The 71,840-nt window shown below is 39.8% G+C and overlaps 1 protein-coding gene and 1 long non-coding RNA gene across 5 annotated transcripts; both read left to right on the top strand.

Moving 5' to 3' along the window:
• Positions 1 to 11,327: 11,327 nt before the first annotated feature.
• On the top strand, positions 11,328 to 38,822 carry ZNF326 (zinc finger protein 326). Of its 2 annotated transcripts, XM_055724367.1 has the most exons (13): positions 11,328 to 11,496; positions 12,000 to 12,074; positions 18,326 to 18,452; positions 20,531 to 20,936; positions 23,625 to 23,823; positions 25,589 to 25,623; positions 26,521 to 26,608; positions 28,806 to 28,920; positions 29,917 to 30,064; positions 30,397 to 30,496; positions 31,420 to 31,550; positions 32,437 to 32,532; positions 38,100 to 38,822. In XM_055724367.1, exons 1-13 carry the CDS (start codon positions 11,481 to 11,483, stop codon positions 38,262 to 38,264), a joined length of 1,701 nt encoding a protein of 566 aa, XP_055580342.1. In that variant the 5' UTR covers positions 11,328 to 11,480; the 3' UTR covers positions 38,265 to 38,822. The 2 variants fall into 2 exon arrangements, with proteins under 2 accessions (XP_055580342.1, XP_055580343.1); XM_055724368.1 differs by lacking the exon at positions 12,000 to 12,074.
• A 10,805-nt stretch (positions 38,823 to 49,627) lies between these two features.
• Positions 49,628 to 55,864, top strand: LOC129737235 (uncharacterized). 3 transcript variants are annotated; one of them, XR_008734835.1, is made up of 3 exons: positions 49,628 to 49,765; positions 52,633 to 52,721; positions 53,048 to 55,864. It is a non-coding gene; the product is annotated as an uncharacterized LOC129737235 (long non-coding RNA). The 3 variants fall into 3 exon arrangements; XR_008734833.1 differs by lacking the exon at positions 52,633 to 52,721; XR_008734834.1 differs by lacking the exon at positions 49,628 to 49,765 and having other exon boundaries at positions 51,619 to 52,721.
• Positions 55,865 to 71,840: the final 15,976 nt, after the last annotated feature.

Genomic DNA, 71,840 nt, shown 5'->3' with positions numbered 1-71,840 from the left:
ATGTTTACAAGGACATGAGTAACAGGCAAAAAAACATGCTTGTGGCTGAAAAAATTCCAAGCTTTATGTTTTCCCTGTCTTTGCCGATCTGGTTCAGCCAGGGGAACAGCAGCAAGCGCCTGGTGGCCAGCCCTGCCCTGGTGCCTGGATCCAGAACTAGGCAGGGAGCAGCTGTAAGACTGAGCAGGCAGGTCACTCCTCGTATCTGCTTTGTGTGTTTCGCTGAAGGCTCAAGAGGCGAGCCAGCTGGTGATATTCATTCTGGTGGCATTGAGAAGCAGACACTAGCCTGCTGGGAAAAGGTCCAAGACCATCAATTCATTTTCGTTTCCTATGCATCAGTTAGATGGTGAGAGTATCGATTTAATCCAAGAGCTAGAATCAACAAATCCATACCCACGGCTGCTGAAATATAGCTTTGCTTTTCTTGTTACTTAGAGCATCTGGGAAGTGGCTTTAAATGGACAGCTTCCTCTTTGAGGAGGGACATGGTGATGGTCCATGGAGAAACAATTGCTCTGGCACAGCCCTCGCTAGGCTGGATGGATCCTGGCCAGGTGGGACATTACCTTTGCTGTTGTGGTCAGTTTACAAATTTCTTTAATTTGCTGAAGGAATTGGGCCTGACAGGGCTATAGGACTTCACAAACAACTTTAATTTTCTTTTTCTCTATTCTTACTCGGATCCTCAGGTGAACGTAATGTGAGACGACATGAAGTTCTGACTCAAAACTCCCCATCCTACAGCTGACATCCTAGGTGACCCTATTCCACGTTTAACAGGCTCGTTTCTGTGTTTTAAATGAATACATGGGGATCCCTGACCTTTTCACTTGAGGTAAACGTGTATGCCAAGGGAGGGTATAATCACAGCACATGGTGATGTTCCAGTGCTGCCTTTAATTTGGCTGGGCTGACTAGCAGTGGCACAGATGTCAACAAGGAGTGTTGAGACTCTCTACTTTAAGTGTCTGTAAAAATACGCTTCCTAATGTTGTTGGCACGGCCCTGCCTGTGCACACAGGAACCCCACCTTCACTTGCTAGTAGGTGGCTCTGATTGCCTGTGCTTCTGGTGCCAAGGAATTTTGCAATTTTTTGGTGTAACTTGGATGGAAGGTGGTATTTCAGTGTTTTTTCTGTGTTTGCTGCTTTTGCTCTCCTTCCCTTGGTATGTATCTTGGAAAGTTTATACATCTTAATGAAATTATGCAAAGGGGACGCATTGCCCAAAGGAAAGGAGAAAGTGGAAAAATTATATAAGCTTCCAAAAATAATATGGAAACAGGGTGGGGTTTTTTCTGAAGTACTGAAAGCCTGGTTTAGATGAGCGAATTAAAATTGCGGTCATATACTGAAAAGACAGTATGAGTGTCTGCTAGGAAGGCCCACCTGACTGGGACCCCCACCAGCACAAGTGTTACCACAGAGTTTTGCTGCTGTAGCCAGGGGTTTTCCAGGGGACAGGCACTGGGATGGCCCCTTGCAAATGCCATCTGATGAATCATGCTTTTCTGAGGTGCTTATGGAGCAATCTTTGGCTCTGCATCCTAATTCCACTGAACAAGCACCATGCAGGAAAAATTCCTTATACATAGCACGAGGAGGAGGCTAGAGCCAGTCTAGCTCACATCAGTTCCAGGGGCAGCTGTCTAACATGCGGTCTCTGAGCCACACGGAGCTGGAGCTACCCTTTGCACGGGGGCAAGAGCTGGGCAACCAGAGTGCTTGGGGCCAGTGTCAGGCTTTACCCATGGTGTATCCATTTCCAAATCCCAGTATTTTGCACGCAGGAATGTGGCAGGAGCCAAGGCAGACCCATTGCTTCGTGGAGCTAATCCTGGAGCTCTGGAGCTGTCCTGGGGTATCTGGGCCTAACATTATGCTAGATGTTTGCATTTGATTTTTGCTTCTCGTGGAAAAATACATAAGCACATATCCCTCACACTAGCTCTCTGCTAGCTCGCCTGTAGCTGCTGGAGCCATAACTGGGAAAGGAGAGAGAAAAAGGAAGACAGATGTGTCTCAGCCACAGGGAAGATCTGGGTCAGAGCCCATAACAAAGCCAGTTCACCAGTGCCTATGGCTGGAGGTGAATGGACTGGGTGGTAAATGTCCACAGGAAGGGGGAATGTATGCATTTCTTTTTTGTTTGAATCCTGATTTGGCCTTCCTGTCCCAGAATGCTTAACATAGGCGACTTAGAAAAGAAAGATACAAATCTACACAGCTCCCTCCCATAGCTACCTAAGATACTTCTGGGCTGTGTGCGGGGGAGTCTTAGCAGTGAAGGGGGTGAATCCATTAACTTGGTTGGAGATGAGGTTACATCTCCCTTGGTAGCAAAAACAGGTGAGAAAAGCTGCCTTTGAAGCCCCCATCACCCTCCGATGTTCACTTCTGTGCTTCCTCAGAAGGTCCTTTCAGGACAGCTCATTCAGCTGTTTGTGTGGCTGCACATGAACTAACTGGAAGGATCAGATTTTTAAAAGCCCTCAAAAGGGAGGGGTTGTGCACCTGTGCAGAAAACCCATGTTGTGCATCTGTATCAAGATCTATAATTGTGGTTAGATGAGGTTATCTGCATTAAAGTGCTCCTGGGTTGGGACCACAGACTATGAGGCTAGCTGGAACTGCATGCCCAGAAGGTATATGAGCATGGAGCATGGAGCTGAGTGAAATCGACGTTTCACTGGGATTTTTGAGAGGCAGCCAGCACTGGTTTCAAAGTGCTCTCGAGTATCATGGAGGAAATGTTGACAGACACTGCAATCCTCACGCTGATGAATGCGCTCAGGCTGCGGAGAGCATCTCAACATTCACGCCAGGACTTGAGACCCAAAGTAACAAGTGCAATGGAAGAGGAGGAGGAAGCAAAAGCTGATACTGAGCAGATACTTTCTGTTGCTTTCTAGACGAGCTGCTTTGGGCTCAGCAGAAGCAGCTGTCTCCTGGAGAGGCAGAGCTGCGCTGTGGAGCAGAGCAGGCAGAGTTACCAGTGCAGAGGTCTTTTTTCAGACCTTGGAGTAATGCTTGCCAGGGCAAAGCTGAGGAGATGTAAGACCTTCATCAGTGCCAAGCCCCTCATCTCCCTGACACCCTGGGAACTGCTGCCCTGGCTGCTGACACGCATGGGAAGGTGGCGGGGGGGTGGGTGGCACAGCACCCACCTTTTGCAGTGAATAAACCTACCCCCTGTCTCTGGACCAAGGCTCCAAAGTGGGTTCAACAGCACTATTATTGAGCTAACAGTGTGTAACCATCAGACGTTTCACAGAAACCAGAGTGTTTGAATGTGAGGCTCCTTAGTGCAGGTTAATTCAAAGCACAACAAATGGAAAGCACAGAGGAGCATTATTTTAAGCATTAAATTTTCAGATTGTACTAAACGCACACTACATGCCCAAACTCGATTCAGAAACATGTGCAGCACATGCAGGTTTTTTGAGCCTTCGTTGGTAAAGTGTTTGCTGAAATTTCTGTCATCCTTGAAGTGCATGGGAAGCAGCATGCATGCAGTCTGACAAAGAGGCTGTAGCTATTTTCTTCTCTTACACATTTTAAAGGATTCTGTGTACAGTCCGTGTTTTCATGAAACTATGTAGTGATTCCCCTATAAAATGTCGAAAACTTGAAAGTAAACCGTTATGTGAAAGTTTGACTCTGTACCATGGTGTACACACTATATCATAAATCCAGCAAAATCAGATGGCAATTTTCCCTTCCTGCACTATGGGGAAATACCTTCTGCAGACCAGCTCCTTTGGTAGTACGCACCAACATAACACAATTTAAGGAAAAAAGTGCTGAGCACATTCATGGCAGGATGTATTGGGCCACGTGGAAATTGTTCCTGGCATGAGCTAATTTGGAAACACAGGAAAAAATGTCTGAAATGCACATCAAACCATATACTGACATTCTGGTGATTCTATCACAAATCTTGTAACAGTTAGTGTTTGCTGTACATGTCTGACGTCTGACTTGAAAGCATGGAAACCTGAGCTTCAAGTAACAATAAAAATTATAAATTAAAAATGAGAAAAACTGTTGTTCAGAGTCATGATGAAAAGTTCAAGAACAAAGCCCAAGAGCAAAGGCTTGGAAAGTGGCCTGCAAGTTCAAATAAAGATACCCTCAACCTCCCCTCCTTCCTTTTTTTTTAAACTTATTTTTAAATTCTTGAATGAACTCACAGCAGTTTTGAGGGTGCACGGGCAGCCTCCTACCTCTGTGAAAAGTTCCTGCAGGAAGCCCACATCGTAAACTCTTCTAAGCTTACTGCAGCACGGAAGAAAGCGAGACATGCCGCCTTCTACCCGCTTCCCTACAAAAGCTGTAACAAATATGTTACCACGTCCCACTAACTGTGCAGAGAAAGAAGCTCAGACGTCAGAGCGGACACAGCAGCCTGCCACGCGTTTTCTTCGGCTCCTACGGCAGGGGTGAGTTTCCGGTTTCTGAAGAGCTCCCTTTACGGGGAACTGCTTGGAGTAGTGCCTTCTCATCTGGGGCTCTCCTCTTCAGGCCTCTCTTCGTCTTTCTGTAGCAAGCCCATGGATTTGTCTATACAAGCCACAGTCACAAGGAGGACTAGAAGCCAAGAACTTTGGCCTCAGAAGTCCTCAGCCACTTGAACTGTATGAAAAAAATCACCCTACAAGATTTCATGCTTTTTCACATCTCTCTTGTTTAGCATTCTTGTCTTCACAGTAACACTATCCTAGTTAATGGTGACTTATTTTAAAGGGAATTGAACACACCTTTATACTCGAGATAAGTTGTCTGACTGCTGCTGTGTGCTGCAAGTATTATTTATCGTCACATTTTTTATCTTGGAACCTCACAGCTTCTCATACATGCTACTTCTATCTAAAAACTGTTTTGAATGTAAATGTACTAGCCAAACTTTCTAGAAAAACGGTGTGAATAGACCCTTGCTGTGAAGGGTACACTGTTATTTCAGCTACTGTGTGTATGAGAGAGATGGCATATGCATTTTAAATCTACTTAAATGCGAAGTTTCTTGTAAGGAAGCTGGGTTTGTGCCCTTTCTAATACATAAGTACCTACACAGAAAAGTTGAAAAGTATTGCCAATTAATATGTATGTTTGTGTTAATTATCTGGGGGGTTTTGTGGGTTTGTTTGGTTTGGTTTTTTTTTTTTTGAAGGACAGGGAAGGTTAGGCAGGGAGTATGGCACAGACATCTCTAACATTGGGGCAAATAGACACGTAATAGGCAACTGAAAGAAGTGCTCCAGGACATCCGTGGCATGACTGACAGTGAAAGGGCAATGAGCAATGACAAATCCTGTTCCTTCTTTGTTTAGGGCACCCACGCAGCTCTGACTCTTCCAGTGCGGAGGCTACAGGGCAAACAGCCCAGCCAGAGTCCTACACACCTCCAGCAGCACTTTCCTGCAAGATTAGATAACTAGAGCTGGCCTCCAAGGAGTGTAAAGTAAAAGTTATACATCTAAAAAGCAATAAGCATAATGGCTCATAAGTATTTGCATGCAAGAGAAGTAAGGCACTTCACTGATAGTTTGCCAATTACTAATAAGCTGCTCTGCAAAAAGATCCTTTTTCCTCTAAGGCTGTGTGATAATGAAGCTGATATCCTTTCTCTATTCCCAACGAACCAGCAGTTCAAAATCATGCCAAAAAACAACCAAAGCCTGAAATGGGTTCTACTGCCCTCACTTCCGATGTTCCACTGTGACCCAAAAGTTATAGCAAATACTTGTTCCAGCAAGTGCGCACTGCTGCTTGTGGGATGCTGATGGGGCTCCAGTGGGGCTGTAGCAGCATGCAAGCTCCAGCAGGTCTGTGCTATGGCACATTTGAAACCTTCTAGTCTTTCCCATAAAGGAGCTATATGAAGAGGTTTGTTAAGTTTGGTTGACTTTTAATCTATATTCTAAGTGAGGTTTTTTTTTTCCTGTAGGAAAGGATAACATGATTAGTATGTTTCTGCATCACAATGTTTCCACTCTGTCCTCCACTCCCTCCTGCTGAATTTTAGGGTGTTTTTTACGCTTGTGTTGTACAATATATACATATAGACATTGTAATACTTCAGCTTTGGAAACCCCGTATTATGGCTCTGATTTATGGTATGATGACAGACATAAGAGCCCACTGAAATCAGCGTGGCTCTGGATGGTTACCATGGTTCTTCTGCGAGGCTCAGATGGAAGGATCTGCTTCTATGCTAATATCTAAGAAGAAACAAAGAAAATTAGATTTCATGTTCTAGAAAGAATCGATGCAATTTTCATGTTCCTGCCCCACTCCACATTGCCCTAAAATGCAAAGAAAGCCATGTCCTGAAAATATCAAGTGTCGGTGGAAATGTATGTTAAAAATTAAAAAAAATATTAAAAAAATACATTCCACTGCTGTGAATGCTGTTTTAACAACATTGGAGAGATGTGCTGTTGGAGTGATGTGCTCCTGGAGACTTAAATATTGTGTCAATCACACTTGCTCTAAACAGAGTTAAGAGACAGAGAGCTTTCATCAAAGCCAGAAGAACACCACCACCCCCCCTTACTGTTGATGAGATTTAGATTAACCCCACAGCAATGAAATACAGAGGATTTGTTAGCATTAGGCCTCCACAATTGCTAGTACCTGGTTGCTAACCCAGTGTCAGCAGCAACTGAGGGTCATTTCACAGAATTTCTTCAGGTTTTAGACAATGCTTTAAATGAAAGGGTAGAAGAAAGAGCAGGAGAGGGTGTGGTAGTTACAGCATTGAACTACAGAAGAGCTGTATTTCACAGTAACTGTGCTGCTGTGTGTGCTTGGAGAAATCACCGATTGTTCTCTTATCGCTGTACTGCTCTGAAGAATTTAAAAAACCTCCATGAAAACAAACCCAGGGAAGCAGCAGAACATGAATTCAACAGCAGAATGGGATTGCACAGGGAGATTCTACACTGAACTGAAACATTCATGTTTTGGATCATTGAGAACGAATGAAGTACAATACTGGTCTGTTCCCTTTCTCTTCTTATGTCTCCATTTTGTTTTGCTTTGCTTAGCTTAGATTTTTTCCTTTTTGGAGTCCTGCAGGGAGGAAAGAAGGAGCCTTTGTTTCAAAAAGCCTGAAACCAACAGTGGCCCATTGATCATAATTAAGTCTAAAATAATACGCTTTTGCTGACCTGTTTGTATTGAATCCAAAAAATTGTGTGTTATACCTGCTGTAGCCTTGGTGTGCCCCCAGATCCAGTTTCTTCTCCCTGAGCTTCTGGTTCTGGGACAATAACTTTAAAAGCCCGAATACACCTGTGTGTTTGCAGGGCTGCATGTGAAAGCATCTCCTCTTCTGTCTGGTGCCTGAAGTGCTTGTTGGTATGAGAACAAATTTTTCACAATCAGATGTTCTCTTTGTCGTGTACCTTCACTTCTTTGACAGGCTGCAGTCCCCATAACAACATCTCTGTTGTCAATAGCTTTCTCTGATTGTGAAGTGACACACAGGAGAGCAGTAAGTCTTGTAATAACACTGGGAGGTTGCACGTAAGTTATAAGTAACCTCACCATGATGTTCATGGGCCCAGTTCAGAGCTTCCTGAAGTCTATATGAATAGTTGCCTGATTTCAACGATCACTGGTTTCTTCAGGGGCTGCTTCTAATCTTTTTAAGTCAGATTTTTAATATGACAAAATACAGAGGCTTAACCCTGTGCCTCTTGGTAGCCTAGGATGCTCTAATGAGTAAACATGCTAATGGATTAGTCACAGAACAGAGCTGCTTTAGGAGAATAGTGGAGAGATTCACAGAAAAAGGTGCCTTTTTGGCATCATGTCCTTTATCCTACAAATGGGGAGTGTTAGGTGCCTCGATCCTGCTTCTGCCCATTCTCAGTTGGGGTCTTTACAGAGGCCTGCACCACACACACAGGCAACGTGCACAGCCCAACCCTGGTTCTAGGGATGTGTGCTCATGGAAACCCCCCTTCAAGGGTCTTCAGTACCTGTCTCCGAGACCGCTCATTCAACTCACCAACTAGTCTGGCTTGGAGTTCATGAGCAGATCACATGCACAGACACAGAATAGAGAACATGATCACATGGAAAATAATTAAAACCAGAATTTACAAGGAAGATAGGACAGACAGTGGCAATCAGTCACAAGGCTCAGCCACACATACTGACCAGCAGCCTGCTTATATGCAAGCAGTCCTTTTTATTCCCCTTCTCCAATCCACATCAATCTTTTTTGTTCTTCCCCAATCTACTTTGTTCCTCCCTTCTTTGTCTTTGGCCTTTTCCCCAAATATCTCATAATAATCCTGTATCATTTTAACAGTCTCCTGTTCAATCCCAGCGTTTCCCTCTTAGGCACCTCATTATAAATCCTGTTCTCCTTTATGCAGTAGTCCCCTTAGGTTGCATAGCGTACCAGAGAGTTTCATTTGTTGAATCCCTCAGCAGGTTTCACACCAGGGAAAGAGCTAAAACATTCACCTTTGGATAGTCTTAGGGGCAGCTGATTCAGATGAATCAGGTTTCCTGGATCTTTGTGTTTATTTTGAATAACCATTAGCCAGATATTCTTACAATGATCACAGATCTATCTATTCTGCATGATTTCCTCTCTTCAGAGCTGCTGATTCACTAGCTTTTCATTAGCCATCTCATTTGGCCCAGCCAGATACATTGGAGAGGGGTGAGAATCCCCTTAGTGCATTCCTCAGCAACTCATCCCGCAACACGCACTGAGTCCGCAAGCAGAAATGATATTTTACAGTTTTCACTGCTGTGTGTTTCAGGCCGCCTGGGAAAATGAGGTTATTCACACCACCTTTGGATTTTGTGCACGTATATGCTATTTTTTAATTCATCACCTTTTTTTTATTTGGCATACAGCAAAAGGCATAGAGCTGTGCCCATGCATTTTATTGCATGGGGAAAAAAAAATCTTCAGTATGTTTTTTTCTTGAGACATCTGTGCCAGGCTATGGTGAAGCGGCAGACAGGCCCTGGGCAGGCTGGCCTGGCTTGCTGGGGCGGATCAGTGGCGTTCCTGGTGGAAGCCTTTCAGCAGGAGCCCCTGTGCCTGTACACCCCACATGCTGGCCTGCTCCCTTATGCAGGGCAGTGGGCTGCTGCCCCTCGCCCCTGTTTGCAAGCACAAGGCTACAGCACAGGCTGGGCAGCGCTGCGCTGAGCTGTGCAAAGAGGGCCGCGGAAAAGAGGCTGCTGTGTTGCAAACATGGGGCATACAGCCCTGAACGTATAGCAAAATGCCTGTTGTGTAAGTCTCGTGTTCAGTGCAAGGAAGCTGTTCGGCCTGCATGAAGGGTGCACGGGGCGCGCAAACAAGTCTGCGTGAGGGCTGTTTGGACCTTGGTATCACTGCTCTGCCCAAGCATAACATACCTTTGGCTGAGAAGTCAGCGGTAAAGCCGCAGGAAAGATTCCCTTCGGCGGGGGATAACCATTTCCTCCGCACGGCTTCCCCCGCGGCGCTGGGCAGAGCCGGGAGCGGCGAGCGGGGAGCGGGGGGAGCGGGAGGCGCCGGCTCCGGCTGCTCCCCGCCGCAGCCCGAGTACGTTCGCATCTGCTGCCATCCAGAGCTCGGGGAGGGGAACGTCTGCTCTGCCAGGCTTGCGGTTTAGTTCAATCCAAAACTTAAAGACTCTGGACAGGTGTGAGTCACATCTTCCTTTCCCGCAATAGGGCTTTTGTTACTTTTCGGATAGGGAGAAACGGGAAGGTTTTGATGCCATCCTGTCAGGCACCCGAGACCGAAAGCAGCCCTGTTTCCCCGACAAAATCAAACCCCAGGAGACGGTGGCCTTGCCAGCCCATAACAACATGGGAGTTCACCCGCAGCTTGTCCTCAGCGGCAGTCACAGGTTTTCAGTACCAGATCTGCTTATCACCATCTCACTCGCATGCTTTCCGCCCCTCTTTTGGTTTGTTTGTTTGGTTGTTTCTCTCAGGGTTGCATAAAACATTACAAAAACTGTAAGGAATGGAGTACTTCTCCACACGTGATCTTCATACAGGACTTCGGGGTTTTTTTGCACAACAATGTGTCCGGGGAGAAGTCTGTTTCTTCCTCAATCTTTGACTGCACAGAGGAGCACAGTGTTTTCCTACGACTACCTTAAAATGGAAGCCTGTGTTTCACAACTAACGTAAAATGGAAGTCTGTGTTTACTGTCAGCCTGTTCCAGCATTTCAATGCAGCCCGTTATAGACGCTGAAATACTTTTGTCTTGGAATTAACAGATAGAACCGATGTTAATACACATTAGGTTCATCGAAGGGGGGCATTACAGGGGTGGCGTTACTTAAATAAGCATTTTATTTTGCACAACTCAGCAGCAGCCCCCGTTGGGAGCTTGGCAGGGCTGTGGGACAGGCCATGGAGCTGCCGGGGAGCCCCCCAGGGCTCGCTCCCACCAGGCACTGCCTGAAAGGGTTGAGGCCCAAGACCAAGGAAGATGCCTAAGCATCGTAGATACTTACTTAAAGAAGAGGGTCCAGGATGGTTGTGGAATGGTATGAGATAAGGAGGCCTGAAGAACAAGGGAACTGTCTGTAAGTACTAGATACTGAACAAAAGAGGCATCCTGTGGTTGTGGGATGGTTGTGAGATAAGGAGGTGCCTGGATCACCTCGCCTGACAGAGATGTGCTGGACCACGAAGATAAGAAAGTTACAAAAGGATGGCAACAACAGAAGACCCCGATGACCACTCAAAGACCGCCAGGAGAGGCAATTGCACTTGTGGACCAGACACTTGCATATGAGTTCCAGGTATACGTGTAACTTTATGGTATATAGCCTCTGAAGGTTTGCCAGATTGCAGGAGCGCTTCTGCTGGAGCTATCCCCAGTGCTGCAGTAGAGAATTGCTTAGTAACAGCCTGCTGTTACTGAGTTTTATTACATCGCACTCCTTAACGCAGCAGCACCTAGCATCCCACCGCTGCGAAGTTATAAAGCGAGGGGGTTTGGGTGCTACCGATCTTTGTATTGCTTCCAGCTCTGCACAGGGGCACATTTTGGTACTTGGGCACCGAGGGGGCTGTTTTCTGCAGCGGCCGCTTCGCCAGGGGCTACGGGTGTGTGTGGGAGGGTAACAGCGTAGGTGCTTCGCCACTGCCGACCCCGCAGCGGCTTCAAGCACGCCGGGGCCCTCCGCCAGGACGCAAAATGGCGGCTGCCAGGGCCCAACATGGCCGCCGCAGGGCCTCCTTCGTGACCCGGCCGAGCCGGGCTCCCTGCGCCAGCGCTTCACGCGGCGTCGCCGCCGGTCCCGGGCCCCGTCCCCCTGCAGGGGGGGCTGCTCACGTGACGCGGCGCCCGGGCCAATCGCCGCGCGCCGTGGCCGCCCCGTCGCGCGCAGGTCCCGCCTTGCCTCGTTGTGGTGGAAGGCGCCATTGAGAGAAGCCGGAGCCGCTGCGGCCGCCAGCCGTCCGGGGGAGCAGGGCCCGCCGCCGCCGCCGCCATGGACTACGGGGAAGGTGAGGGCGCACCCCCAGAGCGAGGGTAGGGCCCGGCCGCCGCCACCGTTGCCGCCGCGAGGCCCGGCCGCGTCTCAAAATGGCAGCGGCCGCTTTGTTCCGCGCAGGACGGAGTCCCCTTCATCCACTTCCTCGTCCTCCTCCCCGCCGCCCCTCCCGGGTCGGGGGAGCTGCGGCGGCGGCGGCCGGCGGCGGGAGGGCTGCTGCGCGGGAGGAGGGCCCTCCCGGGGGGCGGCGCGGGCGGGCGGGCGGCGCGGGCGGGGGCGGCCCTCCGCGGGGCGAGGCGCCCTGGGGCGCGGGGCGAGCGGGGGGCGAGGGGGAGGCGGCGGGCGGGGGCGGCGCGGGCAGGAACGGGGGGAGCTCGGGGCAAGCTCCGTGAGGGGGTCGTGTCAGGAGACTGGAGATCCGACAGGAGAGAGAGCCGCCTCTTGTTGCGGCTCCCTGTCTCTCCCCTCCAGCTCTTGCTAAGCACTAAGTCATTCTCACTGACCCATCCTCTCCAGCTGAAGACAGAGATTGGAGATTCCCAGATACCCCCATGCATTGTGGTGTGAACATGCCCAGTGGGTCAGTCTCAGGTATGAGCTATAAATACGTCTAACCTGTAAAAAAAGAGTTGGGGCTGAACAGTCACTGTTGACAAAAACAAAAAACAATCGGGTTATTAAAAGTACGTAACATGGTTTGACTGCACATGTTGTTTTCTGGAGGAGTTGTAACTGGCTGGGAGTGAGACTTGATTTTCATCTTGGGCATGTCAACATGAACTCATGCACGTTCCAAATCAAAATTGTGAGATCGAGGAATGGGGATGGGTGGGGGTGGGGAATACAGACTTTTCTTATGATGATGCTTTTTGCATAAATCAATATTTTGTTTTCTTATGGACTACTGTATTTGATTCTTGCTACTATTGAAAAGAAGGAGGATGTTTCCTCCTTTTATACAGACATGGAAAGAAACAACCTGTAACTGCTTGATTTTTTTTAAGTTTACTTTAACAGTTTGGGAAGGAATATAGGAAGCATATAAAGTAAATGTGATACAGCAAAAGGTAGCTCTTGTTTTTACGCTATCAAAAATACCACATACAACAAAATACATACAACAAAAAGGAATGCACATAATTTTGTAAGATGATTAAGGTTATGAGTTTAGTAAGACTCAAGAAATGACTCGACCTATCTTGCCAGCATGCCAGTACTAAAAGGATGTTAATGTAAAAACTTTACCATAAACTGTGCCCAGGCTTCATTTACAGATGTCATCAAGTAAGTGTCTGCTGTTGGGTCTCTTGATACTCTTGCTGGCTGTTACAGGGAAATAACACATTGGATTACAGAGAGATCTTTGATTGCAGTATGATCATTTTTATGATACATTCCTTGAGTCTTAGCTTTTTTTGCTGATTATATTATTTTGCATTTCTCTTTCTTCATAGTAAGATAAGTAAAGCTGTGACCCTGTTTTTTAGCCTTCTGTGTTGATTCCTAATTAAATGTCCTTTAGAATATTAGTAGAAAAGGTTCTTAATTGGCGGTTTTAAGCATTACTGGAATATTCGCTGTAGCCGTTAACCAGAACCTGCTTTTCTGCTATCAGATGACAGTAGTATTAAAGTGAATCCAGGCTCATCCTATGGGAAGTAACCAATGAAATGTATGTTGTACAATTAGATTGTTCCTTTCATGTACCTCTGTAATAATAGTTTTCACTGTGATAATTAAGGTTTCTATTATTCATTATTACTTAACAAGTTTAATTATGATGTCTGCAGCTTGAAACATTTAATGTTAAAGTTTATGCATTGTATATACCTTAGTAAGGCATGCATAAAGCTTTGTCTTACCCCATGATGTACAGTGGGCTAAAGACTGTTTTGTAGGGGTCCAGTAGATGGCAACAGAGGATGGATGTTGGGAGTTTTCATCTTTTCCCAGTTTTGAGTTCTTGGCAAGGCTCTTCTGGTTGGCAGCTTAACCAGTGTGAAGTACTTCTCATTGGATGATTGATGACCACTGTAATTCTGCCACTGTTTCTTGCTCATAACTTGGTTTGAGACAGAAGTGATATGGCCTGTAGAATAAATTCTGTTAATACTATTAACAAATGTGTTACTAACTGTTCTTGTTAATATTTTGTTTACTGTAACTTGCCCGTTTAATCTGGAAGGGGAAGCGTCTTCTGCTGCTGTTCCTAAAATTCAACTGCATTGTTAGATTGGTTCCTTGTTTTGCATGGGACTCAATGGTGTGTTAAAATTTCTGTATCTAATAGCAAGGTTGTGATCTTAAAGCAGGCATAGTGTTATGAAAAATCTAATGTACCTGGAAAAAGTGTTGCTTACTCCATTACACAATGGATTCTTAAGCTGCTTGTAGTCGCTGTGGATTATGAATTTCAAACATAGGGAAATTTAGCTTCTTTCAAGCTGGTACTTGTGTTTTTCTTATTGTTTAAAGGTTATTTTTATTTTACTGAAGTTTATTTTATTTTCCTGTATTTATTACTGTAAGATCTTTCTCATTTTTCTAGCCTTTTCATATGCTCCACATGGATAACATTGTTGAAAGTGATTTCATTTCTTTGTGCTGTGAATAATGATTTCAATGTTCTCTGATCTTAAGCTTTTTCTTTTAAATGGAGCCCTTTATACCAAGGGATTCTGAGTCCTATCTGCTACGTATTTAACTTCCTAGTTCTTTTCCTAAGGAAAACTTGATTTTTCTTTGCTGGCTATTGAGCTATATTTTGCAGCCATTTTAAATGATCTCTCCACCAGATCTGTTGTGGGTGTTTTTTTTAATCTGAAGGAATACATATACATTAACATTTTAATTTGTAAATTGAACTTGTCTTTTAGTGTCCCGTTCTTTTTTTTTTTTTTTTTTTTTTATTTAGAGGTAATACATTTTTCCCCCTCTGATGCAGCTATTCTCCTGTCTCCGCTACCCCAGTAGACTTGCGTATAATCTAGAAATACAGAGTGGGATTGTTCTTTGCAGTTCTGTTTCCATACTTAAATTCCACAGCTCGTTAATCCACACTGTATTTATGCAAGAGGTTGCAGATCCAAAACCTGATCTATTCCTTCAACAAACTCTTTGTTTCAGATGCTTTGTCAGTGCTTTCATCAGTGCAGAAATTTAGTCTTTAATTTTTAAACTTTAGGAGCAAATATGAGCTGCTGCTGCTTTTTTTTTTTCCCTTTTTCACTCTGTAGTATTCATAGATAATGCAAATAAAATATTTTGTCAAAGGTTTCTTTGACAAACAGTTACTATTTAAACTTAAATGAAGTACTACACTTCTGAATTTGCAGTTTGAGATGCTTCAGTACAATTCCTGGTGGTGTTTCTCTGGTGCTTAAGCACATGTTCTCTTAGTATGTGGAACAATTTCACATTTAGTCTGAATAGTTTGCACAGACAGGCAACTTCTGTTTATCTCTGCCAGTGGTAACAGCCAGAGCTAATGTAACAGTGAATGGGGAGTAGGCTACAGGCAGAGGGAATGGTTCTGTGCAGGTACAGCTTTTTTAGTGCTCCATGTCCATCTGTCTTGCTTTAGTTAGAAGAAGAGCCAGTAGTGTGAAAGAGGCCAGTGTGAATGGATTTTGATGTCTGTAGTTGTGACATTTGTCAACTAATAAGCTATTTACCTTGAGATTGTGATAACTAAAGCTGTGTGAGCGATTATTATTCAGGTATTAGATTCAGAAGTTGAAATCCTTTTAGGTCACCAAAGTGAATATTTACTGTATTATATCTTGTATGTTTTTCCCCTTTTTAGGATAAAGCCTATCTGGAGCACAGACTTTCAGAGTAAAGAAAAGCTTAATGCCTGAAGAAATACTATACTTCCTAATTTGAATGCAGTATGTTTGTCAGGCTCTGAGGTGTAAATATCTGTAAAACTTTGGTAAAGTTTGCAGCTGACAAAATGAACCAGGAGGCCAGTGGTTGGAATGATAGGCTTGGCTGCTCAGCAGTCTGGAACAGTTAATGAAGTAGTTGGAAGGAGATCATAAATCACCTTCATTAGGTCAGGTCAAAGATGTGTCTGTCCCACCTCACCAGTATCTTGTATGTTGCTGTCCGTTTGGAGATGTGGAAGGAATAGTACAAGTACTTGTTCAGTATATTTATATGCTTTTTCTGGTTTGTAGCTTGGGAACTTTCTGAACCAGAGACATAGCCTTTGTGTTCCACATCCTTTGAATTTGTCAGTAGATTTCTCCAGTTTCTTTCTTAAATCCATGCACATTTTTTTCTTGACACAGAGCACTTCCAGGACTCAAGTATCTGTTTTGTGAAAAAGATCCAGTTAATTTTGTAGCTTGTTATTTTTGTTTCATTTGCTACCTCCAGTTTTTTGTAGTAGAAAATCATGCAAGTGATCATCCCTCTTTGCTTCTTTATATCTCTTGTATCCCCTATTAAACCTTTTCAAAAGTGAGTGTATTATGATGTAGGTAAATGCAGTGAAGTGAGTCTGGAAAGGACAAGTAAGTTGTTCACTGTTAGGGAGAAGGTGATGATGTCCTAAAGGCAGTGATTTGAGGGTTTGGGCACTGGCATAGCTCTTGCAGTAAGACTGCTGGTGTTTGGTAACACGAAGTGTGGATGAGTAAGGAGAGTGAGCAAAAGTGGATGTCAGAAGTTCTTGTGTGGTTGTAGAACATATTCTAGAAGTATTTGCTTTCCTGCTGAAAATTTTAGACTAAAAACTTATTTTGAAACTATGCTTCAAACCATTTTTTGGAAGAGTCCTTCTCTGTGAATGTTTTTGTATTTTTCCTACTAGCTAACTTCTGGCATTTGGACAACACTGATCACTACCTACTACACTATAACAGAATTGGATTGCAGTGGCAGGGAGCTTGATAGTATGTTGTGTTCTTCCTTGTTGAATGATGTGATTCATCTCTTCAACTCTTCACCAAATTACTTTTGTGCATCTCAGAGTCTGTAGATAATAGGGAGCAGGTGAAACTATGGTAGATTACTGGGTGCTTTTAGGTTAGATATTTTTTCTATATAGTTTTCTATATAGTTTCTATATAGTTTTCAGAATGTCAGTCTTTTGATTAGATATACTGTATTTAAAAAAACAAAACCTAACAACACCTTGGATTTGAGATTGACTGTGAGATCATCTAACCTTAATTTTTGTGCAACTGAATTTATTTTATTGGCTACTTTACGCTTTTTACTGGCCTGCACCACTGGATTTGGTGATAGATCATTCAGTCACACCAGAGACAAATACTGGATGTTTCTATTGGAAAGCTTAGCCATTTCTTTAAAGAGTAACTTTTTGCAGTTTAAGTTGATGCTGTGTGATGCTACGTGACTAGTATTTTGAAAAGCTTTTTTTTGTGCTTTGCTGTAGAATCTTTATTATATGTTCAGAACATGGAAAGAGGTGCAGTGTGACTTCTCTTGTTCGAAGTTTTTTTATTTCAGAAGTACCTACAATCATTAGAATAAAAAAAAACCAGCAGGAGATCTTCATTTCTTGGAGTATCTATTCAGGCATGCTAAGAACATCTGTGTAAAAGTGATACAGCCAGCTCAGTACCATTTGCAGAATTGTTGTTGTTGACAGATTAAGAAAGTGAATTGCAATGGCTGCCTGGTGCTAACAGGAAGCAGGTACAAACAGTATATATATATACTTTAGTATATATACTTATTTTCATCACTACAGTTATTTCCATGAAATGATATGCACAGAGAATTACTATGTTTCTTTAAACAGGAGAATTTCTTACAACTTCAAGTGAGCTTATTGTCCTGTTGTCTTCTGGAAAAGTCAGTGGTTTACACTTGGAGATTTTGAAATGGATAAAATACTCTCTCTTGTCAGAGTGGACAAGTCTTTGTGTGGTTTTATTTTAATCCTTCATGTGTTCACTGTGTTTTCCTTCTCTGTTACCTTTTCTGTGAGGCTTGACTTGCCAGGCTTTCTTTGTATTGTCCAGAAGTTAGTGTTGGTTGGTACCGGGAAGCAGCTTTTGTCATTAGACTGCCAGTAAAGTGCAAATTGTGTATGTTGCAAGAAGACAGCGAATCATATTCGTTATGCAGATCTATGACACTGTTTCAGTGCTTTGAATTTGAGTGGGTTATTTAACCAGAACTTTTACGTAGGACTTCCAGTGTTGAGGAAGAAATTAGTTCTTTTGCCAGACTTCAGTTCAAGATACAAAGATATCACAAAGTGTCATCAGTTCAGCTATGAAATACCAACATCTTACTGCAGTTAGCAGGCTGCAGCTCAGTGGTGATTTCAATAAATTTTTGGCTAGATGGGAGAAAATTATTTTGTTTAACTGTAGTCTATATACAGAATCTGCACTGCAGCATGACAGCTTGTAACCTTGACCCAGGGTGTCTGTCAGTGTGAGTGAATATTTTTGAGGGGCTGGATAGAGAAAGCAGATGCCTGTGAGCTGTGTGTATTATTAAAGGGTGGGAAGTGGCCTTAATTCTCCACTAACTTCTGACATATTCTACGTCAGTCTTCTCCATTTAATTCTCTTAATTTAACTTGCGTCTGAATTCCAGCTGATGGAACAATAATGCTGAGTTATCCAGTACTGGGGAAAAAAATATGAACTTGATTTCAGTTAAGAGGTGCTCAGATGATGGCAAAGACACTGCTTCCCTAAGCAGAATGTCAAAATTGGTTTGCAGCTGGCAGTTGCAAAATAGTTTAAGCACTGTGGCAAAGAGTAAACCTTTTACTTAAGATTTTTAACTAGATTACTTAATAAGACTTCTTGCTTGCTTTCTTTATAAACATTTTTCTGCTCTTTTTTTAGACATGGACCGTGATTATGGGCATGGAGGCTATGGTGGCCCACGATCCATGGACTCTTACCTTAACCAATCCTATGGGATGGAGAGTCATGGAGGTGGAGGCGGAGGAGGTGGTGGTGGTGGTAACAGGTAAAATAATCCTTCAGTTGTCCCAAGAATTGATCAAACCCAGTTTAAGTTTAAATAATTTTGTCTTCTAACTTAAGTGTTCCTGAGGCATGTTGTTACGATTTTGTATGAACACTTTTGTTCTGAGTCTTCATGTTTGATAAATACTGGCAAATACTAAACTGTAAGAGCTAGATTCTTATAATAATCAGCATTTTTATGGAAAAGTTTGATAGTGAAACAGTGCGCCTTCGAATGAAACTGGAAAAAGTGTTTATTTTTCAGTAATGGCTAGCAATTTGCAGCTGATTGGCCTGACATACCATTTCTGACATAGCAGACTAGACCTAACTGGTTTAGTGCCTTAGACCGAATCTATCAACATTCCGTTTTCAAGGAACATTTAGGGTCTGTGTTCTTTGGTTTGAATGTGCAGTGCTCAAATGATCTTGGTATTGAATCTGAAAGTCATGTCCAGATTATTTCATTGGCAGGTACTGATTACACTTAAAACTGTGTGCATGTTCTGGGCTGCTTTGTAAGATGGATTGGTCTAAAAATAAAAATTCTGATGCAGTGGTCTTAAAGTTGTGTATTTAATGCTAGGGTACTACTACTGTTGCTCTTTCAGATAAAAACAGTAGGGAGCAGCTGATTTGATTTAGGTTTTAATATTGTATTCAAAGAAGCATGCTTTTCAGAGTAGCGATTCTATCTTGGAGGAAACAAAATGTGAAGAAAATTTAGATAATTGATGGTTTTCTTGTGTGCGCCCTTGAATTCTTGTCTGGCTGTGGCCAGACTACTGTATGATTCTTGTCTGTAGTCACTGTGGTGCCACTGGGCAAGGACAATGCTAAGTAGGGAGGCTGGAGAAGTGTTGTGTTTTGCTGCACGGTTCTGTTAAACACTTTATAATTTGTTTAATGATGAACATTAAGATTGACTTAAAAGTCTGAGCAGAGATTCAGGAATGAGCTGTACCTACCATATAGTAATCTGCATATGATTGAGGTTGAATGACTACTTGAACACCGAAATGTCTCTTGCCATGTAACGTTAATATTGTGCATGGGCTCTTTCTGTAGATAGTGTCATTTTCTGTGTATCGTTGGGTCTTCTGAGACTAACATCCTTTAAAATGAAGGCATTCAGTTTACTGTAGATACAGCCAGTAGTTTGAGTCTGTTCTAGTTTATATTTTATCTGTCAAGGGGTTGCCTTTCCCAACTCCTGCTGAATCACCTTATTCTAACCCTGCAGGGACACTAATGTGTTTCCCTTCCAAGTGGTTACAAATACTGATGATTTCTAGCCTGAAACCCTTGCCCCACCCTGCCCCTGGCAAAGCAAACTCTTGGTAAATAACTAAAGATTTCAGAAAGATTTCAGCTCCTTGTTACTCTACTCTGAAATTGCGAGGACTGTTTTTGTGTCCACTGTGCATGCACTGGGTAGACTTTCAAAATCCTGAGTTGCTAGACTTAACAGTCTGCAAGTGAAAGATGGATATACTGAAGATCATGAACTCTTTGGGAGACAGAATTTAAAAGGGAGAAAATTTCCAAAAAGTACAAATGTGGATGGAAGAGCACCTGTGTTTTTCCTTTAAAATTAGAACCGTGGGGTGTTTAAGACTCACAACTGTACCACTAAAAAAAAGATCTTTCTTTTTTTCTCCTCAGTTCAGAACTAAGCCGCCTTTTAACTGCTGTTTAACTGTTAGAATATGAGGGCATGATTTTGAAGAAAGGAGAGTTTGACTAGCCTATGAATGTCTGCAGGTGATGATTTTTGTGAGACTAGGGCTGGGCTCTAATGATGTTTTAGTAAATAACTTGCTGAAAATTTTAAGTAAACAAAGTTCAGGCATACTGAACTTTAGAATTGTTTGTAGCAAAACTGGCTCAGATAGCTTTCTATCTGGTCATAGTGTGATTTGCCCAGCCCTAATCAAGATTAAACAATAACACAACTGTTCGGACCAGTACAGTAATAAATTGATTTTAGTTGATAAATGTCAACTGATAACTTGTCTTTTGAAATGTATAACATTAGTAAGCTTACTTTTTTTTCTCCTCACTGTGCAACTTTTCCAGGTTTGGACCTTATGAGTCTTACGACTCCGGGTCTTCTCTGGGTGGGCGAGATCTGTACAGATCTGGCTATGGTTATAATGAACCCGAACAAAGCCGCTTCGGAGGTAGTTATGGTGGTCGATTTGACAACTCCTACCGGAATAGCCTTGACTCTTTCGGAGGTAGAAACCAGGGCGGGTCTAGCTGGGAAGCACCTTACTCCCGTTCAAAATTGAGGCCTGGGTTTATGGAGGACAGAGGAAGAGAGAGTTACTCTTCCTACAGCAGTTTTTCTTCACCCCATATGAAGCCTGCACCTGTAGGCTCTCGGGGGAGAGGAACGCCTGCTTATCCTGAAAGTGGATTTGGAAGCAGAAACTATGATGCTTTTGGAGGACCATCAACAGGCAGAGGCCGAGGCCGAGGAGTAAGTACAGAATCTTTTCAGATTCTTTTCACTAGACACTCTTTTAAACCCTTTCAAGACCACTGCTTTAAAATGAATGCACTGTTCAGTACAGTGTGGGTTTTTTGTCCAAGCAAACTATCATGGTTTGACAATGTTGTTTACCCCCTTGAACCTGTCTTCAAGTAGTACCCAGTCCCTCTTTCTGTCGAAAGTAATGAGTAATAGAGGACTAGTTGATAAGGTTTGTTAAATCTCTCCTTTTGTTTGAAAGGTGAAGATAAAAGTAATAGGTTTGGTCTAAAAGGGGTTAAAAGGACTTGCATTTTTCCTTGTAAACACTAGCATCTTTGCTGCTGGTGGGGGAAGTCTTGAATATTGTAAAAGTTTAATTCAAAGTCTTTTGAAGTTTTGAGTAGGTTAAAGGTGCAATGTATAAGCAAAAAATAAAACACAGGCTGTGAATGCTAGAGTAGTTTTTGTTTCCTGTAAAGGTAAAAGTTTAGCTAATTCTTCAATATGTTGAACACGTGCTTTATCAAACATCAAGTCTTCTTTTAAACTTAATTCTTGCTCTGACTTGTGTGTTGGAAGGGTGATGGGGAGGAAATGGCAAAGATGGGTGGTTAGCAGTTACAGTGATTCTTTTTCAAAATTAAAGTATGGTTAAAGGGGCATCATCAACTTAAAATCGGGTCCTTTCACAGAATTGAGATTAATTTCCAGATAGTGTGCCTAGTCGTGTCACCCGCATTGATTTTGTTTTGAGGACTTACGTTCCCACTCCTTTCCAGGGGACTCCTTTCCAGTGTAGGATGTAAAAACTGTATGTCCAAGAAACAGCAGGATTAACTGTACATAAAATAGTGGATCACACTTCAGAGAAGTAATGCTTGATGTTAAATGAGCTAGGGAAAAGAAATGCAAAAGAGAATAAAAAAATCCTGACAGAAGTACTAACTTTAGGTTGATGGTGTCCCTTTATCTTGGTTTTATAATCCCAATTCTGATTATGTTTTTTTTTTTTTAAGCATGAAGAGTTCATTGAACATTTTTCTGCCTGTGCCTCTAGGTGTAACTTATTTTAAAATTAAGTGTGCCATATTTCTTTGGGAAGCAATTGGTTAATATTAACCCATACAACTTGTTTGTAGCTTGAAGCGTAGAGGAAGATTATTTTTTACTGGGTCTTTTAAATGCCTAATTGTGTGGTGGTTTTGTTCCAGAAAGTCTACTTTGCAGCATTCTTGAGTACTATAGTTGCCGTATACAAATTTTAGCTCAGACTTGCACATGGCTGCTAGCTGGCATGTGGCATGGTATGAGAAATAGAATCTAATCTTTGTTTCTCTGCTTGTGAGCTGAAAGCGTTAGGTTCTTAACTTTGGATGCTGTCCTTTCAGAACTCCTTTAGATCTGAAAGTTTTGTGCAGTTACAACCAAGTAGCCTTATTTCTTTTTTGTTTTGCTTTGGTTTTGAAATTTCTCTTTTTGGTCTTTCATGTGATAAAGGAGAATGTAAAGGCTAAACTACTTACCATATGTAAAATGCATTGCACCTTTAATAGATAGACTGTTTAAAAAAAAAAAGTACTTGAAATTATCCCAGTGCATACTTCATGTCAAATTTATGTGCGTACAGTGTAAATGTACATGCTAGGTGGTTCTGTAACTGTCTCGACTAAATAAATTAACATGGAAATCTTGTGCATGGACTTCTGGTTAAGAAAAGTGCCTGTTTTGGTACATTCTGTGTGTCATTTGAAATTCACATAAGAAAAAGAAAGTCATACTTCTCACAAAGTACTTTAAAGTTATTTTTATGTTCTTTTAATTTTGGTAGTGTAATACTAATTCTCTTCTCATGGCAATACAAATATTTCTGCTTATCCAAGTCACCCATCCAGTCAGTGGGCTCTCCTTTGCCCTTTATTAATCAAGCAGTTGAGTTAATATTTAGTAGTATGTTAGTGCTTTTGAAAATACTGCAGCTACCTAAATTCTCCCTCTTTATATTACTCATTTATTCCATGCCTTCAGAGAGGTAACTTAGAAATCATAGCAAGGTTGCCTTTCAACTGAATTTTCATTCCTACTGCTGCCATGTTTTTGTAGCACTCCCTCCAGGCCCAACTTTTAAATTCTGGATTTGTTGAATTCTGTAGAAAGATAGGTAAAAGAAAGAATGAGCTTCCTTTAGTTAATCTTTATTCCACACTGGACAACCTTCTTTATTCATTTTTCGAGTCTCTGCTAATAATTTGGTATGAAGAAGCTTTTTTTTTTTTTGCCTTTTTGTTGTTGTTGGGTTTTTTAATTTTTATAAATGACTGCTGCCTAAAGTGTCAAAAACCTGCTTTGGTTAGCTCTGTTTTTTCCCAGAGGGAGAAGTCATTCATCATCTAGAGAATCTGAAGAGAGGAGCCAAGATGTTAGGCTGAGATACGAACTCTGATAGACATGTTCATTGTCTGGACAATGGTTCTGAATAAGCAGAAACACCGTTTGTACATATGTATTCATTCTACTGGACAAACACCCACAAAGCCATTGCACAACACAACATCAAACTGGGAGCTTAAATTTCCCTTGCATTTTGCTCTAGGACACAGATTTTACTTAGTTCACAGTTTTATTGTACCAAGTAATTGTTTCATTTCTATTGATTTGATATACTAATACATTTCTCTTGATTTCACAAATTTTCAGCATATGGGAGACTTTGGAGGAATGCACAGACCTGGAATTGTTGTTGACTATCATAACAAACCCAGTCCTGCAGCAGTTGCTGCAAGAGGAATAAAAAGAAAAATGATACCACAGCCATATAACAAACCTGGCGGGACATTTATCAAGAAACCCAAAATGACAAAACCTATTTTGAAGCTGAGCCAGAAAAAATCACCTAGTAAGTAACAAGTGCCAAAATTCTTAAGTTAAAATTAATGTTGGTTTTTTATTCATTAGGAATTACTTGGGTTTAATATTCAGGAAGAGGGCTGTATGTGCTGTTTTGTAATTCTTCATTTTCTACCTTAGAAGTACTCCACAACAGGTTTTATGAATTTACTCTTCTAAATCTTGTACTGCAAAGATAATGTGCTGAAGGAAATTGACTATTTTGATGTGTTTAAATATCTACTGCTGAAGACAGTTTCATTCAGACTTTATAATGATACTTCCTGGAGGCAGATTTCTACCACTAAAAATCATTTCAGATCTCGGGTTGCCTTAAGTGACAATGCCTGACAAATATTAAGATAAGCCCTTGCATGAGCCTGGGTCCTGCTGTCCAATTACTTTGATGGATATAAATAGTAGTGTATCAACTGCAACAGCTAAAATAAAGGCATAAGGTGTGGGTGAAGTGGAGAGGGAAAGAAGGCAAACAGAAAACAGTGAAAATTGTTACAGAATAATTTATGAAAGGCAGAGAGAGATTGCTCCTTTGTGTAAATGAAATGCCATAATGAAGAGAAGAACTGGAAATAGGACAGATAAACCGGAAATATAAATTTCAAAGTATTAGTGGTGCTTGGTTTGTTCAGCTTCCCTAAAGATATCCTACAACTATAATAATTTTGATATTGCAGGCAAAGCTGGAGAACAAAAATCACTAATGAGGTGAATAAATTACTTCCTTGGAGGGAATGTAAACTTGAATATTAAATATTAAGAATGGCATTTACATCAGTCAAATTTTCTAGGCTTTGTGCTTGTAATTTCCTCGGTAATTCAGATCTACAGTGTTTTATATAGTTTGGTTTCACATTGCACCTGAAAAATGCTTAAAATTACTTTAGCTCAGTGCTTGTAAGGTAAATGCCCAGTCAGACTTGGCAGAAAATTCCACGTGAAAATTTTATTTTTGATTTTGTAATTCTAATTATATTGCTGTGTATTGCAAAACTATTCCTTTAACTTTGAGTACTATAAAAATTTCAGGCACTGGGTGTATAGGACATGTTCCTCTGGCTTTTGCATAGGGAGCGTTACTGCTGGACTCGCCAGCTTTGTTGTGATGAAATGGGTCTGTAAAATACACATCCAGGTATATCAGACTACTTATTCTTTCGGTACTTTTGTAGATTCTCCTTTTCTAAACTACCTTCAGACAGAGCACTTATAGTTTATTATCTCTTCCCCTTCACTGATTTCCACAATCCAAGGACCAATGTACTACATAATACTGAAGTTACTTTAAGAAGTGAAGTAGATAGCATCTGCTAGAATGCACTTTTTATCCAACCTGTCCTGTTGCTCAGACTGGGGGAAAGAAACTGCTGGGTGGCTTAACACAGTTTTCAGAAGCTTGAACTGAAAGATGCTTTAAGCAGTATCATGTAGTTTAAAACTAAAAAGCAGGTGACGACAGAAAATTGGATGCAATTGGTATACAATGTAAGCATGAAAATACATCTCAATTGTATTGCCCTTTCAGTCTTGGCTTTCTTGTTTTTGTGGAGTTTTCTTCTAGAAGACTGTTTAGTTTATATTCCGAAGGATAAGTGATTTTGCATCTAGTATTAGAAAAATATGTTAAATTGTAGATGTAGACTGCCCTGGCTGCATAACAAGCAGGCTTTTTTTTTTTTTTTTTCCTAAATGCCTTACTGCCTTAAAATCAACAGCACTTCTGCGTTACTTATTTCTTCCTCGTTTTATTTTTATAGACATGAAATCATCTTTCCAGGATTCTACTATAGAGGTAAAGATTCCCAGCACTGAAAAATGTTTGTGATTCTCTCAGAAGTTTGCACAGTATGCCTTAAGACAAAAAATTATTAAGCTAAAGGGCTTAAGTTTTGGAATTTTTTCTAAATGTAATATAAAACTGTCTTATTTTGGTGACAGTCTGAAATCTTTACTGGCTTTGAGTGAAAGATTTATAGCTTGTGCAGATAGCCTAGAAAATTAATTTTAAAGTGTATTTGTAGGCTCTACCTGTTCTTGCATTGCACAGAGAGCTGTCATATGAGCACGTCTCATGTTGTCATAGGTAGTCTGCTTGAATCTATACACCTCTGACCTGCTTGGGTGGGTTGAGAAATTAAGTACAAAATGACAGGGAGATTATTAGACAACAGTGAGGAAGAGTGGGTAAGATACAAGACACATCAAGGAGAGGGTAAGTAAAAAAAGAACCAGTGTTAACAGGTGTTGTGTGATAGGGTACAAAGATTAGTTCCCACCTACAGAAAGATCAGTTGCAACAATATGTAAGAGTGTGATTAGTAAACTAAGCTAATCCTGGTTCCTGTGTTGAAAAACGGGAATGTTTTCCTTATTTTTGGGTGGATGTATTGATGTATTCTCAACTAAATATTTAAAAGTCTGAATTGAAAGTCAGAGTGTTTATGTAGAAGACAGGATTGTGATTGTGAAACTAATTCACAGAGACTTTAAAGGAGGAATGTATAGGTTGAAGTGTTTGTATGCTGAGTCTAACTATATACTCAATTGGCTTTCTTCCATTTTCATATTGGATAAAAATGGCAAATATCAGATTCTTGGAAAGAATTTGCACTGTCTTTTTCTGGTTTTAGAATGGCATTGTTTTGTTGGGGCTTTTTTCTTAGAAAATTTATGGCTTTGACTTTATTAGGAAATTGAAGTGGACACAAGTGGTGCAGTTGTTATATATGAAGACTTTACAAGAGATGCTTATGATCTTGGCTATCAGACTTTTGGAGGTAAGTTGCTTTGTCAGGTAAGGTGTTGTAGGTATTGTGTTTGTGTGACTTTGAATAGATTTAGTAAGTTGGTATGTGTGACCTCTAATTGAGTAGCATGACTTTTTCCTCCTCCTGCCCCAACAGTTCATAAATTAGGCCATGAAGAAGATTGTAACATCTATCCATCACTTGTTTTGTTCTTTACATGCTTATTTTCTCTCTGCTTTCTGATCATCTCTGTATGTTGTTGTTTGACTTGCTTTATTTTTGTGAAACTGATGTAAATAGTCTTCTGTACTTACAGCCATTCCATTGCTTAAATGTTGTTTATCCCATCGGTTCCTCACCCATATCCTACTATTTATCCCACTAGCTGATCAACCTCACCCTTAAATCCTAGGTGAGTCACTTCTATAAAAGTGGATTTGGTTAACTTGGAGAGCTCATCTCAAGAATATTAGGTATATTTCATGTGCAGTCTTAATGGAATAGGTTAATTATTAGCTTACATAAAATCAGTTAAAGTGCATATTAACTTTAGTGATTTCAAACATATACACAAAGAAATCCAGTGTTAAGGCTGAAATTATTTTTAGTCCCCTTCCCTTGTGGATGGCCTGATTGTGCATGTAGTTTAATCTGATGGTAAGGAGTGCTGGAAATTTACAGCCAACTGATTAGTTTCTTTTCTTGAAATAGTAGTAATTTAAAATTTTTTTTTACTAATTATGTGGGTTTTTTTCATTTTTAGAAGTTTGACTAAGTGCACTTAAAAGTGGGAGCCCCACTGGGGATTCCCAGTTCATATGTAGATTCAAGACTTCCATTGCCTGGCTTGTAACAGGATGGGCACTTGTGTTTGTGAGCTTGAGAGGCAAGAGCAGGCTGTTTCACTCTGTTACAGTGTCATACCAGATTATTTTTACAGCAGTAAAACACTAACAGAATTGCCTCTGTGGGTGGGTAGTTGTTTCTTGATTATTTTTTTTAATTCAATTTAAAAACTTTTGGATAGAGTTTTTTTTCCTCCCTGGATCAGAGTAATTTTTGAAACTATTACAAAATAAAAAACCTTGGGTTAATCAGCAATGAAGTGTAAGCTGCTAGTCAGTGGAAATGTTTTCAGTACTCAGTGATGCTTCTAGAGTCACAGAGCTTTTCGCAGGTCTTTCTATTTTTTTTTTCCTTCTTTTTTTTCCTGTACATTCCTTTCTGTTGCTGTTTAGATGGAGGCAGATTTCATGGAGGCTGGCCTCTCCTAAGGTTGAACTGCAACAGAAAACTAAGTGATCCTTTTTTTTTTTTTATGATCTATAACTACTCACTGAATAATACTCTAGTTGTTTCCCTTTGTCCATGCGCTTTTAAAGCAGGCATAGCAAAGGCGAACGTAAGTACAATTACACAAAAAGTCAAAATGTCCTTAGAAGTCACTAATGTTGCAAAACTCATTTCCTGACATTTGTTTGAAATCTTACATGCCAGGTGATAATTTAATGATATTTGTCTTTGAAGGTTTGGTTGGGTTTTTGTTGTGTGGTGGTTGTTTCCTACCCCATTCACCCAGCTGGCTCTTCTTTCAGTGGTTTTTCTTTAGCTGAGAATCTTTGGATCACTTTTCTGTGAAATCAAGCGAAGTCTAGTGAAAATTAATAAAGTTGTTGAAGATCAGGTTGGATACTGCACCTTAATGAAATTCTGCATAGTCTCCTTTGTGAAAACTTCTGGGCTTGGAAACTGCCTTCTCAGTGGAAGAGAATGACTTTAGATAATTTCTTTTTATGTAAGGGCATTGTAGGTATGGTGTTCTAAAACCATGGAGAGTTTTAAATTATGTGTTTCTCCCCAGTACCCTTTCCTGGTCAGTCACTTGAAGAGGCCTTTAATAACTAGGCACAGGAGGGTAGGGTTTGCTTTAACTCTGAATTTCCTTTCTTTTATGAATGTAATCTAGAGTGTAACCCCTTAACTACTAAGTTTGCGTTGTCGGAAGCAAATGTTTAAATTGGTTGTCTTTAGAGGAGGCAAACAAAGCAAAACTTTTGTGGCATTTAAATAAGTTGTTGAACCATTTTGATATAGAATCATTCTCTGCATTTTGAGGTATTTGTGAAGGAGACAGGGAAGACAGATACTTTTACTGGAGTGGAGTGGAGTTTTTTTGGTTTGTTTGTTTTTAATGTGATATTTTAATATCCTCCTATTGTATGTTAAGATGGCAAAGGAGAAGTTAAAAGTGAGGAAGAAGAAAAGCGGCGAATTGAGGCCAGAAGAGAGAAGCAAAGGCGTAGAAGGGAAAAAAACAGTGAAAAATACGGTGATGGATACAGGTTTGTTATAACTTCTGTCTTGTGTGCAGTGTTCTTTTTCCCCTTTATCCTTCTGTAAGAATGGGTCGTTATCAGTCCAAAAGGGTTTTCAGGAAATTTTAGGAAAATAAAATGCAGTGAAGAAATGAGCAAAAACCTGACCCAAACAAACAAAAAACCCTCAGACTAAAACAGAGCACCCAAATCTTGTGGCTTAGAAGACTGAATATTTCACTGGCCCTCTGCTGTGTCAGAAAATACAGTTTCCTAACCCCTTCTCTCCCACAAGTGCATTAGTGCACACTTGAGAAGCAGCTTAGAATGGCACTGCTTTTGAAGTATGTACTTCAGTTAAATATGTATTTCATGCCGATTTAATAAGCTGTTAGAAATTGACTTTATTCTGGTTTTATATGTATGGTAAGTGATTTTGTAGCAAAACCAGGTAGATAGTTCTGTAACTTTTCTGAGTCTTGTCACGGCCAAGCAGGCTAGTGGCCATCACCATACAAGACTGTTCTATGTCACTGCAGTATAAGGTCGTAGCATTACTGCCTTTTCCTTACTGTACTGAGGAGGCCATATTTCCTTATAAAGATTACATAGGTTTTGTATGGAAAATGAGCTTTAAATGAATTCTTTTGACTATTTGTAGTTAGGAAATCATGGAGTGACGTGCTTATGAGAGCTACTACAAAAAGTGACACAAACTAGAGAGCTGTGGTAGATATACTCACAGAATAATGTGGCTTTTAAATGGCTAGCTTCTGATATCAGCAATTTTCATGTTCTGCACAGATAATTCATTACTTGGACTGGCCTGATTTGTATTTGGTTCTTGTAGCAGTTACCCTTTTAATATACTGGATTATTTTTTTTTTCCACTTAGGCTGCTTTAAGGAATGCTTTTCCCGTTCCTTTTCCAAATAGGTTTGTCAAGTCCTCATCGTTTTGAGGAGAGAGAGAGAAGAATGTTTTCTTTAACAGTAATATTGTTTAATGTATTTCTCTTGATAGAATGGCATTTACTTGCTCATTTTGCAAATTTCGAACATTTGAAGAAAAAGAAATTGAGGCACATCTGGAGAGTGCAGCTCACCAGGAAACATTGGATCATATCCAGAAGCAAACCAAATTTGACAAAGTAGTGATGGAATTCCTTCATGTAAGGCAACTGGTTTTTGAGCTATATAATACTTTTACATTAGAGTGTAGTTAACAATTTACCATGTATCTTCAAAATATGCTTAATTTATCATTGTCACTCCTTTTGCAGATGACTTGGCACAGCACATATTGCTAAAAATTGAAGCAAATTCAGAGTCTGTAAAGCAGTGTTACTTTTACAATTAAAAGTAGTGCCTTAAGAAGTAACAGCAATTAATTGCTATGTATTACTGAGCTATCCTGAGTAATATTGTAAGTACAGGTTCCTATTGGGATATCAACAGCTGTACATCAAATGTTACAGGTTTTGGGTTTTTTGATTCTCTGTAGGAGTGTATGGTGAATAAATTCAAGAAGACAGCTATGCGTAAGCAACAGACAAGTAACCAAACAGAAAATGCTCAAGCTGCTGAAAAAGATATAATGGAAGGTGAGTAATGCTTTTTATATGAAAGTGCATACTGTGGAGCTCTGCTTGCCCTGTTCTCCTATCATTCCTCTTCAGATCTGATAAAATGTTTGAATTAAAATTATGAGTTTTCATACCTTTCCTGTACCTGGTTGGAATTTCTTGCTTCATTTCTGTTAAAATGTGGAACATGAGCACAGTGGGAGATAGCAAACCATGTTTATGTTCGTTGTCCTGATAGCCTTGTTGGAAAGTAAGATAGCATTGTGCTAAGTACTTGACAACTGCTAAAAGCTACTTAAAAATGGATATAGCTAACATCTTAACCATCTCCCAAATTCTTTTTGTGTACTTTCCATAAGTACTGGAGGACCCGTATGCCTTTATTATCAGAGTGTGCTGTTGGCAAGCTAATACTTAAAATTGCAAGAATTGGATTCATGCTCTTCCTGGTGGTGAGGGGAGGCAAGGAAAGAAATTAGTTGTTCTTATAAGGGGTAAAGTAAATCCAGCTGCTTTGGTGAAGCTTTGGTTCTTGTATCAAAATGTGTATTAAGGATATTGGTTATTGTTGTTTTTAAATAGATGACATTTGTGTACATTAACTAGTTCAGTTCAATAGTACAATCATTTTTATTTCCTTCTGTTTAGGCAGGTAGGTGTTCATATATCATAACCTCAGACAGCAAACATAATTGCCTGGGTCTCATACATAGTCTGTGGAGGGAAAGAGTTGGAATATCCAAGTGAAGAGCCTTCCTCCTTCAGCACTTTGCCTTCAGAAAGCCTAATTTTGGTGCCCAAATTTGGGTGAATATTCCCCTGTGGTTCAGTTTGACGTGTTTACAGTTCTAGTTTTTCTGGTATTAAACGACCAGTCCCCTTTCCTACTTCCCTAGAATAACATGCTTTGTCTTAGTGATTTGTTGCATCTTCTTTGGCAGGGGTTACTGCTGATGACCATATGATGAAAGTTGAGACTGTTCACTGCAGTGCTTGCAGTGTGTATGTTCCTGCATTACACAGTTCTGTTCAGCAGCACTTAAAATCTCCTGACCACACAAAAGGAAAACAAGTAAGATATGTCATATTATTTAAAAAAACCCAAACAAAACGGAAGCCCAAGCATAATTAATGGTAGATGAGAAGTCCTATGGTACTTGGTGCAAGTAATTTCTGAGTTCTTGTTGGTATTACTTGTTCTCTAGAAAGCTATAATGTCCTTATTAAAATTTGTAAACGTAATGTCTTGTGAAGTAGCTAGCACTTAAGCACCCCCAGTTAATGAAATGTTGGTGTGCTTAATAGCTGACAGTAGTAAGTCCTGAGGTGGTTACTGGGAATGACTTTTTATTTTATGGGATTTTTTTTAAACATCATTAAGTGCTGGAAAGGTTTTGTTACTCAGATTGCAAAACTTAATACTTACGTTTCTAGCAAGGTAACAATCCTGGTATCTTTTTTTGCTTGGCTGTTAACTTTTTAATTTGAAGAAAAGTGAGACCAGTTCAGAATTAGCAGTACACACTTGTTAAGTTTGGTAGAAGGGTTGAAAGAGTAGCATGGATGAAAAAAAAAATCACAGTTGTCATAGTAAGCAAGTAATGTTTTGTTTGTATGTGAGCTTCTGTGATTGTGGAATATCATGGAATAGTTAGGGTTGGAAGGGACCTTTTAAAGGTCACCTAGTCCAATCCTCCCTCAATGGGCAGGGGCATCTTCAACAGTATGTTAGGCTGTGGTGGAAAAGCATGGATGTTATCTGTAGATTAAAACAGGTAACTGTGGTTGTAGATAGGTGCATGGTTGTAGTTTGTTATGTGAGCAAGATGTGAATGTATCTTTTGGTCAAGGTAAAGCAACAAACTAAGTTTCTTTACAGAAACGGACCATTAATTCAAGTTTGTGTGATGATTGTAATAACTATGTGATGATTATTCACTGTAAAATCTCTTTCCCAGGCCTACAGAGAGCAAATAAAAAGGGAGAGTGTTCTTACTGCCACCAGTATCTTGAATAATCCTATAGTCAAGGCACGGTATGAGCTGTATGTGAAGGTAAGATGCAAATGGGAAAAAGGTAGTCTGTAATAGTTGCTATATATTTTCTCCATGCTCTTGGAGTGTAACCTCAGTGCTGTCTTCTGCTTCTGCCTTCTAGGCAGCTCACAGATTGAATATACTTTTAACATATTTTGCCATTCTCAGATAACTTTGCTGAAAAACTTGCCACCTTCAGATTTAGCAGCTTTTGGCTTTTGTTTACCATTTCTTTTTAGTAAATTTTTAATTAGATGCCCTTACGAAAAAAAATAATCGAGCTTTAGGAAAGCATCTGCAGTGTCTTTTAAATGAGCACAAAACACTTGAGTCGGTGTGTATGTTTAGGAGCGAAGGCTCCGGTGTGTGGTGCACACTACTCTGCTACTTTTTATTCCATAGAATTTCTAGAATTTATGGCAACATACAGAAAACGAAAGCTTATGACAGTAGTTGTGATCAGGCAATTTAAAAGCCTTGGCAGCCTGTGTTACAGATGCGTGGCCCGAGAAATGTTATGTGAAATCATTTTGGCAAAATGTGGATGTTTTTTCTGCCAGGCCAATGAAGTGACTTTTTCTGTAGTACCATTGTTAGCTATTCCTGGTAGTCACTTTTGATTGATTTTTTTTTTTTCTCTTCTGTTACACTGCTTGATTTCTCTGCGCATATTGGGAAGCTTGGTTTTTTTATCTGTAGCCTAGAAGATGTGCATTTCCCTAATTCAACCTTATTTGGGATAGCTTTTCTTTCTGTTGAGGCCAGTACTGCCTTTTAGAACCACACCCTGCTGAGGGTAATGGTCCTCCATCTCTCTACCACAACTGGTATTTAGGACCCACCTGCCACCATTGTGGTTTTGAGTGAAAAGTTCTGCTTCAGTAAATTTGACTGCCCCGTGAAGCTACTGAGTAACTGCTTGGTAGATGACAATTTAATGTAATTTGGGTTGATTGGCTAGCTGACACTGCAGCAGGTGATCAGTTTTGAGAATATTAGCTGCGTGTTGCATTGTCTAAGACTTTTTTTCAAGGTTAAAGGCTCTAGTTAATGTTTGACTGAAAATGAGGGAGTAGATAGTCACTTCTGGTCTGGAGTGAACTAACTGATAAGCAGTAACAGCTCTTGTCTTACTTGGGACACCTTGACCATTTCTTTTGGGTAAAAATTCTCTGTGACTTACTCCTCTACCAAATGCTTAATGGAAAATGTCTTTTGCCCTTTGATTTTATTTTTTTTCAGCTAGAGACAGCTCCACAGGTTGTTCACTATATGTGTAAAAGGAGAGAAAGCAAATGGATGCATCCTTTTTAAACAAACTTACAGCTTCAAATATGTCATTCTACAATCAGTTTCTTTAACTACATGTTTTTAGTTTGCACTGTGAAAATGAAAGCAGAAAGAAAAAATTGGTTTTGGCTGTAAACACTTTCATGTTTAACCACTTAACTATGAGGTCAGTTGTAGGTTTTCAAATTTCACTGCAGAATCTTCAAGAAATGAATACAAACTTGGTAGTATTTACCTGTACCCGCTAAATAAGTATGTGTATTTTAACTTGAGTCTTTCAGCTAGTTTTGTGAGCTTGAACACATTGACTATAGAAAGGGTGTAAAGGTTAAATAACCCCTGGTAATTTTCACTGAGTTAAGTGATTTTTTTTAATTATATTTTTTTTAACATGGTAAAGGTGTCTGTGGTGTCCACTGAAAATGGAAGGATCTATATGGAGTTAGCCTAAGATAATCCCTCATGTGTTGTGTGTGTGTGTTTTTCATTTGTTTCAAGACATTTGCAATTAATGTCCCAGCTCCATGGAAGACAGCTTCGGTAAATTAGGTGATGCAGCTTTTAGAAGAGCTCCTGGTGTTTTTATAAAGGCTCTGATCTTTGTTACACTTCTGGTCAGTGACTATAGTTACAAACGGAAAGGAAAACACAAAGATCCAGATAGGTCTTGACAGTGGTTGCTAGTGCCATAGCAGATAATGAAAACAACAAGAATCATAATGGTGGAGAATAGCATTTCTTCAAGGTGGCCTTCTTAATTTACTAATGCGGCTTCCTTGGATCTTTTAGTATTGGAATTACTGTCACATGTACTGTTCCTCCAGTGTTCTACTGGACCCCAGCTGCTAGGACAATAATTTTTGCTATCATGTCTTCTGTCATGAAATGCTGCATCTGTTCACTGCTGCTTTGAAGCTGGTGTCTGCATTGTTGAAAACTTCATTCAGTTTCCAGAAAACTGCTGTATTAGAACCAAGGTTTCCAGTTGTCAAAACATGCATGTGATCTTATGATCCTAATGGTGCTGGTGACAGTCTTTTACACTGTCTTATTCCATGATTTTTTTTTTTTCAATTCCTGTATTTGAAAACCAAGTACAGTGCTTAAATTAACAAGGTATGTTTGCATCCTACCCTTTGCATGCAAGGAACCTTTCCTCTACATATCTTGATATCTTCATTGTAGATATTTCAATCAAAGAACCTTGAAAGGATTGTTTCTTAGCTTGGCCATTTCTTTTAAAGAGCCCTCTGTTTCCCCAGTGTTGGTCTTGTGTCACATCCTTTTATGCTTCCAGTGTATTCTTTGTATGCTTTTTTAAAAAGTTCTTCATTCTTCCTTATTCCCCTACATCTGTATTATGGAGGGAAGCAGGGGGGAATCTACTACAAGCCACCTGCTGGCCGCTCTGAAACAATCATCTTGGAAATGTTATGAACCTGCAGCAAGTCCCTTTATACTGAGGAAAAAAGACCACCTTGTTTCTCAGGCAAAAAGTTACCACTTGATGAAGTCATGACTATCTCTTAATTTTGGACCATTTAGAACTTCCTAGATAGAATGATGTCTGTGATTAAAACATGCTGGGATGTTGCTCAAGAGAAGTGTCATAGAGGTTGACATTTTCTATCACTATATCCCAGGACTGTGTTCATGTGTATTAGTGAAGGCATTCTAAAGTTTACCAGTTAGATAGGCAGACTTCGGTATCTTTTTGAGTCAGGTTTGTGAGACCTGTTATAAACAGATAGGGAGCGTGGTTTCTGGGGACATTTGAATCCTGAAGCTTTGGTTGTAAACACCAGTTCACAGTCTTAAGGTTTCTCTGCAATTTAAATATTCTAGAGACAAGGAACCCAAGGAATGCATCTCTTGGGAATGAACTACTTACCTGCTTGTGTTTTTATGCTCTGTAGGCATCATAAAGTCTTTCTGCAGCAGTTCAATGGTGTGTCTGTGTTCTTGTTTTCTGGGTTTTTTTTGTTTTGTTTTTTAAAGCCATCTGGGAAGATGGGACCAGTGTGGCTGTCAAAATCAACTAGCATCAAAATTGGCTCTGCATGCTGTGCTGGATGCCTCTGATGCTACATCACTGGAAAAGAGCACAGTCGTTAGGATCTTCCCCTTGAGGGCAGTAACTTTTTCCTTGGCTTGAGAACTTGAAAAGTGCATTTTTCTCTGAAAAAAACAGTTGGAGAAAGCAACTTCAACTTTTTTTGTTATTATTGTATAGAAGTCTGTTCATCCAGAAGTAGTGTGCTGAATCCAGTTCTGCTAGGTTAGCCAGAAGCGACATACTGTCTCCATAGGAATGAAATGTAACAGTTTTCTGTAGCTTCTCCCCAAGAGTCGGGGACAGTCAGAAGCTGTCTGCAGGAGTGTAGAAGTAGTCCTTTCAGAAGTGCATTCTTTAGTTACGTTCCATAGTTATGCCTAGCCTAGACGTGAGAGGATTTTAGTCTTTCCTTTTATATCAGACCTATAAAAGGGCTGATATCCTTGTGAGTCATATACAGAGGAAGGCTACCTTTTGATTTCTTTTGCTAGGAAACAATGCTCTCTATCAGGACATATGAAACTCTTAATATAGCTGTCTTCCCTCTGTAATGTCTATTGATGGTATTTGAAGCTTACCAGGTGGAGTGTTCTTAACTCTGTAATTAGCTTATTTCTGTCTGTCTTTGGAAATCCTTGTTCCTGTACCCAGATGATGGAAAATATTTGGCTGAACCTAAGGAAAATGGCACTGGAGCATTTACAGTAAGGTGGTCTCTTGCACTTGTCCAAAAAGGAAAATAGATGGATACAGTTTTGGGGAGTGGCACTAATTCTTGATGTTGGAATTGAATTGATTGGGCACTCGCTTTTCCCTGTGGTTTGCTTTTTGATGAAACTTTTTACTGAGCTAATAAGTATTTTTGGTATTTCTGTGTTGGGACACTTATACTAAACAGTAATAGTATGTAGTAAGTAATGAGATGTGGGGTTTTGCTGTGTTCACGGGGCTCAGATAAGTTATGATACCAGCTTTCTATGTGCTTGACCCTTGCCTGTGAGAATCTTCTTATAAAAAAAGTCAAACTTAGTATCTCAAAGAAGTTTAAATAGCTTATTCATGGGGTTTATATGTGGCAGCTGTGTCTTTGATTAGACTATGAGTTGACGGGGCTCAGCAGACATTACCATCTAGGTGCTGTAGACTGGCCATTATAAAGTGTATGCATGAAATTCTCCTGGGACTTGGAATAGCATGGCCTCAAAAAATTCTGCTTTCTTTGTGTTACTCTTTAAATATGAAGTTATGATTTTTCTTGATTTTTGAATAACAAGGAAGCCAAGTTTTTGTTTAGTGGCATTTGTTAAATGTTTTTATAGCTTTCTAATTTTTCAGTGTTTCATAGGCCACCTGGAAGACTTTACCAGAAAAATGTAACGGAAGAAAAATATTTAAGCAAATAAGTACAGGAGGCCTAGAACTCTGTTTTTCTTTTGGATCATCTTTTAAATAATATTAAAATCATTATCTTAGTGTAGTTAGTGATCGGTGTCATATGCTCAGATCAGACTTGCTCTGTCAGATGCTTGAATGTGAAAGGAACTTCAGCAAAGAAACTGCTAATACTTCATGTTGTTATTCTTTATTGATTATACATAGTTCTTAAATTTCTGAAACAAGTGAAAGCTGAGGTATGTCTTGTACTGAACTACTATATGAAATAGAGAAAGTTTAAAACTAGAATGCTAATGTATTTAAAATACTGAGAAATCTAATAATTTCTCTAGATAAGCAATGGGGTGAATTTCAGACTAGTCAATATAATTCTAAATTGTTTTTTCATACGCTGAAGAGTGTCTTTTTGGTAGAATTATTTGGAGTAAGTAAAGACTAAGTAAGGAAAAGCAGAACGAAACTCTGTTCAGATTTGGTTTTAATTGAGGAGAAAAAGGAAGTGGCTGTAGTTCTTAAAAACATATTGAAACTTAACCATGTAATTTTAACTTACTGAAGGTTGAAGTTAAACTGAAGTTTGTGTGTAGCATACTTGGACTTCTTCTCAGTGCCATTTCTACTTTCATGAAAAAATTTTATTTGAATCCTCATTTCCAGTGTGCATAAACTTTTAAAATCAAACCTGTTTTGATTTTATTGACAAAAAAACGGCACCCTATTAAAAAGCTGTATAAAACACCATAGCATTTCTTAGCGGCTGCCTTTTTAATTCACTGAAATTATGAGTATAATTTTATTTCATGTCTGAAATATCAAAGTGTTTGTTTTCAATCTTCTGCTTCAGGGTGAAAATCCTTTTGAAATTAATGATCAGGCTCAGGAGCAGCAGGCAGAAGAGGAGGACAAAGCTGATGAACCAGCTGAGGGTGAGGAAGAAGAGGAGGAAGAAGAGGAAGAAGAAACTGAAGAACAGACTGATTTCACTTTAGACCACACTGAAGATAACTAAGTGCAAGAAAATGAAAATATATCAAGGGGGGGGAACAGCTTTTTATTTCTGCTCTAAAGTGGCTAAGACTTTTTAATAGTCTCAAATGAAATTGTTGAAGATTCCCCACCGTATGCATGCATTCCATTCCATGGAGAACTTGTTTATATAATTCCTCTGTGTTTCTGATTTTGTTTAAAATGAAATTAAGACTATTTTAGTTGAGCTTTTTATAGAAAACTGACTGTTAAAGCTGATTAAAACATTGTGTTGTATATTTTTTTAAGCATCCTATTTTTTTGGTGTGTGTATTGAAAGTTGGATATAATAATTTTTGGTCTAATCAATTGAAAAGAAAGGCGGGTCTGTGGGGTAAATATATTAAATGCTGTATGGCATAAGCTTATCATATTTACCTCTTAGTACAGAATGAGTAACTCCAAAAATTGTGCTGTTGAGTGTGGCTGTTTCGGGGACTGCATTGCACTCTGTATAATAGAGTATGTGTTATAATATGCCTTGTAGCTTTTTGTGATAAGATGTACCAGTTTGTAGCAATAAAACACTTAAGAAATGTTACTGTTTTTAAAGTGTCTATAGTTACGTATTTCAAGTATGTCCCTATGCTGACTACCAGATTGGTTTCAAATCAAATCTTGATTGATACTGTGATTTAATTTATTTAAAATTTGTAGTTGCATCTTAGTGATTAATGTTATTTATTGCTGATTTTTTGATGTATTCAGGCTCCACCTATCGGGACAGGTAAACGCTTTAGGATTCATAGTCTGCCTAGGGAAAGCATGCTTTCAGTATATTTATATGCTGTGCATTGTTGTCTCTTACACTTGGTTTTTCCACAATTACTTCTAGTGTAGCTTTTGACTACTGAGAACTGGAAATACCCAGTTTAACTATTTCTAAGTACAGCTAAGTAGTTTGCATAATTTTTCCCTAAATGTGGTAACTTAACAGAAGTAACTGTACCATTTATTGTGGTCATTATGGGGAATTTTTTTCAAAGTTTCATTATATGTAATTTGTGTACCTTTCTGTTGGAGAACCTTTGTGTAAAGTTGTAGCCATCGCTACAATACAGGTGGTGGACAGAGAGTGGACAGAGGTTAGAATGTAAAGTGCTTCTGACCTCAAATGCGACCCGATTTGCTCTTCCAGTGATCTACTGCAGAACTGGGGAAAGTGAAAGTATTATGGAGGAATACTTGATTTAGATACTAGGCCACTAGAAAGTCTAGTAGCAGTCAACTCCAAAGAACACTGTGTATTGTAATCATTTAGCTGTTGCCTTTTAGCATAGCTTGGAGTGTATTGTGAGGAAAGAGAGGCAACTGAGTAGTGCTTTGACTTTTTGTCTTACATGGCTTAGATGTTTTCATTTTAAAAAATTGGCATGATGTAGACTTGATTGTTGTACCTGTAAGTGTTAGCTTGGAACTGAAAGTTAGCATGGGTTGGTTGAAAGATGTGTTAAGGCTGCAGCTGGTTGAACAGTATCTCTTTTTGATATGTAATCTTAAAATAACAAAGTTCTCCTCCCTAGATCTGTAAACCCTCATTCTCCTGTTCTCTATCTTAGGGTTGGGATTAAGATTCAGATTTGCATTACTTTTAAGGTGTAATCTCCCCATCTGCTTTACAAGCTGGTCACTCAACTATCTATGTGTTCTATTTGTAGATCTTTTGCCCTGCAGGAGGAAGATGCTGATCTCTTCCCTAACAACTTAACAGGAACTATCAGTGTTCTAGAAACTGGCGAGAGCTTTAGGATGAGAACTTCTTTGCAGTAGTTAAGAGAACTGAGAATGCTGTCCAAATTTCTGCAAGTGGTGGGTTTTTTTGTCTTTGTCTATGGTTCCTTTACTAGTTGGAGAGAATTAAGTTGCTCCTAAAGCTAAAATAAACCCTTTCCCTAAGATCAGTACTTTATTTCCATTGTTGTCACTTTATCCACTGTGACTTCAGGATCTTTGAACCCTGAGCATTCTTGACTTCACTGATAATCTAAAATACATTATTGACGACTATTATATACTGACAGTTCTCACCTATAAAGTGTGTTAAGCGATAGTTTAAGCTTAGATGACAAATTGGGGGTGGAAACAACTGGTTATAATGGACGAAGTTACCCTTTTCTATAGGCTTAGAAGGAACTTTTAATGGAGTCCCTGGGTCCCTTTTGTAGCTAATGTTTCATCAAATTAAATTAATTTCCTACATCGGTGACAAAGTATGGAAATTTCAGAGGGAGTGGTAGCTACCCATCCCAGATGACACAGATTCTTGGTAAGCTGCCCCCCACTCCCGGTTAATCCAAACTGAGTGGAGATTTTGTTTGTTTCAGAATCTCAGAAATAAAGACTACAGTTTTAGGCAGTTCTGGGTGAAGGTGCCTGCTGGAATACACAGGTATATTATTTACACATCCCTGCTAAGTGACGTTTCCAGTTTCCTTTGCGTTCACTGAAGACCAGCGATGTGCTGCCAACTTCCTGACTGTTTTTAAGTGTTGGTTGCAGTAACACAGGCCTTTTCCTAGATCATAGAATGGTTTGGGTTGGAAGGGACCTTAAAGATCATCTAGCCAACCCCCCTGCCATGGGCAGGGACACCTACTTGGCAAGGTTGCTCAAAACCCCTCCAGCCTGGCCCTGAATGCCTCCAGGGATGGGGCATCCACATCTGCTCTGGGCAACCTGTTCCTGTGTCTCACCACGCTCGTAGTAAAGAATTTCTTCCTAATACCTCATCTAAATATATCCTTTTTCAGCTTAAAGCCATTCCCCCTTGTCCTACTGCTACCTGCCCTTGTAAAAAGTCCCTCTCCAGTTCTCTTGTAGGCCCCCTTTAGCTACTGGAAGGCTGCTGTAAGGTCTCCCCAGAGCCTTTCTTCTCCAGGATGAACAACCCCAACTCTCCCAGCCTGTCTTCATAGGAGAGGTGTTCCAGTTCTCTGGTGATTTGTGGCCCTGCTCTGGACCTGCTCCAGCAAGTCCCAGTCCTTATGCTGGGGGGCCCCAGAGCTGAACAGAGTACTCCAGGTAGACTCTCGAGACTAAACAAAAGATGAGTGGAAAACTGGACTTGAAATGTAGTTGTTTATGGTTCATGCTCCAGATAATGACTGGTTACTAATGGTAGCTCTTGGAGGGTCATTTAATTAAGGAAAAGCAATTGGATGGAATTTGGGCAGCTGGTGGGTATAGGTTCCATCCTGGAACCAGTATTGAGAGGTTTGATAAAGGAATTTTGTGGTTGGTAAAAGTGGTATCAGGTGATGCTAAGTATTTCAGGATGTTTAAAAACACCTGTTGGGAATAAAAAAGGCTGTCCTAGATGACAGGCAAGATCCTTCTCCAGTCCTGTTCCTCCAGTGCATGCGCTGTAGAACTCTTTTTAGTGTCTTAGGTGGAATCAGCAGAAAGAAGTGTGGTACTTCTGATCTGAGTAGCCAAAACTGCATGGAACGTTTCAGGTGAGGATTTACTTTGTGCAAGAATTGCAAGAATTTGACTTGCAGAGCAATAGTAACACTACTCTATTTCTGTTGGAAACACCTTGCTGCATTTTTAATCTTTTGCAGGACACTGCTTAATGGTGTGTTGATTCATAGTTGTGCTGAAGAAATACATGCAACTAGTCTCATGTTCCAACTACCCCTTTCTGGAGCTAGAAATTGAATCATTTTGATTTGAGAAATGTCGAAAAAATGTGCCGTAGGTTTTTGTGGGTTTGCTTGTTTAGGGTTGAACATGCAAGGTAGCAAGTACAGTAGAAATACAGGCATTAATCCTTGCAATTTACACATACTGAGTAACTACCGTGTGTGTGTTCCTACGTGTACTGCAGCCCAAATGCACTGGGCTTTTTATATACAGTTATTTTGCTTCACAGTATAACTGTAGAATGACTGGCATCACACTGATGTAATATTTGGCTTGTTTTCATGCAATGCAAAGGATTGAAATCTTGAAACGAGCTTGTCGATTCTCTTGCTTTTGCTTTTCCTGCATTGCTTACAGTTAAGAATAAATTAAATCGGTTTTCAGCTTGCTGAAATATTAACTACACCTGCACATTTTCTTTCAGTCTTCTGCCAACAGACTTTGACAATAAAAACCCAAGAACAAAACAATGAAGCTTTTCTTTGAATGCCAGTCTAATCTTCCAGTATTTTTCAGATGCTGGAATGCCTCCTGCTTCTCTTAAGCAGCATTAAAAGAGGATCCGGAGCTTTTTCTTCAATAAGTTATCCTTCCACTAAATGAAGTCCTCACCCATTCAGCTTTTAGGATTATAGGGAAAAACTTTATTGTAAGGAATGCCCATAACCATCAGAGTTGGGTGCCTCCTAGATACTTCCTCCCAAGTTAAAGCAAAGAGAGGCTTGGTAAGATCCACATGCAGGATCTAGATCCAAAAGTAATGAAGTTTGTCAAATCATGTGAGAGGATTGAAATTTTACATCAAGTTTGTTAAGTACAAAAATGAATAACACATCTGTGTAATTTGTTTTTAAGTTAATTTTTAAAATTGTCCTAATTTTTAGGCTTACAATATTGTATTTGTAAAATAACTATAACTGTATAACACTACTATGTCCTGCAGCTCCATTCAGCTGTCTTTAAAGACATTTGGCTGGTTTTAAGTACAGCTAGCCAATGAAAAAGCCTTTCTGTATAAATAAAAATGTGTATAAATTGAAGTCCAACATCTAAAACAAAAGAGCTTCTGATTCTACTCTACAAATCTAAGCTTTCCTCATCCCATCCTTTGGTACTTCAAAGGTGATGCCCACAGGAAAAGTAATAAATACCTAGAGGGTGAACTGGAGCATCAGAATCTGCTGATGCAAAAACATAAAAGAGAAGACTTCTTAACAAGACCCTAAGACCCCCTACTATCCTGTGATTCTGATTTAAAACAAAGTTCTGCCTGTATGCAGAAGTGTGGTTGTTTTTTTTTCTTTTTTTTTTCAGGGTTGAAGAATACAGAGTGTTACAGGAGAACAAGGAATAACTAACCTGCTTGCCTTGGTGGTCCCCTGCAGGTCAAACATTAGTCTTCACATCGAATGTGCCTGTTCTTTTTGTGGAGACTTGCCATCTTCCTCGTGGACACCAGAGCATGCGCATTCCAAACTGTTTCTGTGTTTATAGGGTTCTCAATATCCCCAAAGCTGTGAAGGAGGGTAAGTCAGGAATGTTGGGAGTTTTTGTGGGGTACCAAAACTGCTAAGAATGAATAATACAGTGACAGGATGAATGTATAATTGTGAATAATCACAACTTACTGCATATTTAAGTGAATGTTTGTCAAAAGATTGAGCAGAACAGCTGTATGGACTTGGGAAAAGAGCTGCAAGTGTCGATTACAAAAGGGCATCTTGGTTAATGTACAGTTGTTTTCAGCCTTCTTGCTTCAGCTAATAACAACATTGTGGTCCAGATCCTTTTATTTTCTTTTGTTATCAGTCTGTAAGGTTGCTGTATCATTAAACCATCAATCAGTAAGGTTCCTTCAAGAGTACTTGTAAGTCTGTCGTCCTCTTTTCACACTGAGATGACTGAAACATGTTGGAGCCTGTTTGAATTTCCCAGGACATAGCTAAGGTAAGCGTGTAGCTACTACATATGTGGCAGTGGACAATTTACAGCGGGCAGTTAAGATCCAAATGTGCTTTTTATTGTCTGAATATTTTACTCTGTGTTAAAGGCATCCATCTGGAAGCTAATTACTCTGAGGGAGGGGACTGTGATGGCAGATCAGCAATTTGTTTAGCTTGCAGTCACTGTTTACCTGGAGTACAGTGGTGTATTCTGTTGAGGCCATAGATTTATAAGGCTGGAGAGGACTGCGGTAATATCAGCTGTGCTTTGCTTCCTGATCGAATGCCTTTTTGTTGGGCTAGAGTGTGTGTTTTGGAAAGCTAATTTGTTTTAACTGTTATTATTTGGACAAGGGTGAATCTTATGCAATCTCTGCCACATTTTATTTTAAAAGCCTAAAACTGATTTTATTGGCATAGTGTGGGGTTTCATATGGCACTGCCCTGTTTTTCATCCTTTGTGTCTGTTGCTGTTAACTTTTTGGTTTTGTTAGTGCTAAGCAACACAGTTGTTAAATGCCACAACAAACAAAAAAAAAAGCAGGGGGAAATGATCCTCCTGAGTGCTAAACAATCTGTGATGTTACATGGGCATCTTCTCCCTCAAAAGACTGGCAAAACTATAAGGTTATGAGAACTGAGTTCTCTGCCAGAATCAGCCATAGGTTTCCCCCCGTGTCTCTCTTATCTTTGGAAAAAGTGAATAGTGAGTTCAGGTGTTGTGAGGTTAAGTCAGTATTCAAGAAGTTTAGTTATCCGCGGAGGGAAAGATATTTCCAATTTACTTAAAGGTACTATTGCTTGCAGTAGAGCTCAGCCCTGGGCGCAGGTGTAGTTACCTTCCTTAGCTGTGAATGTTTGTCTGGTAACAAATATGGTGCCCTTCCCAGCGGGAGGGGTGCTTTGTCTTGTGTTCTGCTAGTTCTCCATGTGGAAATGTACAGAACGTGAGGTGGGGTCAAGCAGGGCTGAAGGTCTCTAAGGAGTAATACACTACTGAACTCTCTCTTGGTAAAACACAATTATCATGTGAAATGGGTATGTATAAAGGTTGTTAGCCTTCCTACTTCTGTGCCCAGTCCTTAAATACTTTGTTATAAATGTTTTTCAGTGAAGGGTTTATTTCTGCCGCTGAAATTCCTTTGCGCCTTTTCAAGACTATAAATGTTTCTATGTAACTATGTGCATAAATACATCAGCAACAAAAGGAGGGCTGAGGAGAATCTCCATCCTTTACTGGATGTAGGGGGAAACAGTGACAAAGGTTGAAGAAAAGGCCTCCTTTTCTTAATGGCTTCTTTGCCTCAGTCTTTAATAGTAAGACCCAGTTGTTCTCTGAGTACCCAGGCCCCTGTGCTGGAAGACAGGGATGGGGAGCAGAATGAAGCCCCCATAATCCAAGGGGAGATGATCAGGGGCCTGCTACACCACTTAAGACACACAGGTTGATGAGGCTGGATGTGATCCACCCAAGGGTACTGAGGGAGATGGCAGAGGTGTTCACTGAGCCAGTTTCAATCATTTACCAGCAGTCCTAACTAACTGGGGATGTCCCAATTGACCAGAGGTTAGCAAATGTGATGCCCATCTACAAGAAGGGCCAGAAGGAGGAGGATCTGTGGGACTACAGACCTGTCAGTCTGATCTCGGTATTGGGGAGGGTTATGGAACACTTCACCTTGAGTGACATCCTGTAGCGTGTGCAGGACAACCAGATGGTCAGGCCCAGCCAGCACAGTTCTATGAAAGGCAGGTCCTGAAAGGCGGTGAATGGAGTTAAATTCAACTGGCAGCTGGTCTGGAGTGGTGTTTCTCAGGGGCCAGTTCTGTTTAATGTCTTTATCAATGATCTGGAGGAAGGGATCAAGTGCACCCTCAGGGAGTGTGCAGGTGACACCAAGTTGGGCAGGAGTGTTGATCTCCTTGAGGGCAGGAGGCTCTGAAGAGGGGTCTGGGCAGGCTGGATTGATGGGCTGAGGCCAGTTGTATGAGGTTCAACAGGACTTAGTGCTGGATCCTGCATGTGGGTCACACCAGCCCCACACAACACTACAGGCTTGGGGCAGAGCGGCTGGAAAGCTGCCTCGTGGAAAAGGGCCTGGGGGTGCTGGTTGACAGCCGGCTGGGCATGAGCCAGCAGTGTGCCCAGGGGGCCAAGAAGGCCAGTAGCATCCTGGCTGATACAGTGAGGCCAGCAGGACTAGGGCAGTGATTGAGGCACTAGTGAGGCCACACCTTGAATCCTGTGTTCGGTTCTGGGCCCCTCACCACAGGAAAGACATTGAGGTGCTGGAGCATGTCCAGAGAAGGGCAACAAAGCTGGGGAAGGGTCTGGAGCACAAGTATTAAGAGGAGCAGCTGAGGGAACTGGGGGTGTTTGGTCTGGAGAACAGGAGGCTTGCAGGATCTTATTGCTCTCTACAACTATCTGAAAGGAGGTTGTAGCGAGGTGGGTGTCAGTCTGTTTTCCCAAGTAACAAGGACAAGAGGAAACGGCCTCAGGTTCTGCCAGGGAAAGTTTAGATTGGATATAAGTAAAGATTTCTTCACCAAAAGGTTCGTCAAGCATTGGAACAGGCTGCCCAGGGAAGTGGTTGACTCGCCGTCCCTGGAGGTGTGTAGATGTGGCGCTTAGGGACATGGTTTAGTGGGACTTGGCAGTGCTATGTTAATGGTTGGACTTGATGATCTTAAAGGTCTTTTCCAACCTAAGCTACTCTATGATTCTGTCAACAGCATGACGTGAAATAATGTCATATTTGCTATGTGCAGCAATTATAATTTTAAAAATATACCTCTTTCTATCTACTGCTTGTCTGAAGGTAAAACCTTCTGTCGACTGCACTGCTACAGTGCGCAACAGTCCTAATACTGGAGTTCTCAACCCGCTGTGTACCAAGGGGTTAATTTGTTTCCATCACCGGGGATTTGAATTGCTCGTCAGTGCTGAGGTCACTGTCACTGTTAAATGACAGATGTCTTTCTGAAAATCCCTTGTATCTTTCCTTGTGATGTAAAGTTCAGTGACTGCAATAACAGGGTGTTGTTCTTTAATAACTGTTAAATTTATTCTTTAGAGAATTTACAAAGATGTCCTATTGCTCTGGGAGAGCTCCCTTGATGCTGAACTCTGCGTTTTCTTTTTGCATAATGCCTACAGATTTAGAGCCACTGTACTCCCAGTTGTATAGCTTCTGTATCCCTTGTTCAGTGCTGCTGAAATACTCGTAAATCTCCTTTCTTCTAGTGGCTTTGTGCAGCAGCTGGGGTATGACAATAAGGTCCCTGATCTATAATTCCAGACAGCCCCGGAGGGTGAGCAGATCGACCAATCCTCATCCCCAACGTAAGCCCAGGGAACTCGCAGTCCCTGGGAGGTAGTTGTCTAATGCTTTCTATTTGTATTCTGCATGAAACTCTTCTTGATGCTGGACTGTTGTTCACTTAGAGAATTATCCAGTGCACAGTATATAAACTCCCACTAGAGATTGAATGCATGTAAATAAAGCATGCCTTAAGTCTAGCATAATGTAACTTTAAGTGAGAAGAAATAGACTCAATCTAAGCACCTTCTAAGGCTGCATTCACTGCTCAGATCTGCACAGTGCAGTCACAATCTGCATTTCTATGTCACATGGATAAGAGGTAAGGAGGACAGCTGTATACGTTTTCTAATTCCACGGATTTCCTGGCTTTTTATTGAATTTGATGAGAATACAACTCTGACTTTTAAAAATAACAGCTGTTTTTGAAACTCTTGCGAAATAGCAACATTCACATTGTAACAGAGAGACATAGTTTGAAAAATGTGATTGATTGATTGACCTTTACACTATACAAGCCTCATGAAAATGTTACTTAGTGTTTTCACACCACCCAAAAGCCTGGCAGGCATTTCGGAGTACAGACAGAAGATGATCCCTGCCCTGCAGCCTTTGCAATCTCATCGTAATCTCTAGCTGTATTCACTTCAACTATATTATTTTTGCAACTTTCATGTCTGTATAGCAGCATTGACATTTATTTTGACTATAAATTATTTAGAAAGGATCTGCTTGAAAACTAGTACTTATTTTCCCATAAACCTGTATCATCTGTTTTAAACCTTGAGATTAATGAAGTGTAAAGGGCTATTTTTAAATGCAGGGTGTTACACGTATGCTACCAGTCTTTGATTGTACTTGGCTTATCCAAGCAGGTTTTAATGCTGACACAATTGTCAGGCTAATTTTATTCTCTGCATCAACTTTAAAGGAGATTAAACTGCTTCAGTTCTGTGATTTGCTACTTGCCAGAGCAATATATCCAGTATCCAGAAAACAGCTGCATGTTTGATAGAAGTAGTGTGAAGTCCCCACTGCATTGAGGACAATGACAAAGTTTCCATCAACAGTGACACAGCCAGGGTAGCACCCAGCCTGATGTTCTAAGGTAAGAGTATTGGGTGCTTCATCAACACTACTCTTACAAAACTGGTAGTTCTTCAGATGTTATAGAAACACAATTCCATATGTGCTCTGTGAAACCTAATCCATAAAGAAAAGAGGGAACCTCAATGGAACAAGGTTATCTTACTTTCCATCTATAATTCCACATTAGTTTCTTGTGTGTTTTCTTAAGAACTGATAGTCTTCTCTCCAGCTCCTCTACAAAGGCAATGGGACACTGGTCCGTCAGAAGAAAGAATAACTGACAGAGGATAAACCGATGGAACTTTGAAGTCATATTTGACTTGTATTTCAGTCTTTTTTTGTCAAGATAGCTCTACATTTATGGCCTTTAGTCTGTCCTTCCTCAGACGAAAATTCAGGAAGGCAGAGAAAATTGTTAAAAGCGTTAAGTGTCTCTGTCCATAGAGACTCTTTATTTTTTTATTTTAAACAAAGGATTCGGTTGCCCAAATTGAATATGGAAGCATATAAATTCATCCCTAATAAACTTGGATTTGTACTGAAAGAGTTAAAGAGTATTAAACTGTAGTAGCCTGTTTGAATTAAAGTGGCTTTTGTTGTCAGATTATCTGAATAAGGGATATTTCAGGCTCTGAAAGTAAATTAAGATAATCATGGACTCTTTAGTCTTGCTTAATTGCAACAAAACCCGGTAAGCACAAAGTTCTAGTGAATCTAAGAACACATACATAAAGCAGTGTTCAGAGCACGCAAAGTTCTGTGCCAAAGCACTGTGGGTTGCTAATTACTTTTGCATGAGAGCCAAGCACTGTGCTTGGTGAGAATCTGGACACCAGTATGTTTACAATGTTTATGTAAGTGTATGATGTAATTAATGTAGTCTTGGTTAGCTAAAATGAACTTTGTGTCAACATTAATTTGTATTTGTTTTATCCTTGCTGCTCTCAAGAGGCTCCTTTTAGCTGGATGTTCATGATAGTATGATTTTTGGGACACTAAATTTGGCCAAAATAAGGAAAGACTTTCAAGAAACAGATCTAGGTTGCTTCCATTTCACAGATTTTATCAATCAATCAGACTTTCATTTTGACTTTCTTATGAAAAATGCTTACAAGGACTTTACCAATTAATTCAATTACATGCTAAACATTTTTCTTTATGGTTCAGAGTGGTTTTCAAAATGGTCAAAATAAGCATTTTGAGACGAGATGTAAGATACCAGTTAATGCAGGAAGCTTTAAATGCAGCAGGATTTGTTTTTGTGAAAGCTTTATTCTTGTAAAGAGATGTTACTTCAAGCAGAAACCAACAGCTTCCTGCTTTACAGAAGTTGTGGCTGTCAGAATGTGAATTTTGCCTGATATTTTTCTGGATGCTGTAGCCTTTACTACTTCTCATCCATATCATAAATACTTACTTTTTTTCCTTGAAAGTATGCTGAGGGAACATGGCAAAATTGGAGGCAGCTGAATTCTGTGTGTTTGGTAGGATGTTATCTTTTCATTTCCTCTTTGATCTATTCTGAATCTTTTGTGTCTTGAGCCTGTAGAGTGTGCCATAGTAGTACCCCTATCGTGGTAACTGTTCTTTCTTAGGTTGTTAATTCTTAGGTTGATATCAGTATTGTAAATACAGCTTATTTTCCCTTCTGCCTTTCTGATAACTTCTTTCCTTATCACATTTGTTTTACCACTCGTGGTCTCTAATTTCTTATCGAAGTGGTAAGGACGTTATATACAGGACTGATTTCTTCTTCTCCCCCTCCCCCCAGTTGTTCATTCACTTTTTTCCAGCCTTTGAATCAATGATAAATGCTGCTGGAAGCAAAAGTATGGACAGAGGCAAGTACGAATCTTTGGAAGAACATACAAAAGGAGTTATTCTTTAGGTCCTCAAACTTTTCTTAATTTTTTCCTAGTATTGTTTTAATGTAGAAGCTATATTTAAATCCAGATGCAATTATAGTACTGAACACTTAAGTCCAGACAGATCCAGCTTCAGTGTACGTTTCATTGCAGAAGCTAAAGTGCCTGAGATTTTAAGTGACTGTAATAAAACACTGCAAAACAAGAATGCAGGGTTGCATGAGCACTTTCATTTTGATTCAGATTTCTGCTCACTTCCTGTAAGAGACTCTTAAACTGTTTTGTTCCTGGGACCCATAATGTCTTTCCAAATGGAGCTTGGTCATAAATTCTTTTTTTTTTTTTTCCGAGATCATTGGAGACTTCTTTTTTCCGAACATAAAAAAAGTAATCCTAATTATATGGGGCTTGATTTTTATTTTTTCCTAAGTCAATATCCATATTTTGTAAAATTATTTTAGACTTTATTGGCAGACTGTCATAAAACCAAGCTGATCAGCCATTTTTAACATCACAGGAAAAGTATAGAAATGTAGAATGTTTGTAAGGTGTTTAGTGATATTCCCAAGAAATATTGTTGAACTTGCATGATGGAGTGCAATTGTGATGATACTACTATAACATCCTTAACTGTGCTCATAAAACTTGCTGTATTTGTTCCTTTCCTCTGAGTGCGTCAGAAAACACCATAAGCCCTTCACAGGAGAACAGACTTCAGGTTGCTCTGATTCTATCAGTGGAGATAAAATACTTCCGTAAAATCATAGGGGTTAGGTCCTTTACATTGACCTCTCAATTTGAAGAGCTTCTGTTGGCTGGGGAGAGGTTGCCTAAAGGAGTTTTTGTTGTGGTACTTCTAGTTTGTGATTTGTTTGTCTGCGATCCTGGGAGCACTGGTAGTTAACAAAGCAAAACCAAACAATAAAACCCCAAACCAAACAAAAAACCCCCACAAACCAAATGCCAGAAAGGTGGTATGAGAGGGATATAAGACTTTAGAAGTAACTGAATAGGTGTTGAGGGTTCTTTGCTTGTATTTAGTTGTTCCAAAGACTTCTGATGTTTTCTAGAAATTTGTTAATAATGGTTAAACATCTTACTTGGATAAGCAAATTATAGAAGTTCGTAAAGCAGCTTGAAAGTGTTTTGAGATTCCAAGAGAGAGACTCTACCACAGAATTATATGTTTTGTTACTATCATGACTTAATAACCCCAGGACTTCTGTTTAAATACAGTACCTACTGTGTACCTGTGTTCTCTTGTTGAATAAGGTATTTTCATTTAATTCCTTTTACAGGTGTAAGAGGTAATCATTCAGTGGTTCAGTCCTTTTATTTCCAAAGTGTCTGTCCATGGTTTCTACACAAAAATTATTTTCTGGTATGTGACACTCATCTGGTTTTCAGTTCCTCTTGAAAGCCTTGCTCTTCCCCCCCGCCCCCCCCCCCCCCCCCCCCCCCCCCCCCCCCCCCCCCCCCGCCTTTTTCTGGGAAGTTCACAGAAAAAAGGAGTTACTTTGTTGTTCTTTAAAACAAACTCAAGATTAAAAAAAACCCACAACCCAGCGAACCCAACAAAGTCTGAATTGCAGAGTCTGCCTGGCTATGTCTTGAGGCTCTATAATGGAGCCCACTGGTGTAGTTTCTTTGTAGCAGTGCGGTTAATAAAATGAGATCCCAGGTGAACTTCTTGGCGGCTTTTCATCCTCTGTGGTGGTAGGCAGCAGAGCCTGGTGTAATTCTGAGGTGATCAGTGTTGATTTGTTAGCTTTGCCAGGGACTAGAGCCTAGACTGTGACTGAGAAAAGGACTTCTCACTCTCTGGATAGCATATGCTCTTCTTACATCTTTATAAGCTGTCTGGGGCAGGAGCTGTCTGTGTTCCTGCCAGGCTTCTCAGTTTTGCCATAAACCCCAACAAAAGATAACTTTTTCTCTCCATGCAGATTCCTTGATTTTTGGTAACAGTCAGATCTGAAAAGTTGTTAGTATTACTGGAATAAAACATGCTGGAACAACCAGGAATGGGGTCTCCTGTGTGAAGGAGGGCTTTTCTTAGAAGAATAGTAAATCAAGGCTATATTTAAAAAGGTTTACTTGCCTTATTCTACTTCACACTGGCTTTCAAAGAATAGAATTAACAAAGTGGGTCTTACTCATGTATTTATATTCTTTAGATGCAAACTCTTCATTATGTTTTAAGGTTAATGACATACTCTATGTGTTTGACCTGGTGTGCTATAATGTGTGGTACAAGTTGCCTGAGTAATCTGGCATATTTTAGGACTTCATTAAAATGCAGTGGACTTTGTTGTGTTCCATGTGGGCTTACTTTTGGCTGGTGGCTTCAGTTACCAAGAAGTGAGATGGGAGTAGGGGAAAGTGTCTCCTTAGCTTTTAATTTCATATAAGCAAAATGTGATTATCCTATTTGATTTTAACTGTCATGATATTAAGGACATTGTCTTGATCTCCCTGTTTTGTAGAACCAACTGGGGAGATGGGAAGTATTCATTGAAAGCTCTTACCACTCTTCAATGAGAAGACAGATGGTTACTGGGGGTTCAGAGAGGTGGTTGGGTTTTTTTTCCTGGTATTTTAATTAAGTGGGCATTAAGAGAAACCAGTGAACAAACTGCAGGTTTAAAAAAAGAAGGGTAAAACTCTGTTGCCATCTAAATTGACAGCGCTTGATGTGAGTGCTGTAATGACTGTGCTGATTCTCTGGTCACACGTGTTTAGCAGAAATGCAACTTGGATTTCTGATGGAAGAAGGGAAGTAGAGCGGATTTCTTTTGTTTCACTGATTTCGGTCATAGATGTTCAGCACTTTGTAGTGCAACAGAGAGAAAATCTGCTGAAGCAGGGGCTCAGACTGATTCCTTCTGCTTTGTTTTGCAGGTTTTTCCTTTCATAATGGAGCAAACCAAGCCCAGAATGTTTGAGGATGGCCCGTAAAAGGAAGGGGACCATGCACCCCTGTGAGAGAAAGCAGAGGCAGAAACCTGGCTGTTGTCCTGCATGCATTGAAGACTAAACAAAAAAGAGATGGAGTGACTTTGGTGTGAGGGAAGCCACGCTGGTAGCCCCAGTAATGGATGATTAAATGAGCGAGTGATTCTGGGGCAGTGCCTTCCAGCTGAATATAATTAAAAGCCTTTAGCAATCATTCTTCCCGTGGGTGGTTTTGCATTCCATTTTTAATCATAAGCAAAAGAGCTGGTTGGCTGTTTTTTGTTGTATTTTTCAAATGGCATTCCATCGTTTAAGCTCAATGAATGGGGACAATAATTGTAACTGATTTTGTGCCTAATCAGGACATATCATGTAATTGTGGCTGAATTCCGAGCTCTTTTTAGTATTCTGTGGAAGTCTGGGACTTTGAACATAGTTCTGATTTTTCTGTCTTCTCCCACAGTCTGGAAACTGACAGGTAGAGGGCAGCAAAGCTCCATTTTTTTTTTTTTTTTTAGTTGAAACCATTTTTTTATTGAAGTGGTTTTTATCAAGCTAAATAATGATCATGTCAGTTAGATGCATTGGTTGATGATCTGAGTGGCTCAAAATTAATATAAAATTTTCAATTAAGAAAAAATATTTACTAAAATACAAATAAATTTAAAAGAACCTGGCCTGCAGTACGATTTAACTGGTTGTGAAGCAGCTGGAATACAAGGGGGAAAAAAAAACATTTGCAAAACCAACCGAAGGGCGGCTTTTAACATCAATAGTGAGAAACTTGTGCTGGTTTATGCCAAAATCTGTAATTACAGACCGCATGCTGAATTGTATAAATGGAAACAAAATGAAATCACACACAAATATCTCCTGCTTAAGGAAGAAAAAAATGAAAGGGAGTCTTGCATGCAGCTCTGGATTGATTTTTGGATAAATGCCCCATCTTTGCCTCATTTATCTCACAATGTGAAACTAGTCATATTACTCAGTGGTGACACTATTCCCCTGTGATTCTTTAAGTGTAGTTATGAAATGATGGCACTGAGTTTGAAATCAGTTACTCCTCCAGCATCAGTGTGAGCTGTAAACATTTCACAAGAGGAACAGGAAAAGCATTAAACCAAAAATGCTGTTAATTCTTATGAGTTCACCCAAAAGGGAATACCCCATGCAGTACTTTAGCCATTAATAATGAATGTTATTCATTAATGCAGAAAGTGGAATTTACTTAGTTAAATACACTGGAACATATATTTTATCTTTCAGAGTGATTATAACGTTGTACTGTTTAGCTGGTACTGTTGCCTGGTACTAGTATTGCATGTGGCTGTACAGTGAGTGTGCAGGGAGTTTAGGGGACAATTTGAGCTCAAAGCCCTGGTTTAATAAGGAAAATCAGCGTCTGAAGCTGGCAACAGTCACGCTTTGTTGTGACTTTGTTCTGAAACGTACCTGCCATGTGTTTAGTAGAAACAAACCCAAACCCCTCTATTCAAATCTTATGGCCCTTTTACCTCTATTCAAATGTTCTGTCCATTTTCAGAGTTCGCTTTTATATCATGTAGATTCACTAAAGACAGAGTATGTAAGGACTCATAGTGGCTCACCAGCTCTGAAATTTTCAGATTTTGTACATCCTGGTTGAAGCTGTCCGGTAAGGGGTAGTGCCTCAGTCTTGGCCTCTTTGCCCTCTGCACACTTAGTAGCAACCCACACTTAAGATGCAGGCAAAAAGTTTACAAAATGGGGAAATCGAGTGTAAGTTGGAAGGCAGTAAACATGAAGATGCTGTCTGTCCTTTGACCGCTTATTTCAGAGATAGAAGGTGTTTTGCAGGTTTAAATTGGGAGGTAATAATAAGATTCCTCTTAACTTAAAAATGATTTTTTTATTTTTGTAGGTTTCTGTCAAAGTGCCAATATAGTTTTAAACATATTGTATTAATTTTATCTCATGTGCTGGGACTTTCACTGCTGTCAACAGATGTCCTCTCTGAATGCCATGGAAAGCAGAATTTGGCTTCCTTGGTCTTACTGTGCTTCAGAGTTTGGATTGTGTTTTGTTTTCTCTCTGTTTGTTTTGTCCATTTGTCAGTGGCTCCTGGGGAACCATATTCTGTATTTAATTTTGAAATGCCCTTTTGAAGGACATCACATGAGATTTTCATTGTCTGTCTTCTGTATATCATTCCTCTTGCCTATTCTGGGTGAAACTGACCCCAGGTTATTGCAGACACCTTGAAATATCTCCTGCTTTATTTAAACCAAGTTTTCAGGCATGTTACTTTAAACCCCTTCACATCTGGATAAACGAGTCTTAAGTTATGACTGTGTAATGTTTTTATGGTAGGTTTTAAAGTATCATTGTTTATTTATGGGAACAATTTCATGTAACTTTTCAGCATTATCAAAAATGAATACACATTTGTAAACATAGTAAGTATTTAAGTATTGGAATAGGAATAGTGAGTATTTAAGTATTAAAAAATTTATTGCATCTTAATTCTTCAAAGAAGTGACAAATATTTGGATCCGCAAAAGAAATCATAAGTAATTTAGTACATAATGCAGTCATTGAAAAAAACAACAATCCATTAATCAGAAAAATAACAGTACCTAATGGGTTGCATTTGTAGTGTGAAGTGTCTGAAACTTGAACCTTTATGCTGTAACAGCATAAAGCAGCTCTAAGCCAAATTGGCTGTTTTAATTTCTGCATGGCTAACACTTAGGAAATATGATTAATAAATTTTTAATGCATGTGTTGTGTGGGGTGGGTTTTTTCTTTTTTTTTGTTTTGTTTTTGTTTTACAGAAGAGAGCGAGGAGGTTAAAGCAAGATTAAGCATTGCTGCTTTGAATCTAAGGTAGGTCCGAGACATACATTTTTGTGATCAAATTGTATCATCTCAAAATAAGCTAAATTGAAAGACTGAAATACCCTCTACTATGTAGCACCACAAAAGCATAGCTACTGTAATGTGCAAAATACTGCATTTTTCATTGGCAAGCTAAGTCTGTAGTGCTGCTGGTAAAAAACAGATTGACATTTGGTCATTATGTCTTATCAAGGGTGTTTTACTTGTAATGCTATTTGACAGCTATATTCTAGGTCTGACAGCATTGAACCAGCTTAATTCCCACTGAACTGCTCTAAATACGTGGTATTGCAATCAGTTTAACAACCCCTGGAGGCAATAAAATCTCTCCTTTGAACACACACAAGGGGAAGAAATCTAAGATTTATAAAGGGCAGCAAGTATTCAAGATAGGGGCAAAGTTTATGTGTGAGCCTATAATTGATGTTTCCTTTGTTGGAAAAGAAAGCTTGAGGATGCTTTAAGAATTAATCTTTAACAAGTTCTAATCTGCACTAACAAGATCTGCTCAAGATGAGTGAGAGAGAGATATGATACCAAGAGTTTTGTCAGGTTCAGCCAACAATAAAAATTCAAAGGTACTGTGTAGTTCAGGAACATTTCTGAGCAGATAAGGAAACTTCACAATTAGATGTGAAATCTGCTGGAGCTCTCTGCCGCAGGTGGATGAGTGCAGAACTTGTAACCTAGGCTGCTTGTTCTCTACCATATATCCAGGTTAGTGTTCCTATGGCTGCAAGCGCTTCCTATTATCTACTGAACACAGAGGATAGGTGGGAAGGTACTTCAACTTTGTCTGCTCCTTTCATTCTTGTAACATGTAATTTGGCAGATCAGGCAGTGACAAAACAAGGGTAGATGCTGAAGAGTTTATTAAATACTATCTTACCTTCCAAGGGATACCCAGTGCTTTAAAAAATACTGTACTGGGTATCATCCATCAATAAAATGTAGCTGCCACTAGGATGAAATATGTTATCTCTCTAAGAGGATATGCTGACAGTCAGGCTTTAGAAATAGAAATATAGAAACATTTTACTTAATTGCAATTGGCAAATATGCTTTACATCTTTATGTTCTGCTTTATGTCCAAAAGTCACTGTGAGGAATTTCTTAAAAGGCAAGTTGCAGCATTGTTGCAGAAAGATAATGGCCTTCTCTGGATTAACCAATACTTCTTTCACTATCCCTGGGGACACAGAGGTCTCATGTGAACGTTGCTGTCCTTGGCCTGCTTAGTCTATAAGATCTGAAGCGAGGTGTCAGATTGAAGGCCTGATTGTGGTCCTTACATAAAGGGAAGCAGAGACTGGGCCAGTGGAGGATGCTGACAGAGCAATAGTGTGGGTTACTGTACTTCGGTAGCTCTCACAGTCCATCCAAAGAAATGAGAGTATTATGCAAAAATATAAACCCTGCCATCATTGTGTAATTTAGAAAGGTACTATTAATGCCATAAGAACACGTCACTAAAATGTATACAAGAATCTTTTTCTTGCATATATAGAAAGAGTAGAAAGAGCGTTAGGGAAAAAGCTTTTCAGAGCCTTCCTGGCTTCCATTTGCAGAACTGCACAGTGCAGGATTAAAACATAAGAGAAGTCTTTGTGTTGCAGGTTACCACCTGACCACAAGTTTTATATCTGTAAAGCATCAGTTGATACAGGGAGCCTGGTTATAGTCTCTCTAGTGAGGGGATGAAATAGCAGTGTTAGTGAAGAGGGCAGGAAATCTCAGGCTATCCTAACTTGTGAGGTTAGCTCTAAATATGAAGAAGATGAGCATGTTTTCTTTAATACCAGAAAAAGTGGCTGGTATCATAACATTGGACTGCAGAATTGTGCGTTAGGTGATGTCAGCTATTGCTGTGACAGGCAGCGGAAACTTGGATGAGTAGCTGTCAGGCTTCCCAGGCAAAGCTTCAGGCAGGGTGCAGGGGCATGGTGGACAGTGTTCCAGCAAGAACAGCTAGTTCTTGAATGCGCTGTTTTCCTTGTTCAGCACTGCTGTAGACTGATGTGAACAAGTCGAGGTTCTAGTAATTTTCTATGTGGATTGGTTTTTTTTTTTCTTTTTTTCTAGAGGTTCGAGAAAACTTACCTGAAGTAATTTATCAGTCAAAAATATTTCCTTATAGCTCTGGTGTAAAGATAGTCTTATTTAAGTAATCATGTCCTGTAGCATTTTTGTTGCAATAGTTGCAATTTGGTGCTGTCAGTCTGCCTCAGTACTGATCCATTTTCCTCCAGGAATGAAGGTAGCCGCCTTTTTAAGAGTTACATTAGCTGGCACTTGTATTCCTGTACCGATTCGATTCAGTGTTTGTAATGGCAGGATAGGTGGTTGCCGGTTTGATGCTGTAACTGTTAGCATTTAATTTTTCTTAATCAACTACAAATCTGCTAGTCCAGAGAAAGGGTCATTACAGTATTACGGAAAGGCCACTTCAGTATCTAAGCAATAGCTTCTGTTTTAGTATGGAAAAGGGGAAGAAGGAAAATCCCTCTTGCCTGGGGAGAATAAGTGATAACTAGGCAGCATTTTTCTATGGTTAAACTGCTAACGTAACAAAGTACTTGCAAGATGCTACAAATAACTGGGCATATCTTCTAGGAGTATGAAAATTATCTTTGTTCCCCATCATGTCAGTAGAACTTCGAGAGTTTTCATCAGATCAGGAGCTATCGGGTGTTGATATCTTTTCATGTTCAGTTACATTTAATAGATATTGTCAATAGATACTGTATTCAAAGGTTTGACTGCATTCCAGCATGCCCTTGACCACTGTACTGCTTCCGTTAGAAAAGCTTCTTTTCCCCTAGTATCATTTTTGGTTTTGCAGACCTTTAGTTAGGGAAGTGTTTTCATTTAGCTCATGTGCTTGTTGCTGGGTGGAGGGCTTCAATGTAAGCCCAATCGTGGAACAGTCTTGATCAAATCATTACCATGATTATCAAATACACTCTGTAATACAGTTGATTTCAGTTGGCAAAACAGGTGACCTGTTTGCTTTTCTGATTCCTTTTTTTAGTGCTCATACTTTACTTTCTGTGAGTAATTTAGCAGTGTAGTTCTCCTCATAACCCTGTTTGTTATTATAAAATTTGCTAGATTATTTTATTCTCTTCCACTTTATGAAGCATTGCAGGCAGTAAAAAAGTTAAGAGCTAGGTGAATCAGTCTTCAGTCAAGTGCAGTGCCTTTGCTTTTCAAGTTGTTATTCTGGTCAGAAGACGAAGATCTTCTTAAAATCAATTGACTCAGTGTTTATTGCCAATAGAGGGAAAGTTTAAAACTACCAACACAGGCTAGTTTTAAAGGAAGAAACTTCACTTCTTCCTTCTCTAATATTATAGCAGAAGTTCAGTTATCCCTTTCATTCCCAGTAGTTTTGCTTTACCCATATACATCCTACAGGAACAGACTGTCCCTTTCTACTTGACAGTAAACTGTATTAGCAAAGAGCAACTGTGGTACTGATACAAAATTTACTGTAAAGTACTTATTTTTATAATGCAGCACTTGCGTTATTCCACAAGATTTTTGTCATCTTTTACTTCTTACTACTTAGTCAAAAAAGGAGGGGGTGGGGGGAAGCAGATTTTGAACAGGTCCCTACTCTATTAATGTGAATGAGGAAGGTTCTATCCTAAGTAATTAAAACCAAATTGAGTAGAGGCACTAAATCTTTGTCCCATAAATGAAGGTTTCAGTAGGTGCAATTGCATCTCATTGGTCATAGAATGAATTATAAATAAGCCAATGAATCCAGTGGATCATTTCAGATGACTAATCTTAGTCAACCAGGTAAGGGAAGATGGCTATAAATTGGGTTAATTACTGTAGCTCGAGTTTTAGCTCAACAGCTCTTAATTTCAACTTTCAAAGGCTACACAAACCAATTTTGTACTCTTAGATTATAATGAGCAGTCTTTATTCTTTAATCAGTTCATCCAGTATCTGGCTGTCTACTGTAACATTCCTTTGAAGTCTAGAAAGATCTAACATAATTGAAGAAATGTCTAACTACTTGACTCTCTTTTTTAATATAAAGGAATTAAACATTAATCAGACTTGTGCATCTCAATTAAGCCAATTAAAATTATCACAGAACATAGTGCACAGAGCAATAGGTAGCTTTAATGTTTGAATACATTATCAACTTTTACCTAATGTTCCTTATTTAAGATGTTTGTTACTCTAAAAGGAAATGCATGCAACCCATTAAAGAATGCTACCATTGTTTAAAAAGAGTTTGACTAACTTAATTCACTTATTGTAATTGCCTACATTTATGCACAAGATACGTTAAAATTTGTTGTGTTTAGTTAAAAGTAATGCCATGGATTACTTCAGGTCTTCCTACACCAATCTAATTTCCATATTTTGTGCTGATTTTTTGTAAGAAAAATATTATACAGTATATCTGAATTAATTTCTGTCACAGGGAAGTATGGCTTAGTCTTTACTAGCTGAAGTATATACACAAAGTCCATATAATTACTAATAATTTGTAACAAGTGTTAATTGATAAACAACTCCCTCTGGTAGCTTAATTAAAGCTGTAGGATAGCAAGGCGATTTACAACTGGGATTGATCTCAATTAGTCAACAAAATCTGTGTAGCCTGTTCAAAGAAGAAGGAGGAAATTTAGCCTAGTGAGGCTTTGGGGATTTTGTCTTGTAGTAGTCTTTTTTTTTTTTTTTTTTTTACAAGAGAAATAAAATCACAAAGTATAGCAATGTTTTCTGCAGTGATCTACCTACTGTATACTATGCTTCTCTTTTACGCTACCCAGCATTTGTTCTTTCATTTGTTTGTTCATTGTCAGGTTACAGAACAATATTCTAACATTTCTTTTCATTATACACAATGCGATGAAAAAGTCATTTCATACAGAGATGTACATTTTAGAATAACACCCCCAGGAGACCACAAACTAGAGAATGAAAAACATTTAAAATATGTCAGTTTTTGATCTTACTTAGAGATTTGTTTATAAACTGGCATTATGCAGCCTTAATTAAAAGATAACACAGGAAAGATGGCATTAGGGAATAACTGGATATGTGGAAACACACTGATCTTATAAAGTCAGCTATGCTGTTTCAGGATTCACTAGTCTTTTATCATTTGGACTGATAGTAAGAATATAATCTATGAGTACTTGAAATTGCCCCTGTGGAATAAAAAAAAGTGTCATCTCTATTTAAACTAGATCACAGACTGGCTGCAAACAGCTGCTGAAACATTAATTAATTTGTTTGCAAATAAATCATGGATATGTACTAGCTGAAAATACTGATATAAACAAGCATGAATGTTGTGCTTCTTAGATTACCAATGGATCCCTGGTTTGCCTTCAGTTTTTTAGATAACTTTATATGCACCGGCAAAACCAGCACAGAGACCAGATAATCTGGAATAGCTGAGCCTTTTTATTAAAGATGTCCTATAGATATTTCGATGTGCTGAAATGCAAATCAGTTTCAGTGCTTTAAAAAAACACACATCCATTTTACATTTGTGTAGGACTGAACCTCATTTAAGAAAGATTTGTAAATCAAAGAGAATGAAATATTTTGGTGGAGGCGTATGAATGTGGGTTTAACAAGTTTGCAGCTAAAAATATAGCTTGAAGATTTCAGCTGTGCAATTTATGTTCCTCTGTCTTGAATGCTCTTTTGGTAGCTGTGTGGCATCCTCTCTAAATTCTGCGTTACTTGGTACCTGCTTTTCGTATACCATCTAGGATGCTGTCTAATGTCTATGGATTGTTAAAAGAAACAGGCTAAATGCTAGTCTTGCAGCTTCACTGACCTAGAGCCCAGGCAGAGGTACCCAAACTTGTGCTTGTAACAACACATGTGCAGCCTTGGGGCTGGCCTTATAGCTGTTACGTGCTGCTCACTGTAAGGGCATTGCCTCTTCCCGGTGCTGCCCTAGGCTCTGCATATGGTGGGCAGAGAGGAGGAAGATGACGCTGCAAGCCTTGCTCCCTTCACATAAGCTTTTTTTTCAGTAGTGGAAGAAATGAAGGTTAGACTCAGCCAAAGGATGAGACTTGCATGTGTAATAAGAACAATACAAGGAGGCCTTTGGATGCTAATAACTAACCTTCAGGTGGCAGGCTGCTCTGTTATAAAACAGATGTGTTTGTGGAGGTTGGGAGGACATGGCCAGGGAAGATTGCATGGCCTAAATTTTGCATTCTCAGAGAATGTCGTCTGCATCGCAGAGCTGCTGGCGCTGGCTGTCTTACATTGCTTTTTCTCTGCCTTTTAAAAAGGTTTTGGTTTGAATCTTCTCTAACATGGCAGGTGTCCTTTTCAGTCTTTAGAAAATTGAGTGTTTGCTAACAAGAAAAATCACATTCTGACACAAAAAAATAAAGCCAAAACCCCAGGGAAAAAAACAAAGCTATTCTTTAGAGGAGCTAATGCTGTGACTTGATAATGTGAATTTGATTTCCCTCCTCCTTGGTTCTGTATTTTTTGCACACTAGCTGAACTGTCATATAAAAGATTCTATTCCAAGGCAGATCCCACTATCCACATGTTCTTGTCAGTGGAGGAATAGGTTTTGCTAAGTTTGGCTGATAAGTGTTTGAGCAGTATTGATCTTTGGGTAATAACACAGCATTGTACTTTTCTGTAGATGGTGCAAGCCCAAGGGTTAGTTCCAAGAGCAGCCTTTGACTTCAAGGAAAGTATTTCTGCAAAGCACTTGGGATGTCCTGTTAGCACCCAGGTACTTGCTTCATGCCTATTTTCATCCTAATAGAGAAAGCTTCAAATCACAGAATAATTTAGGTTAGAAAAGACCTTTGAGTTCATCAAGTCCAGCCATTAACCCAGGACTGCCAAGTCCATCACTAAATCATGTCCCTCTGCACCGCATCCACACATTTTTTTAAACACCTCCAGGAATGGTGACTCCACCACTTCCCTGGGCAGCCTGTTCTAACGCTTGATCAATGATAGTTTAGTCTTTGTACTTGAGTTAGCTACATTTTTGCCCTTTGCTTGGGCTCTCAGAAACCACTGGCTAGAGCATGAGTTCTTTGTGAATTTGAAACCTGTTAGGGCTTTCTCAGAGGTTAATGTGACCATTCCAGCAAGTATCGAAGTTTGTGTACCCCCACCCCTGCCCCAAGGTTCACCCACCAGCTGCTCCAAGTTAGGCTGTTCAGCTTCTTGTGTCATAGTATTTCTGCTAGCCTGACTCTTCAGTGATAGTATCTGCCTAGAAGCTTGACTTTCATATGTTTAAGGAAAGAAGGAGAAACTTACTTTTTTTTCCACCAATAATACCAGCTTAACTAACTTTTTTGTGGAATATCTGAACCTTTGGATTTTCTTTTGCGGAGTGAGGGAGGAAGTGTCCATTTGAATATGAAGGCAGTAACTGCATTACCTGCAGGCCAGTTACCTGGGGGTAACTTAGAAGTGCTCTTACAAGTTATGGTTTTACATGGAGGATGGTGATGGCCTCAGGAAGCCAACTTAGGATCCCTGGACAAACTGCTCTGTTCGAGCGGGCAGAGTCTGGAGAGAAAGGTTTCACTGATGGTGCTGTTAGGAGAGATTTTATTAATGCTTCTATATTTCCAGCTGTAAACTCCAATGCAAGTTGTAACCTTCACAGTTTCTGATCAAATTAGGGAGACACGGATTTTGAGAAAGGTTTGGGGTTTTTTCTCTGCTATTCTTCCAGAAAGCTGAATTTTTCTTTTTTCCCTTTTTTTATGGCTGGCTTTTCAAATTTTATATATATGATCATTTTGGATAAAAATTAAGCCCACTTGTGCTCATAACAGATAATAAAGTCAGTAGTCAGCCAGGGATGAGCAGGGTCTTCAGCACCATTAGCACAGAGAATTTTGACTTGCTTGTCTGGCATCCCTATTTACTGTACACCATTGGAGTTCTTGGCTGTTACAGTGACTGGAGATCACCATGTGCCTGCCATTTGAACTCTCCAAGCTGTCAGCCCACTTACGGGATGGGGTCAAACTGTTCGGTTTAACATCTTACCTCGCCACGGTCTTGAATAAGGCTCCAATGTATAGCTTACAGGAAGGGAGATGGTTTTGCTGTCTTAGATTTTAGCATTTAATGTAACCAAGAAACAGAAACAAGCTGCAGTATTTTGAGAAGGGGTGATACCATAGTAATAACAACGCAAAAGTCCTGCTTGCTGAAATGACTCTATCTCCCTCTTCTTCTGGTGCTGAAGTTCCTAGTGCCAGTGACACTAATTATTCAAGCTTCTTTCCACTCTTTGGTTTGTGCTGAAAATACTGAGCTTCTGTATCATCTTGTTCTGTGCAAGGTCATAATTTAAGGTATAGCTTGGCACATATTGGGCTAAAATTGTGTTGTCTTCTCAGAATTGACCCCTCCATGAGTCTCTCAGGGCCTCAGGGCTGCTTTACTGTACTCTCTTGGTCAGTTTTTTTGTTGTGGCCCCCCAGCCCTGTTCCCCTATGTGTATGAATTGAGTTGCAGAGACCTCAGCAAAGCCCAAGAGCTGGGGGTGCAGCCTGGTAACTTTTCAAGTTACTTTCTGCTGCTAATTTCTTTGAGAGCTTAGTCACTTCTGTGATCAACTTCAAAATGCTTTATTTATTTATGTACTTCTTTCAAACGAGTGTCCCCAGCTCCACTCTTTTTCTTCTAGGAGCGCAGGAGTCCCTCTGCCAGCACAACCCACAAGCTGTCTGGAGGGCGTTACTTGGGGGCAGGTGACGAGGCAGGGGCTCTTGAGCACACTGCCAGACCATGAGGAACTGCACTTAGGACCTGAATGCAGCCCTCCCTCTGGGTTTGGCTGCTCGTTACAGCTAATTATAATTGTAAATTTGCCCTTAAAATCAAATTCTATTTAAAGAGCAACTTTTGCCTTGGGGCAGCCTTGTAAGCAGAAAATACGTATCCAAAAAGCAGTTTACTTGGCTTATGATTTCTTGTAATCCCTATATTGTTCTCTAAGATATTTTTATGAGAGCAAAAAACTGCTTTCCACAGTCCAGCCTCTCCCCTCCTCGTTGTGCCTGGTCTTGTGCAGCAATCATCACCTTTTGTTTTATAGTATCACAGCCAGTTCCCATAGAAATGACTGATGCTCCCAACCTTTATGTCTCCCAGCAGGGTCTGCCTTTCAAGCTACCACTTCCACAGAGGTTTCCACAACTCCTCAGGAATATAGGCTCTTGGTTCTTTCAGCATAGGACAATTTAGGTAGGATCACTTTGCCTATGACTACAGTTTATTCTGGGCTAAACATAAAACTTATTTGACCATGTGACCACGCTACTCAAAAATTTGTTGTCAAGAGGCAAAGAATAGCATCGTGCTTAACTGAGGTGTGCACTAATCACTTAATTGTCTTAAGTCTGTCTCCTTATCTGAAGTTGGGACAGGGTTATTTGCCCAGTGATGTAAAGTCCTGCGCTTCTTTGAGAGATTTAACTAAATATGAATTCATGTAGCTATTTGTGCAAAATAGGCCATGGAATAATTGAGTGCAGCGGGTGCAACTGCCAGTCCTCCAGCAGGTCTGGAAGATGGGACTTCAATCTGCATGGGTTCGTTCTTGCTGGGGAATGAGCCACGCAGCTATTGGCACTCATCAAGAGGAAGTAGAATGAATAACTAAGCTTAGCTAACCTTCTTCATTATCCCATCTCTTCCTGATTCATAAAAAATGAGGTTCTGAACAGTTTTGGCTCAGTTCATATCTTTGGTTCTTGATTAGTAAGTTAAAGATCAACTAATAATGGTTTCAGGATCAGTCAGAAAAAAAAACCTGCTAGGATTGAATCACAGGTTATTTGGTATCAGTTTAGGTGTAGTGGATTAAAACTTACATAGGCTAAAATGAGTATCACTTACGTAAGTGTGAAAGTGTACATAAATGGCAGTTCAGTACCAGATTTGGATGGAAACAAGCTGAGAATAAGTGAAGAAAAAACAAAATTAAAAAATAAAAAGGCCCCTAGAATGCCTTTGTGTTCCAGGATGCCATATGGTCAATTGCTTGGCATCATCTTCCCAAGTATGCTACGGTACTCTACAGGTTGCTTAACATCAGTGCCCAAAACAGGAGGCAATGGCAGAAATAGCGTGATGCAAAAAAGGGAGCAGCTTGAATGCTTCCCTCCCCGCGTTAGCCGTCAGGCAGTGCTGGATTGTCATTGCTTCAGAAGCTGCTGGTTGTGTTGGAGCTTGCTTCAGGAAGGGTTTGGTAGGAATTGTTTGGATGTAAGTGATGGAATGGTGTTTTAACACTGTCCTTGGTTTGGGTGGCAGAATTTTAAGAATAATCTGTCCAAGGTTTCTTTTTTTTTTTTCTATTTTATTGTTTATTTGCACAGTGAATAATTACCCTTCTTGTCATGGGGGCTGAAACATACATCAGGCTACTTAAGGGTAAGGAGTAAACTCATAAGTTATGACATACTCAGAGTAACGCAGAGAAACAATAAGGGACATTACTGAAGCAAAACTCATTTCTGCTCTTGTATAACATTCTGACCAGAACACTGAAGGACATCACAAATCCATTCATTTATTTCAAAATTTGCAAAACAAATCCCTTCTTACACATAGTATTTGTACAACATGAAATTATTATTCAATAAGTTGACATTTTAAACCTATTACCGCCTAAACCCATCTATTACTGAGCTATTCAGAGCACTAAGTTAACATTTACCAGAACATTCATCCTCACATCATGGGGAGATCAAGCTCAAATCCTTTATTTCATATTCAGATCTTGTTGGGTCAGGATTGAAAACTGCTACCTTTCTGATACTTTACCGAAAAGCCACTCTGAAATCCACAAAAGAATTATTATCAAGTTACTGCAGTTATTCAGCTAGATGTTGACTTTGATATGTCAACTCTCTGATCTTTAATAGAAAATTGATGGTCTTGCACTGAGGGTCAGTCATATGCATGACCAGGATAGGCCAAGGTTTGCATTAAATTACACCCAGCCTTGCATTCTCATTCCCTGGCAGGCAAAGTCAAACAAAGCCAAATGGATCCCTTGTTAGTTTTGTTTTCTTCATTGTTTTGTGTTGGCATATGGATTTAATTCTGTAACGGGTGACTGCTGGGCACAATCTGCTTTATTGATTTTTCTGGGGAAAGTTTTTGTGAGAGCACCCGGAAGTATAATAACATAAAAGCAAGTGCTGCAATTTTTGTTCATGTTGCAGTATGTGTCTATTATAGTGCTTATTCCACAATTGACTCTGTCACAAGAAATCAGGTTACATTTGTGTTTCCAGAACTTGCTGCTTCCAGCCATGGGCTGAAGCTGTCAATCCCACAGTGGCATTTTTGGTACCTATAAATTTTGTACCTGTGGTGACTGCAATGAGTCACGCAAACTTTGGCCCTTTTCAGTGCTGTTGGTTGTCTGTTCATACAAAGTTGCATTTTTTAACTTGTCTGAGGAAGGAGCGCTGTATAGCAAAAGTAGGATATCCTTGGTCTGGGACTGGCTTTCAGATCCCAGCTTGTAAAGTGTTGGCTGCAGCCACAGGGGGTTGGGTGAGCTGCTGTTCCATACATAATTTCTTTGATGGCCGCAGATGAACATGTTGTGTGGCAGCAACTAAAGGAAATGAAGGAAGGGGAATACATTTCCCATTATATATATATATATATATATAAAAAAACCCCACAACAAAAAGCCCCTGTTCTTCAACTTATGTTTCCTGCAACTGCTATTATGTAAACACCACATCAGATATGCCTACAGAGACTTGAATGGCTTAGCAGCATCTTCTGGTCTTATCTGTAGCTTCCTGCAAGGTACTTAAGTTTACTGTTCAGTTCACGCTGGTCAAAATAAAGACAGAAGACGAACATACTTCCTTTCTCAGAATGAAGCAAAATGTTCATACCAAATCATCATAGAAGACTATAAATAAGTTTGCACATATGCCTCTGGCTAATGGCAGCAAAGTCCTGTTCCTTTCTGCGTGGAAGTTGAGCAATATAGTGGCTGATAAAGTGGGCCTTATCTGGGCTGTCACATGGGGCATCTGTGCATTAACTAGTGTCCCTTTCCTCGTATGAAATCCAGAGAGGGTCCTAGATAGAGAGGAATCGCTTTTTAGAGATCTTAACATTTTCTAAGTAGGCAGATCACAGAAAGACTCCATTTACGCAACTTGTGTCTATTGTTTGTGTTGCTTTTTTGTGGCAGTGTTATTTATTGGCTAAATCTTTTGAAGCCTTAGCTGGGAGGCAGTGAAGTCTCACTGAAATGCAGTAGGATCTAACATTCAGAAAACCTAACAGATTTTGGAAGACAAGTCTCATTGACTTTCAGTAGGATTTAGATGCTTAAGTCTCTTAAATGCTTCTGAAAATGTAAACCTTGGATTTGAAAGCCAGCCTTCCAAACATACATGCTAAGAACTTTCACAGAAGCAGACTGTTCATGGTACACTCTGTAGGACTGAGTTGTTTCACAACAGATGCATATAAGGCATTTAGCTGTTAGAAAAAAGGTGCCGGACTTCAGATTTGAAGAAGAATGCATAGCCTAATGTGAGTATTAAGAACATCAGGGAATAAGAGCTGTATTAACTTGGTATTATATAGGAATGATTTTTAGGAGCAGCCCTTGTTACTGCTTCAATGTGAATCTCCTTCATCAAACTCAGAATTAACTCTGCTGAAGTCCATAGACTTTTTGCGCCCTTCTAAGTGACTGCAGTCATGCAACTGTTTATCTGTGCTGTCATAGAGCAAAACATGGATTATAAATAACATCACAGGGAGATAGGGTCCACTTTATCTCTGCAGTAATTCCGATATGCTTTGAATTATATCAGGATAAATTTGGCCTGAGATTAGTATATAAAAAAGCAGATAGTGTTTCTTAGCTAGGAAGGTGCATATAAATCCCTGTATCTCTAACTTTGATCAGCTTAACACTCAGCTTTCTACGTAAATCCTTTACCTTCCCTCTTATTTCAGAGCAGCTAATGCTGGCAAATGCCTATTGGACCTACAAAATTACAGTGCTGTACAGTGGAGGTGCTGCGAAACTCCCAGAGCATAGAAGTGATGCTCAGATCAAACTGTCTTTCTCTTCCTCCTAGTGTATGAAATTGTGCAGATGACTCCTTCAAATCTCTCTTTCATTTTAGAGCCTGATCCTGTGACCCACGGGTTTCTCTCATCTCCCTTTAAAGCTAATGAGAGTCAAAAGTGCTCATCACCATTCATGGTGCAGGATTAGGCCCTTAATTATCTTTGGAAATAGTCGTTCCCTTCTGGGTGATGAAACAGTGGCATATCAGCCTTACCTGGTGATGATAATATCTCTTCATGTTTGTCTTAAGATGCCTAGCGATAGATCTTGCTTTGTCAAGACAAGGAAAATGTCTGTCTCTGCCATACACACCCACCCCCAATCATATGCATTATACAGCAACGTATGGCACCAGCCTGTTTTTGGTTTGTCCCTTAGGAAAGAAAAGGTTGTATCCACTCTTTAAAATAGCTCATCATTTAATACTTCTCTGTGTAATTAGGAAATGATGTTCATCTGACAAAGTACATTCATTAAATAATTTCAAAATAAGCTAGAGGCATTGTTTAAACCTAGTGTCAACATAAACTGTAAAAAATGTGCAGAATAGTTACATTTTAGCCAAAAGTGTATGTTAATGGAGCAAGAACACTAAATGTTTTTTCTGCTTTTTAAGGCATCGAACTATCTTTTAGTGCAAGTTCTGCCTCACAGCCAGATCTGGCCCCTTCTTCACCCTAGCCCTTTCATCTCCCTTTGTTCCATGTCTATGCTGAGACTGAGATTTTCCCACCTCTCTCAGTCTTACTGTGGCTCTGAAAGATGATTGCCTTCCGGTGAAGCCCTTTCCCCTTCTTCTGTACCCAAGCTCCATGTTCAATGAACATCAAAAAGCCTTATCATACCCTGATGGTTTAAATCTTTAAACAGAGAGTAACAGCCTGAGTACATCCAGACCCCTCACATCCTATAGTCTTGTCACTATGTGTTCCTGCAACAATTACCAGGAGAGTGAGGCTGCGGAGTGAATCAAGTAGCGTGTGTTGTCTCCCTGGACTCCATGCTGATGCTCTGATCAGGACTTCAGCAAAATTCTGTTTGAAATGAGAATAGACTAATTTTCATCAGACTCTTCTCAGAGGAATCCCATGTGGGCTAGCATGCCAAGGGTCATCATTAGAAAACTGCCTTCAAAAGAGCTGAGGTTTCTTGTGGCAAAGCTTTCTCCCTTTACTAAGTTTATAAACATTTATGTAAAAATGTATACGTTAATTGTTCATCTTCCTTATATGCCGGCAATGTAATGCCCAAAAACATACTTGAAGAAATGCACTTGTAAAAATAGCCCGAGTAAGGACAAAAATGTCCTCATTTTGACTGAAAATTCAGAATACCGTGATCAAAGGATGCTGTAACTCCCAGCTGTTCAAAGGGACTTATATTAAAAAAAAATCAGATGTGACCAAGAATAGAAAATAACTCATTAAGAGCTTAACTAGATGATGACAGGTGAAGCCATCAGTTGCTTAAACATTGTAATGTTTTTCTAAGCAGTTTCTGTCATTTTTCTTCCCCCCTGCACCCCTGGAATTGATTTATACTTTCTAGAAATAATTATGAGATCAAGTAAAGTTTGTCTGCTGTGGAAAATAAACACATACACAAGCCACTGGGTTGTGGAGTAATTAAGCCATCGCTTTACTGTAGTTGCATTTTTATACACACAGAGAAATTATTCCATTTATTTACACCTCCCATTTATCAGTTTTGTTCTGGAGTAGCTGCAATTCTTAAAAGGCAAAAGAAGGGTAATGGGAAGTCTATAAGAAAAAGAATAGTCTCTGGAAGTTTTAAGCCTTCAGACATAAAGAAAAGGTCTTTTCTCTGTCTTGAGACTTACAAGCAGTGAATAGTAGGTGGATGTGATTCTCTCATTTTTATAGCTATTGTTTAGCTACTACAGTGTTTGTAAAATACATTAAAAAAATCTTTATAATTCTCTTAAGCAGCTTAAATCCCTTTTCACTTTCCCCAGGCAAAACCTGATTCACTTGCATGTTTTTGGGCTCTGACCTTCACGATGCTGATCTCCCAACAGTAGTAGCCAGTTTCTTATTCTTTAAGTGCTAGAGGAATCATGAAAAATTCAGACACTGGGTTTCCCTGAGACCAATCTGGTGGCTTTGTCTTTGTGCTAACTGCTGCTTTCTATGCATCATTCAAAAGGTACATACTGTTGTCAGCCCCTGAACTGCTACTTGGTGTTAAACATGAATATTTGTAGCTTAGCAAGGGACTAAATTTAAAAAAATTAATATTTGACAACCTTTGAGAAGGCATTACTGGCATGAAACTATATGAATGAAAGACTGTCTGCGAAAAATGAAAACTTTTTTCACTGGGGCAATTCTAAACATTACAAGATTTGTTTTGAAACAGCCCTGATTGCTGGGCTTTCTCCTGGATACATAGATTATGATTGTACCAAAGAAAATACTAGAGCAGAGTTGTGTTTTCCTGTGTACTGCAGGGGAAAATTCATTCTGTGCATGTGCTGCTAATCCTATCCGACCAGAAAAGAGAGAAAGACGGTGTATGCCTTATTCCGTCTACACATCAGAGATACATCCGATGGTAAAATTGCCTTTTTCCACATTTCTTAATTAGAAATAGAATCGGCTTCAACTAATAGAATCTCTTATTAATAACAAAAAGAATTGCTAGCTCTCTAGTTCAAGTGGCATATCTGCATAACTTATAGCCTTAAGAGCTTATAGAGTCACTCACACTCCT

This window comes from Falco cherrug, chromosome 12 (genome assembly GCF_023634085.1).
Source record: "Falco cherrug isolate bFalChe1 chromosome 12, bFalChe1.pri, whole genome shotgun sequence".
Lineage (NCBI taxonomy): Eukaryota > Metazoa > Chordata > Aves > Falconiformes > Falconidae > Falco > Falco cherrug.
This window is presented reverse-complemented; position numbering and strand designations above follow the sequence as displayed.

Excerpts from the sequence above, each read along its gene's own strand:
- ZNF326 (XM_055724367.1), top strand. Across the intron at positions 25,624-26,520 it reads TCCAGGATTCTACTATAGAG|GAAATTGAAGTGGACACAAG; the intron begins GTAAAGATTCCC and ends TGACTTTATTAG. Across the intron at positions 30,065-30,396 it reads TAGTGATGGAATTCCTTCAT|GAGTGTATGGTGAATAAATT; the intron begins GTAAGGCAACTG and ends GATTCTCTGTAG.